Genomic DNA, 69,459 nt, shown 5'->3' on the forward strand with positions numbered 1-69,459 from the left:
TAAGGGAGTAATTACTCAATGGCATCCACCCGAGCGCAGCCATACGGCTACAAAGGAAAGCTATACAGCTTTCTCAGAAACTTCGCAGTTAAAGAAAAATTCGTCCTGCTCCGGGGTTCGAACCCAGGACCACCGCTACACCGGAGCAGTCGCTCTACCAATTGAGCTAACCAGGACGGCAAGCTTATGGTAGGACGAGAGCGAATTGATCAATAACTCGAAGTGGGAACTGTAGCCGTATGGCTGCGCTCGGGTGGATGCCAATGAGTAATTACTCCCTCATTACAAATCTACTCCACCTTGGGGGATTCCCCTAAACATTTGACCAACACAGTTCCCACTTCGAGTTATTGATCAATTCGCTCTCGTCCTACCATAAGCTTGCCGTCCTGTTTAGCTCAATTGGTAGAGCGACTGCTCTGGTGTAGCGGTGGTCCTGGGTTCGAACCACGGAACAGGACGAATTTTTCTTTAACTACGAAGTTTCTGAGAAAGCTGTATAGCTTTCCTTTGTAGCCGTATGGCTGCGCTCGGGTGGATGCCAATGAGTAATTACTCCCTTATTACAAATCTACTCCACCTTGGGGGATTCCTGTACTCATGTTGATGGTATGAGTGGTGGGTCTGACCATGAACTAGTATCAGCAACTTTTCTTCTCCAAAGTAGGTCTGAAAGCAATAATTCACCTTTTATTGTCAAAGACTTTAATAGAGCAGATGATGTGAGTATTCTTGACTACCTAGAGACACATTACCAGGGCTCTGAGACCCACGAGGACGTAAATATGTTATGGTCCAGGTTTAAAACAATATGCTTCGAATGTCTGGAACGGTTTGTTCCGAACAAGCTCAAAACGAAAAGACATAATCCATGGATTACAAGAGATATTATACATATGAAGCGGAAGCTAAAACGACTCCGGCGAATGCCTTCTCGGCCACTAGCTCTCATTAGAAGCTTACGAAATAAGCTCAGGAATAAGAAAAGCAAGCTAAAGACAACTTTTTTTTCCGTTACCCTCGGAAACTTTCTCCAACAGACACCGGCAAAATTTTGGAGATTTATAAATGACAACAGGTCAAATGAAATTTCTTTATGTGTTAATGGCATGCAAGTTACAGATCCTACATATGTAGCCAATGAATTTAACAAGTATTTCCACTCAGTGTTCGCGCCTAAAGACCAGAGCATTGGTTTTGCACCTGAGGAGTTCCAGTCGACAATGCGCGACGTAGTTGTGACTCGAGAAGGTATTTTTAATTTACTCTTAAACTTGGACGTGAAAAAAGCATTGGGGCCAGACAATATTCCAAAACGTGTCTGCAAAACGCATCCGATGCAGTTGTGACATTTTTAGAAGAGACAGCATTAAACGAGTGGTTGTAATCGAAAGAGGATGATGTGAGGATGCTGTGCAAAAAAAAAAGTATATCTATGTGTATCTATAGGATGATGAGTTAATTAAATAGAGCCAAAAGTGTCGAAAAAACGTCGAGATAGCGTGGACGTCGATATAAGTGAGCGGACGGGTAAACAGGCGTGGACGCCAGAATACTGCAAAAGTAAGCAAAGGAGTTAAAACGAAGATCCATAACTACAGCGCAAACGACAGGACAGAGATGAAGAAGGGACACCACACAGCGCTGCGCTCTGTGGTGTCCCTTTGTGGTGTCCCTTCTTCATCTCTGTCCTGTCGTTTGCGCTGTAGTTATGGATCTTCGTGGTTTCCCCACTTCTCCCAAACGTACACCCCTAAAGGAAGCCGAGCGCCAGGCCGGGGGACGCTTGTACCCTTTTGACCGGTGGGTGCCCGGCGGTGGGTTGGTTTCGAACCACCCACCTCCCGCAGCCGAGACGGGCGCTCAAACCACTAGGCCACGACTGCAGTCGTTTGCGCTGTGGTTATGGATCATCGAAAACACCAACTCGCCCAACAAATGCTTTCTTAAAACGAAGCCTGAAACAAATTGAAATGTATTTGTTGAGTGATAATTAATCTCACAAAACGTTGCATTGACGTAGAATAATTAATTAAATTATTATCAACAAAAACCATTGCACGGTTGAATACGCTAAACGGGGATATAGAAAGTGGACGGGGAAGCAACCACGGCGCTAAACTTGAAAAACCAAAATGGTTGATTGAGACAAAACAATGCATAATCATAGTAAATAAATCGATCTTTAATAAATCATACGATAATTACACTAATTCAGTAGGTAAATTAATTAACAAAGAAAAATAAAATGATAAAGTGAGGCAAAGGGAGGTCAAGAGTGCCGAGGAAGAGTCAATGATTTTGCATTCTCCTAATGCGGTTCGCCACAGTGATCTCTATTTTTTTTATTCATAAATTATATTTCGGGTTAGAGGCCGCCGCGGTGGCTCAGTGGCTATGGTGCTCGGCTACTGACCCGAAAGACGTGGGTTAGATCCCGGCCGCGGCGGCTGGAATTTCTTTGGAGGAGAAATTCTAGAGGCCCGTGTGCTGTGCGATGTCAGTGCACGTTAAAGAAACCCAGGTGGTCGAAATTTCCGGAGCCTTCCACTACGGCGTCTCTCATAGCCTTAGTCGCTTTGGGACGTTAAACCCCATAAACCAAACCATTTCGGGTTAGAAATGGTGACACCACTCTGGTACAATTCGAGATAACAAATGAAGAACAAAAGCATTTCATCGTCATCATAATTTATTTAGCGTTAAAGGCCCTGAGGATAGGGCATTTCCATATGCTTTCTTTGTTCTCTGTGACTGTTGGCTGGCTTCATGCATTTTTTGGAGAATGATACTGACAGTGGGATTGTCTGCACCAAATATTTTTTAGCTAATTTTATCTGAATGCACCAGGTAGCCTGAACTCTAGCCAACAGACGCTTATGTAACCTGTGCGTGACTTTCCACGGTATGCTGCCATATCGTGTTGATTAGTTTGAGGTGTGCATTTAGATTTGGTCCCTTTCTTTAATGTGTGTCCAGAATGTAGGGTTGAAAATGTTGTGTTTATTCTGTTCAGTTTTAGAAAAACGTGAATTGGAATCGACAGGTCTCCGTGACCTTTTGTTTATTACTTTATGCAGACTCTTCAATTTATTTTTAATTGAATAAACTTGACAATCTATGGTTAGGCAGCCTTTTATATGCAGCCACTGGTATTATTTCAGTTACGTCGGGAGCCTTGTAACTGACTTATATGTGGTAATCCAGTGCTAGATGAAGCAGCTGTTTTCGTGAAATTGTCAGCACAGTGTTATGAGCATGTGCTAGTAGCAATATCTTTGTGAAGTGCTTAACGAAGTGTAGTCTCGGAGAAATGAGTACTGAGAAACTTTCACAACCACCTTTTATTGGGCAAGTAAAATCCAAGAACTCCGTTCACCATCAGTTTGCTCAAAAATAAAGCCACTCAGCACAAAATATTCCCCATGTTTTTGTGTTACCCTTAATGAGAATCGTTTTGCTTTTATGTCGTAAGTTTGAGTACCCGTAGAGTGGATAGAAATTTTCTTTAAAAGCTCCATTAAGTACTGCAAAAATAGGTTACAGAAAGGAACAAATTGTAAGCGTTCAATATGCGAGATAATTGTTTAAGTTCTAAAGGCACAGAGATAGCAAACAGTATTTGCCCGCAATTGGCTACCATGGGCACACTTAAAAATGTTTAATGTTTAACTTGAGGGTTTTTGTGGCAGTGAAAGTTTGTGAGAGGAAGCCAAAAGAACTGCGTTACAGGTATTCGGTAACTAGATCGAATTAGGTGGTCTTGTTTTCGCCTTCTCATTTGTCTGCCGTCTCTCCAGCTCCGATTCTTTTCTCTTTGCCGCCCACTCCTTCGATACTTGTTCGGCTTGCGCCAGAGCTATGATTCGCTAATTTTTTACAGAAGTGCCATATACACAACACAGTGGTTTCAAAGATGCTTCCTTCGTTTCCGCGGAGTAAACCAGTACGCTGCGACGTGGCTGCGGCGTCATATGTAAGCAAGGCGTCACAATCTTGCCACGCAGACAAGCAGGAGGATGTGGTGAAGGCAGCGGCCGATGCACTTTTCCAGCGTTTTCTCCCTGTTATATACATTACTCGTGCGAACCGGTATGGACGGATTGGTTAAGTTGGTATATCGCATCTTTGATGTTCGACTAGGCTTTGCTCTTTAAAGTGCGCCCGAAGCAAATTGGTGTGATATAATGAACTAGCACCATTCCATCTATATAGCTAGCAGTTGTAGCAGCATTCTAAAAAAAACAGCGAAAATTCCATATATAAAACCGGGCCGCTGTCTTGACGGCCTCCTCTTGGATGACTCTGTAGGGAAATCTTTGGCGCTATTCACAAACGCGACGCCACAGCCACAGCTCAGCGTATCGCCCGTCTCATACGATTGAAACGAAACCAGATCGCAGCGGCGATGTGCTCTGTAATTACAATACGCAGTCGAATCTAAAAGTACTAACTGCAAAAACGCTAACTGCAAAAAAGACGTGAAAATCTGCTCCGTTGTCTGCCGTAAGTACTCTGTATAATTTAGTGCGAAAATCTGCTCCAAATCTGCGGCCGCTGCCAATTGCAAGTACTCAGTATTTTTTGGTGTGCACAACATTTTGCAAAAAATCAGATTTAGTTGCCGTGTGCAAGTGCTCCTTATTTTTTTGGCCTGGAAATCTACACCAAATATAACCGGGTATATGAAACCTTCGTAGGTTAGTAAAGAGACGAGAACTAGGTGTGCGATTCCTTATATATCAGGATATAGTGTGCAACAAAAGGAATTTTATAGTAAGAACGAGAGGGAGGCAGTTATCGCTATTAGGCTCATCCATAGATACTAACTGAAGGTGGGACAGGCCTGCGCGCCTACATCTAGCCACGGTGACCAGATCGCCGCAACCTTCGATGAAGATGTGGAATCAGCGGCATGAACAAAGCAAAAACTCAGTACACTGCACTGATTGGTGTCATCAATGCCAAGAAAGGCAAGAAGCACGCTGGAGACTGCTCAGTAGGCTATTATCGCATAGGCCCTATTGAATAGCAGGTGGAATAATTAGTAGAGTTCGCACACAGAAATAATTTATGGATCATGAATATCTTCTGCAAACGAGAGAACGGGGAGTGGACGTGGAAGAGCCCCACTAGTGAGACTAAAAATGTAGTAGGCTTCATAATCTGCGCTCCCACTGGTATTGTGCAAGATGTGGAGGTCTTGGGAAAGTTTTATTGTGGCAGCGAGGACAGTAAGGTCTCGATTTAGGCTAGGCCAAAGGAGAGGAAATACACAACTTGTCAGGCGGAAGCCTTTTAACGAACTAGCGATGAGAAGGAAAACAGAGGAAATCAGGAACTTGCTGGAGAACAGATATTCGCCTTCAACTCAGGGCGATGGCCTTACCGCTGAAACGGTGAGCGATAATCAGGGAGCTTCTTTGTTTTTCCGGTGTTCTTTTGCGCTGTCTTACAAATGTTATGCGATACTAGGGGTCCAAATATTTAATATCTCTAACTAAAGATCTCCTTCAATTCGCAATATTAAAACTCCTATCATGACTGTGTCCGTCCATGCTTACCCTGTGGGCTCAGCACGCTGATTTTCGTTATACGTGTGATCCAGGATACTGCTTTAAGGCTTCAATATACTCTCCAGCTCGTGCAACATTTCACAAGGTACAGAACAAGGTTCTTCAAAACTCTTAAATCTCAATATCGTCATCAGGTTCGTCTACTGTGGAAGCACCTCGACGTGCAGCACCTGTCCGTACTTGTGACTGACACCACAATTTGGCAACTTCTGCTGTATATTGTAATGATTTATTCATCTGCTGTATCTGGTAGTATCTTCTAGTGACTGGCATTTATTGTTTCTAAGCATTTTAGAAGGATGTAGCATATGCAACGCTCGAAATAAGGGAGTAAGTATTTCTTAGCACCCATCCAAGCGCAGCCATACGATTGCACAGGAAAGCAACGCAGCTTTTAGACAAACTTTCAGTTCAAGAAAAATTCATACAGGCCCGAATTTGTAACTGGAACCACCGAATTTCCTGGGCAGTCGCACTACCAAAGTTCCTAACAAGGACGGTGAGTGGATCATATCGTAGTTCGAGCGGATATTGGTCTACACCTCGAAGTGAAAATGACGTTGGTAAACTTTTTAGGCGAATCCCCTTAGGTCCATTGAAAACGTGTACATTGAAGTGCTAGCAATGACCACAATCAGTAACGTTACTTATATTTTTATGAGATGCAAAAGCAAGAGGCTGTCATGTTGTAGCTGTTGTGTTTGAAGTCCAACTAATTTATTAGATCCTAGACTACTAGCAGTTGCGACATGCGCATTCATGTTAGCGTCCTCGCTATGCCCAATATCTTAACGACTGCCGAGTAACTTCATTCGGTAGTTCAGCTTCGCTTTCAGTGGTAAATTATTATAATGAAGGCACACGTCAAGGGTTTCCAGCGGAATAAGTACGGCGACTTACCAGGAAAGCGCTTAGGAAAAATTGTGATATTCCTCGAAGAAGGAGGCATTTATAAACATTTAAGATTTATTTCTCTTGAGTTGTGAGTCAGCTTAAGGCTTGAAGATACCTATCCTCATGCTCAACTTTTCGTAAAAAGAAATTGCCACTGTGAGATGATCTTCTACTAGCCTTAGTCTTCTTCATGATTACTTGCGAAAAGACACGCTCGCAATACGTCATATACTCGCCTTCACTAACCAGCGTTCGTCTGTCGGCAGTGGTGGGAAGTAAAGTGGGATCCCTAAAGAGATGAGCCAACAGGGCATTACGTAACAATTCTATAGTCAGCACATGCTAAAGATTGGTTTGCAGCCCTTGCAAGAAACACAACGGAGCATTTTCAAAGAAGCTCCCACCATAGAAAATTTCCCTGTAAATGAAGCTGGTCTTCCAAGAAGTGGAGATGATTCGTTTTGAGATATTTTCTGTTGGTAGCTTCCGGAGTGAGAACGAGAAAAGAAAGGCAGTGAATATAAAGTGCGCCGAGAACTTAGTTCCACATGATATGTTTGTGATCAATCAAAAAGGGAGTGTGTACTAAAAACCGCATTCACCGCTGTGTTCAGTGAGCGAAACGCTGGTCTGTCCACTCTGCAAAATGGATATGTTAGACTTCGTCGAAATCTGGGCTTAAATATTCTAAAGACACTTCGGGCGATGAAAAAAACATGAATTAGATAATATGCTTACTTCCAAGTGGCACATACTGCCTTTGTGCTCGGCAACGAAGCTCTTGCAGCTGTCGTTGAGTACCTGCCCGTCCAGTTCGTCTTATTTCGTCGGCTTCTGATAAGCAAGGGCCACAGCTTTTAATATATCGTGATGAACTAGACCGGCGTCAGAAGACGCGACACTGGCCGGAAGACAACAAAGACAAGTAGAAGCTGGAGAAATATCATCGTTATCAAGAATTATGCAAAGAGAAAGGCTATCTTTAAAGCTCACCTTTGTGTTCCCATGGCAATCTAAGCTCGCACTTCTGGAGTAGCGTCCTACATCTGCGAACAGTGCAGTGCCGCGAAGACAGGAGATAAACCCTCTTGCTTGTTTGATGCGACTTTCTAAGTGCATACCAGGTATTTCAGGGAGCACTTCAAGCAGTCGTCAAAAATAGGTTGCCTGAGGTAAAAATTTGGCTTTTTCAGCGTAGTATATTACCAGTGCTGGCGGACACAAGAAAAAACAACGAATCTTCTTAACTAGTAGGCTGCTTAACTAGTTTTAATGTTAATATTAACAATAATACTTTTAATAACAACTAATAGAGTTTGGCGCCTAGTTCCAATCAGAGATTTGTAGCCAGTCGCTAGTAATACCCGTATCAGTTTTTAGAACTTAGAAAACGCGATTACTCTTTGGCGCTGCGGTTAGACCAAATATGGCTTCTTTGACTAGTTACATGCACTGCAAAGGTTGCGTTGCCGGCATGCTTTCCGGAAGCACATGCATTTTGGCATGATGTAGCCAAATTCTGTCGAGCCGTAGCGCCCAGGATAGTTGTGTTTTCTAAATTCTAAAAACTGATATGGCTGTTGTTAACAACCGGCTAGAAATCTCTAATTAGAACCAGTTGCTTAGCTATGATGGTTAAAAAGTTAATTATCAGAAATGAGTTAACTTCGCTTAATACTTCACCCATTTGTCCACAGCGTACTTTTAAAAGTGGAGTGAGATTTTTTATGATTTCAATATCAAAGATTGAATTTTTCTCTTCAAGTAGATCATGCTTTTGTCATCAGTGGATCGACCGAAGGCCCTGAACTAAAAAGGCGCATTTCCTCTCCTCAGTATGTATTCTTTCCATAGTGAAACTTCAGGATGTTTGTTTCGCACGAACCGCATCGATTGTCGCTGGCTTATAATTTTCGCGCGGCCGCGTTTATGTAAATGGTATGCTAGTTTCAAGAATAGAGCAGCAAGAAAGACGAAAGTAAACAATGAATGCTTTGAATGTCCCGCAACCTTGGCTTTTTTTGCTCTACAATGAATTTTATGCTGCTTAACTTTCTATAGTACACTGGGTTTTCCCGTGTGCACAACGACGCCTATCTATTCCAGGTCATAGATCTTATAGTTCCTTGCAGTTTTTCGGGACGAAAACCACTTAGTGTGCTCAGCGAGGCCTCGGAGACTGCTGTACTTGTCGCTAGCTATCCTGGATATGATGATAGTGTGATTTTAATTCATAATAATGAAGTTTTGGTTATAGGAACTGGAGGTTCTGCAGAGCGGACGGTTACTATTATGCATTTCACTCCTACTGAGGAAAGTCCTTGAGTTTGGAAAATAAACTTTCTGAAGCGGGTGTTGTCCTGTCGTTGCGTGTGGTGATTTCAACGCTTAGTGTCCATTTCTTCTTCTTCGGAAATTTTTTTACCAGTCAAGGCATTCTTGTAACGCCCCGCCGGGAGGAATTTCGGGCTACAGGCACCGTTCGCCAAAACGGGTTTAGGAAGTGTCCACTCGGCCCAAAGAAAGCAACTGAAAAGAAGCAGCGTGGAAAAATTGGTTCTTGCTTCAATAGTGTGCGTTACGTGTTTGCATTGAAGTCTAAGGACAACAGTGTAGTCGCTATGGCCTGCAACTATGACACAACGGAACCTACATTTTTTGAACAGCGGTGGTTGCCTTGAACGCCCGAAAAAAGTACTTTTGTAAGCCAAAACTCTTTTCCTTTTACAACAGTGGTATGGCAGGTGTCGGTCTTTCGGATCAAGCCGTCAACTACTAATATATCGGCATCAAGGAAAAACGTGCTTGTGGCTGTTGACACAAAAGCTCAACTTTGCAATTGTGAACGCCTGAACAATCTACCAAAGTGCTAGAGACGAGCCTGCTGAGTATTTTTGCTTTCGTAAGAACGTTGTTCATCATTACCTACGCCTTGACATGCAGCAAGCAGCGGTTCGCAGACACTCTGGTTCAATCGTGTCTGATGCTTTTTTGAAAAGGAGAAAGCTTCCCCCGCAAAGTAGAATAACTGGGGTGCCAGTATAGCGTGAAAAGATTCATGAGGGCCTGCAAAAAGCGTTATATCACCCTGTGTAAAAATCGCGGGGATATTAACATAATTCCCGCCACCAAGTAGGAGTGGAGCGAGGTACCCACATGTGCTATGGGGAGGACCCAGCGTACTAAAAAAAGTACACCTGTATAACTTAGGAACGAATGAAGCAATGATGACGAAATTTAGGTAATCAGGTTTTCTTTATCAGGGAGCATGATGTGCTAAAAATGAACAAAATCCCGCTGTTAGATTCTTGTTGGTCGCTTATGAATCGATACAATTCACCGGCTTTCCGGTGTCAGCCAACAGTGACTATACTTTGCTGCAAAAATCTATATTTTTCCTCAAAAAGCTTATTTTTGTAAATTAACGAGAAGTCCCCGAAACACCGGGTAGACGCCTATTGCGGTTGCATTTCAGGGATGTTATCACAGCAATAGTGCCGCGAGCAGTTCAGGAAAAAGAAAAAGAACCCTTCAAAGCATGCTTTCTATTTTACATTTCTTTCTTTTTGCTAAGAACAAAGTTTTGTTGGCATCTCAAAAAGCACAAATGCAAAGGAATGAAAGCAAGAAAACTCCTTGTAGTAAACTATACTCTTTCTCCAAGTGGCCAGCTTCCTAATAAACTGGCAGTGATTAGCCAGCTTTGTTTCCTCTTCTCTCCGGTCGGTTGTCTATGGCAAGTACCTGGCATGTCTAGTTCGTACGGGATAGCAGTTTCAGGCAGTGGTGTTTATTGAGGAGTTTGGGATAGTAAATATTCGTTTGTTGCTGCCGTTGTAGGTGGATGTCCGGCATGAATACCGTGAAGTGCCGTTCACGCTCTCAAGTGCCAGAGGTTCACGGTGACTGGGCCGGCGCCGTAGAGAAACGGCACAGTCTGCTCGACGATACTGTCCACGAGAACAATCTTCGAGGCGACGTCTCCTGGAGAGTGGACATAAAAAGCATATATTATTATGGGTAAAGCGGCAGTGTTTTCACTTAAATGTTGGACTGTCGGCACTGTAACATCGCCTCGGGGCACATCACGAAAAGAGCGACGGGAACAAACGCAGCCAGCAGCGCTGTGCAACCTGCGTTTTCTGACATTTGCAGGCTGTCAAAGCTCTGCACCCTGCAAGGGAGACTGATTCTTTCCTATATGAATCACCGATAAGCAACACTGTTCCTGCTTTAAGCTGGAGGCGGCGAGGATGACTCAGGAGCGAATATTTGCGCGTGCATAAGCGTGCCACTTCGGTAATAGTAATCTGACTGGAAGCCCATGTACAGGTGCCGTCAGCAGTAAATGGAAGGCAATATTAACGAAAAAATTTAATCATTGCCCCCTAGTTCATGCATCTTTGAATACATATGTGCAGCCTAATTGTGAGTTTGCAAATTGCACTGTGCACCAACACACATAAATCATTACGCTTTAGATTTAAAGAAATTAAATTTTTTTGACAAAAGACCCCTTCCATTTACTTTTGGCGGTGAGTGTACATGCACCAATTTATGCATGTTCTGGTGAAGCCGGACTGGTCAAGAGGGATTTTTAGTGCACATATAAGTATTGCACTTGATGACGTGTATTTATTTGCCTCGCTAGGTTGTCGTAAGTCTCAAGGGCTTACACTGATGTGCCCGGCGCGAGCAGAAGGTTCGGATAGTTTTCTGCTTTGTGGATCCATTCGCGTATATGCATGTTCGCGTGGTGATTGTGACTAATTATTTATTTATTTCCTCAAAAGTCTCGATTCAGGCATTACATGAGGGAGTGGACGTTATCTGGCAAACAATGGTAAAAAATGTTAAGATGAAAGGTAGGCGATGCTCCGCTTGAATTCTAGTGGGTTGATGATAATGGCAACTTCGGTGGGCAGGTCATTCCAGTCTCGTGCAGTACGCTGAAAAACTGACTGCTGAAATGTCAGAGTATGGGCTTGTAGGGGATACACTGCGTTACTGTGGCTGAACCGGGCGATGCGGTGGGCTCTTTTTATGTAGGGGTTATCAAGAGGCAAAGAATGGAAAAAATTATAAAAAAGGTTAAGACGTGCTATCTTACGGCGCGAGGCTAGGGGGGGGGGGGGGGGGGGGCAAGTTGGTTCGAGCTTTTAGTGCTGAGATGCGTGAGTGGTAGGAATAATTAGATAGAATGAATCGTGTCGCACGGTTCTGAACTATTTCGAGGGCGTTAGTAAGATTATTGTGGTGCGGATCAAAAATAGCGTTAGCATACTCACACAAAGGTTTGAAAAGCAAGCTGCTTAATTGGGGGAGGAGCGAGTGAAAGGTTACGGCGTAAATAACCTAGAGCACAATTAGCAGAATTTATTATGTGATTAATATGACAGGTCCAAGTTAGGTCACGCGAGATATACACACCAAGATATTTGAATGATTCGGATGTTCCAATCTGCAGGTTATTAATATTATAATTAGGCGCTACGTAATTACGACGACGGTGAATGGACATTAACACAGTTTAAGAAATATTTAATGACATGAGCCTTGTTTTACACCAGTCCTGTATGCGAATAAGTTTAGTTTGTAATGCGAAATTGTCGGTGGAGTTAGTAATTCCTCGGTAAACGACACAGTCATCGGCAAAGAGTCGGATATGAGAAGAAATGTTACACGGTAGGTCCTTAATATATATCAAGAAAAGGAGGGGCCCGAGTACCGTTCCTTGCGGTACCCCTGAGAGCACAGGTGTTAAGGATGAAGAGTGTGAATTGGCATATACGAACTGCTGACGGTTAGATAAAAACCCTGGAATCCAGTTCAGAACACATGGATGAATATTAAGGCGCGATAACTTTAGTAAGAGACGACCATGGGGGACCTTATCGAACGCTTATCAAGGCGGGAGCAGCAGGAAGCAACTGAATGCGAAAAAAATACACCGGTTTCGTGTGTTGCATAAATCGCGAACTGCGAGCAAACGTTGTCAATGTCCACAACACCAGTCCACGGTCAGTTCATGGCGCTAGCGGCGACTAGCCGCAGCGCAACGTAGCAGCTGTTTCCACAATAGAGTTTCATACAGACCAAGTTAATGCTACGTCGAAAAAAAAACAGTGCTGGAAACGGGAAATAAATGGCTGCGGCTTAGCTCAGCTACCTTAATGTAAGCGAAAGTCATGCTGGCATAACCAGCGTGAAGTCACGCTGCGGCCTATTGCTGCAATTCCGCGTATCTGCCACAACTTTGTCAGCGCTAACGGATGCAGCCCATCTCTCTCTGTCCCCACCGCCACGTACCTAAAAGCGCGACCGAGGCGTCCAGTGGGCCAGGGAGACGGCTATGCGCTCCTTAGTTCCTAAATAATCGGTGTCTAGAATGTTGTCAACGGCAACGAAACAATGAATCCCTGCGGCCTAAATTTTCAGTGCCGCGTTTCTGCCACAACGTTGCCAATGCCAACGCATGCAGCGCACATCCGTCACTACCACCACATAGCTTAAAGCGCGACTGAGGTGTGCACTGTACCAGGGGGCCAGTTTTACGCATTTACATTCCCTATCGATTGCTAAATCTCTCGTACGGTTGGTAGCGTCAACCGGATGATTAGACTCGGCTCCGACGTCTGCAAGTACCCACTCTCGAGGACGTCGGCTCCAGCTGACTTGCTTCGTCCTTAGCGAGACACTGGATATGCAGCGCGCAGCTGCCGCGGTGACCGCGAAGTGCGCGGCTGCAGCTGCTGTGAGTCACATGGCACGTCACGTGGTCGCTTACGCAGCTCCGTCCCTATTTTTGAAGGTCATTCATGCAGACAAGGTGAAATCGGAAATTTTAAAGCTTTCGCTTTAACAGAAGAAAGAATGACAAACGCCCGTTGCCGTCTTTTCTTTCATCATCGCAGTGGCCTATGATATGCTACTTCTGTACTCAATCTTTCGCTCGTGGAAAGTCTTGTCCTTCATAAAAGTATAGCGATACAACCGTAGGATTCATTCCACTGTTGCCATGATGAAGGCACTGAAGAATTTTTAAGCTTCACCTTTTGAAGTAGGCGTCCAGATATCACACTGTTCAAAATATGCCTAGAGTGTCTCTTCACTTGTGGATCCTGGATCCACATTAGGTGGAAATATTTTTCGAGCTGGTGGTTGTTTATGCAAAACAAATTCCTGGCTTCATTCTGAAGAAGGTATGCGGAGGAAAAGAAGGCGCACATTCAAGAAAAACAGTCAGTTTCGGACCACTTGTGCTTCCTGAATTTGTGGGAAAAATTGGGGAAAGAATAAGAAAACATTTTCAGCCCAGGGAAATGCCTACAGTTTCTATTTCTGTGAAAACTCTCCGCCGCAAGGAACTGTTCGAAATACGTGCTTACGATTTCAAAAATAATAAGTTTGCCCTCAGATCCAAGCAGAGGATTGCTGATGAGAGAATCCGAAGCATTGCTTCGCCTGCGATAACAGCTACAGTTTTAGCACCACTCATGTCTTAAGCGTAACCTGTATAGTCTAATATACTTGGCGATTTTTCGTTCATATCAGGTACACTGTGTTTTGTGTGGTGCGCAGAGATTTTTCAAATTGCAGAACACTATTGCCGAAGTACGTATTGATATTTTAAAGCATCGCGCATGTTTATATTCCGTGATTTTTCTTGCTCTTCCTTTTCTTATCCACGGTGCCTTGTGCTCGCTCTCCTTTCAGCGGCTAGAAGGAGTAGCGAGAACAGACGAGGAAGAACACAAAAGCTAACAGGACATGCGCCGAAGCACCATCAATTTAATGACAGCTACGAGCAAGTTTTTAAATGCAAGCCAGGACCGACGTGATAGCAGAAATACCTTAACAGCCCACAAAGCAATGAAATCTTCATATCAAAATTTCATCCATGGTTAATTTCATCCACGGGGCCATTACATCGCCCAGACGGGGAGATGCCTCAATCAACAATTGTTGGAACACGCACGCGACGTCAAGAACGGGGAAGAGAGACCACTGGTTCACCACATTCGTTCATGCGAATCTAAAACGTGCAAGCCATTTTTAGGAAAAGCTGCTGTGCTAGGAAGAAGTAGTGACATGTCCACGAGATTAATAATTGAAGCTGAAGGGATAAATTCTTTGGGAGATACATGTGTAAGCATATGTATCAGCAGCGCGAACACCACACAGGAAGAAGAAGGAGAAGAAGGTAAAGAGCGCTGACTCTTCTTCTCCTTCTTCTTCCTGTGTGGTGTTCGCGCTGCTGATACATATGGATCGCAACCAACTAGCCCGACAGATGGTGTTATGTGTAAGCACTCTCTCTATCTTTTTATGTGATAAAGAACTCTCGTTTCTGAGGCAACGATACTGTTAGCACAAGTGATGACTTGTCTTTGGTGCATAATTATGCTGCATGTGTGAAATAAAATTTGCTGGAAGTTAGCGCTCGTGTTGTTCGTGTCTTGACGTGTCCTGTCCTAATCTGCGCTACAATCTCTCGCAGCGAAAGTCCGTGAGTTCGTTCTTCCAGAACTTGGAAAGCGAGCGCCGTGATCTGCGATAAGTGGTAGACAGGGAAGCGACATCCAGTTCAGGCGGAACTTCCACTGAGCCGTCACACCGAATACACGAAAGAGGAAGGGAAGGCAGTGAAATCGTGTATTGCAAGGTAGCCTTCGTTTTCTGTATATGTATGTAATGGACATACGGGTGCGCCTGCCTTCGCACAGACGTCAGAGATGGGATACGGTTTTCAGGACGAGATTCCTTTCATGTCACCTCGAGCGACTGAACGCGAGTGCACAGCTGCTTGAGAATGAGGACCAGTGATGGTGGTATCTTTTCCATCTGTCGATGAAGTTTCAACATGTATTACTCTGCAGCCCATCGATCCTGCGGCGGCCGCTCCCTTGGGCACGGTGAGCGCGCATGTTTGTTTCGTTCTAAACTAGGTTAGGAGCGCTGGAATATGGTCGCTGATCAGCCCAGCCACGCGGTTTCTTTCCATATTCCTAGGGCTTTCTTTAAATTCTGGAAAACAGGTCCACGTAGGCGATACTTTGGCACAAAATCTCTATCGGTTGTTTCTTATTCCCGCTCATAACTTCACAGAACGTACGTGAACCTCAAGAGAATAATTTCGCATTATTAATTTTAGCGAACTAATTAGCCATAATTGCAAAAAAAAATAAAAGCAAACCTAACGCGCTCATGCTACAACATAAAGAGACGTGGAATGCGGGCTGTAGTTACCGAAGTGTTCTTTAATGGCAGCTTCTGTTGTGCTGAGTGGGGCAACTGTAAAAAGGAGAAAGCAATTAACAGCACTTTTGTTTCAAGTAGCATCAAACGTTCGTTAAAACTACTGGAAAATGCCTTAGACGAAGAGAATAATGGCCAATAATTTCAATACGTGCGCTAAGAAAAAGGCTTTTAATTATACTAAGGAGTGCGTATAGAGTTATGGCAGAGTTATGTGTCAGCAGACGAACGCCAAAGCTGCTTAGCCACCATGGTGCGTTAAACATAGTTTGAGCACATGCTTAACGTTGCTTTCCCTGTTTCTTGGGTGGACTAAGTCCATTTTGGGTGCGTCCGAGGTTGGTTCCTAATGTAAGTCGACTGAATTTTCAAATTTTGGGGGGTTAGCCACGCAATATTTTGTGGTGGGCCACGCCCCTCTTGGGGCGTCCCATGTGAGTTTTAAGCGTGGGTCAACTTAATTTGAAAATTGTTTGGGCTCGGCGAACCCAATTTTGGAGTTGGTCCAATTCCATTCATAAGACTAGGTGAAGCCTGTCTTCCATTCACGCACACCCTTAATTACCGGCAATCATAATAGCCCAGGTCATTCGAAGGGTAAAATTCCGGTATCCTAACCGTATTTAAGGTGCACGTCATGTGTAATACCATGCGTTGCTATCTTTATCCGGCAGAATCATCCCTAAATTGAGCTCTGTTTTTGTCTGACACGTCTTTAAACGGGCCAATTGGACGCTTCACATTAAGTCACGTGGCCCGCCAGAAGGCTACATTCACTCCACGGCATCCACCAAGAATAGGGCTAGAAATGCTTTCGCGTTAAAATACATTAGGGCGTGCACTTTCACAACCTTTCATAGCCTGTACTGTTCGTACGACGCAACTGCTGGCTTCCAATGCAACTTCGAGAGCAAGCAATACAAGTACACCGCTAGTCCAATGTCACTGGCATGTCCTTCCAGTTTTTACCTTATCATCCATGAAACTGCGCTCATCACCAATACAAATTGTTAAGCAATCGCGAACTTCGAAGTTTAAAGTCAAGAATGCCTGTGTAGTGTTCAGACGTTTATATAGCTCTTCACACAGCCATCAGCTATATGCCCTATTTAATTGGGTACATTTTACACGGACCACATAAATATCTGTTTAAAAGCTGCAGCGTTTGAACGTTGTTATAATGACGCGATAGCGTTATTGGTTTTGTAATGGGCTTTTCGGGTACAACGCACAAAGCACAGCTCGACACAAAGCACAAAGCGCGGAACGGCGTTCCAACGGCAGGCACTGGTTCCAACGGCACCAACAGGAAGCGCGCGCTCGCCGAGAGCAGTCCCGCTGCCGCGCGAGCACTTCTTCTTCATCACAATGGCCCCCGGCGAAGGAGGAGCCATCCTGGCGACTCACGGCGTGGTACACATCACGGGTTCGTGGTAGGGCTTGAGGCGGCTGATGTGAACGGTTTCACGGCCACGGCGGCGGTGGTCAGAGGAGGGTGTCAAAGGTTCCACAACGTAGTTCACGGGGGAACTCTGACAGACAACACGGTAGGGGCCGTGATATTTTGTGAGGAACTTGGACGACAGGCCAGGAGGACCAGAAGGGACCCAGAGCCAAACAAGGGAGCCGGCGGGTAGGTGGGCAAAGGGTTGACCAGAATCACGCCGTTCTTTCTGACGATGTTGGTCGTCAGACGTGAGAGATCGGGCTAGTTGGCGGCATTCTTCGGCGTACTTGGCGATTTCAGAAGCAGGCGAGCAGTCAGATGCGTCAGGATGGTAGGGGAGAATGGTGTCAATCAAGCAGGTAGGTTCGCGTCCATAAAGGAGGAAGAATGGCGAAAACCCTGTAGTAGACTGGACGGCGGTATTGTAGGCGTACGTCACAAATGGGAGTACGAGGTCCCAGTTAGAGTGGTCGGGAGTGACATACATAGTGAGCATGTCACCGAGCGTCCGATTAAACCTTTCGGTCAGCCCGTTCGTCTGAGGATGGTACGCCGTGCTTGTTCTGTGAACTACGCGACATTCTTGTAGAAGCGCCTGAACAACGTCGGATAAAAACACGCGGCCGCGATCGCTGAGAAGCTCGCGGGGAGCACCGTGGCGAAGTACGAGGTTGCGAAGAATGAAGAAAGCGACTTCTCTGGCTGTAGCCGTCGAAAGAGCGGACGTCTCGGCATAGCGCGTAAGATGGTCGACAGCGACGACAATCCAGCGGTGACCAGCAGTAGAAGGCGGCAGAGGCCCATAAAGGTCGATGCCCACACGATCAAACGGACGGGCAGGACAAGGTAAAGGCTGCAATGGCCCGGAAAGGCGCTGCGGTGGTGACTTGCGGCGTTGGCAGTCAAGGCATGAGCGAATATACTTTCGTAGAAAGGTATACATGCCGCGCCAGTAGTACCGGTGCCGAAGGCGCGTGTATGTTTTTAAGAGACCAGCATGGGCGTTCTGGGGTGCGGCATGAAAAGATGCGCAGACTTCAGCACGTAAGTGGCGAGGTATGACAAGCAGCCATTTTCGACCATCTGGCATGTAATTTCGGCGATAAAGAAGACCGTCTTGCAAAGTGAAATGGCGGGCTTGACGTCGAAGGGAGCGGGAGGGCGCTGACGTAGTGCGGCCGGAGAGGAGGTGCACGAGAGAGGTTATCCAGGCGTCTTTGCGCTGCTCCAGATGCATGTTTGGAGGGCGTAACGAAGAGAGCACGGGGTCAATGCTAGAGATTGTCGCATCGTTGGCAAGTAGCGGTGAGCGGGAGAGGGCATCGGCGTCAGAGTGCTTGCGTCCGGAACGGTAGATGACTCGAATGTCGTACTCCTGAAGTCGCAGTGCCCAACGACCAAGTCGGCCGGATGGATCCTTCAAGGACGAAAGCCAGCATAAAGCATGGTGGTCGGTGACTACGTCGAAGGGGCGGCCGTAGAGATATGGTCGAAATTTGGTTATTGCCCACAAAATGGCCAAACATTCTTTTTCGGACACGGAGTAATTGATCTCGGCTTTAGAAAGTGTGCGGCTGGCATAGGCGACGACATATTCATGAAACCCAGGCTTCCGTTGTGCCAGCACAGCACCAATGCCAATGCCACTAGCATCCGTGTGGATCTCGGTCGGAGCGTCCGGGTCGTAATGGCGAAGTATGGGTGGTGAAGTAAGGAGCCGGCGCATTGTAGCGAAAGCATCATCACATTTGGAGCACCACGACGACAAGGAATTTTGGGCTTGAAGTCGCGTCAAAGGTGAAATGATGGTGGCGAAATTCCGGATGAAGCGGCGAAAATATGAGCATAGACCGATGAAACTCCGCAGTTCTTTGGGCGTGGACGGCTTCGGAAATTCGGCGACCGCACGAAGTTTTGCGGGATCCGGAAGGATGCCGTGTTTAGAGACGACGTGACCGAGGATGGTCAGTTGGCGAGCTCCGAAATGGCACTTTTTCAAATTTAATTGCAGCCCTGCGGTGGTGAGACAAGTGAGCACTTGGCGCAGGCGAGTCAGATGCGTCGAAAAGTCGGGCGAAAACACGACGACGTCGTCAAGGTAGCAGAGGCACGTCTTCCAGCGTAGGCCCCGCAGGACATTGTCCATCATTCTTTCGAATGTAGCAGGGGCATTACAAAGCCCAAATGGCATGACGTTAAACTCATATAACCCATCAGGCGTGACGAATGCTGTTTTTGCGCGATCAGCGTCGGCCATGGGTATTTGCCAATAACCAGATCTCAGATCGAGTGACGAAAAAAATTCTGCTCCTTGTAGGCAATCGAGGGCGTCATCTATGCGCGGCAGAGGATAAACGTCTTTCCGGGTTGCAGTGTTCAGCCGTCGATAATCCACGCAAAATCGGATAGAGCCGTCTTTCTTTCGAACGAGAACGACCGGGGAAGACCATGGGCTCTTCGAGGGTTGTATAATCCCGCGCTCCAGCATGTCGTCGACTTGCTCGGTGATGACGCGACGCTCCGAAGCTGACACGCGATATGGTCGTTGGCGCAGAGGAGGATGGGTGCCAGTATCGATGGTATGGGTGACAGCGGAAGCACGGCCGAGTGGAGTTTGGCACGCATCAAAAGACGAACGAAATTCGCACAAAAGGGCGAACAGCTGGTCACGGCACGCCGAATGAAGGTCTCGATCGATAGCACTGTACAGAACGTCAGAGGGTGGTCGGTGTGACAGGGGAGCCGGAGTGAGAGCATCGAGCGACGGTGTAGGAGCGGCCTGGGCGTCGTCAACGACTTGTAGAAGTTCAGCCGATGCTACGTAACCAATGCATTCACCACGAAGCAGAGTCAAAGGAGTGGGCAGATGATTGCTGATGAGCATGGTTGCGGTGCCAGAAGTCATTGTGAGGACAGCGAAGGGAAGCGGTAGGTTCCTGCGGCGAACGAACAATTCCGAGGGAGTAAAGAGTACAGCTGTGTCGGGTGGGTCGGCTGGAGAGATACAGGACAGGGAGACTACAACGGACGAGGAAGCAGGAAGTTCGACATCATGGGAAAGGAGAAGTTTGTCCGGATACTCAGCGGTTTCGGCAGTGGAGTCGTCGGGTAGGACAGAGAGTGTGACTTCAGCACGGGCGCAGTCGACGACAGCAGAGTGGTCCGACAGAAAGTCCCACCCAAGAATGACGTCATGCGAGCAGGAGGAGAGTACCACAAACTCAATTGCGTAGATGACGTCTTGGATAGCAACTCGTGCAGTGCAAGCGGCGAGCGGCTGAATTTGCTGGGCGTCAGCAGTACGCAGTAAAATACCAGGGAATGGCGTCAAAACTTTCTTGATGCGGCGGCAAAATTTCGCGTCTATAACTGATACGGCTGCTCCGGTGTCTATCAAGGCACACGTCGCAACACCGTCTACTACTACATCAACGACATTGGCGGGGGACGTCAGAGGCCTTGTAAAGTTCGCCGAAGGCGCAGCTCTTGCCTCGTGAACTGCGCTCACTAGTTTTCCGCTTCACTGGAGCTGGCGCGGCGGCGCATCGGAGAGATGGAACGGCGCCGCGGAGAATGGGAGCGGTGCGGCGCTGCGGACTGGTTGTCAGTGGTGAATGCAGATGGTGGCGAACTAGGCTGCATGCGGTACCGCTGCGTGTGAGGTCCGTATGCTGAGTGCGTCATGACGTCAGTAGGCGGATAATAAGAGTGATTGCGGCAGTAGCGAGCGACATGTCCGGCAATGCCACAGGCAAAACAAATGGGCCTGTTGTCCCGAGTGCGCCATGGGCGACCGTAGGGGAGGGGGGCCGACGCCATGTGCGGCAACGATGGTGGGGCGGGAACCCGATACGGCCGGACAGGTCGTGGTGCCAAGGGCGGCGGAGCTGCTGTGGCGTCGGAGAAATTGCCCGTGGTATGAGGAGCCGGGCGGGACAGGACGGCGGCGTAGGTAAGCGGGGCAGCCACTGCCTGCTGGGGGACTGGTGGCACGGCATCTGCGATCTGCAGGGCGTCTGCGACCTGTGCCTGGATGGTCTGCTGAAAGGCCGGCGGAAGTGCTGGTGACGGAGCTGGGGGCGCATGCACGAGCGCGAGTTGACGTGCAACTTCTTCGCGGATAAACCGCTTCACCTCTTGCATGAACTGGGGTTCTCCAGCGACCATGGCATCCGCAGATAGTACCTCGGCCTGCCGCAAAGGGCGACGAGCGAGGACGCGTTGCTTGCGCAGCTCCTCGTAGCTCTGGCACAAGCTGATGACGGAGGCAACGGTGTCCGGCTGCCTGGCAAGAAGCATCTGAAAGGCGTCCTCGTCGATGCCTTTCATAATGTGCTGGATCTTATCGGCTTCAGTCATCTCAGAATTGACGCGCTTGCACAGGTCTACGACGTCTTCCACGTAGCTGGTGAACGTCTCACCTGGCTGCTGCGACCGCTCACGCAAGCGCTGCTCAGCGCGGAGCTTGCGCACGCCAGGACGGCCAAATACCTCGGCAAAGCTCGTTTTGAAAGCCGACCAGGTGGTTATGTCTGCTTCATGGTTGCGGAACCACAGGTTGGCGACGTCAGCAAGGTAGAAAATAACGTTGTTAAGCTTCATGGTATCGTCCCAGCGGTTGTGCGTGCTTACCCGCTCGTAGGACGCCAGCCAATCTTCGACATCACTGTCACCAGTGCCGCTGAACACAGCTGGGTCTCGCTGCCGAGGCATGCCAGCGCAGATAACAGGTGCTGGCGGAACCGATGACGGCGGCGGGGATGTGTTTCTCGGCATTTGGGTGGTAACGGTGCCGTTTCTCAGCTCCAGGACGGGATCAGAGTCCACCTCCACCACTTGTAATGGGCTTTTCGGGTACAACGCACAAAGCACAGCTCGACACAAAGCACAAAGCGCGGAACGGCGTTCCAACGGCAGGCACTGGTTCCAACGGCACCAACAGGAAGCGCGCGCTCGCCGAGAGCAGTCCCGCTGCCGCGCGAGCACTTCTTCTTCATCACAGTTTAATGACCATATATGCGGAATTTGATATTCTCTAGTTTATATTCCTATATTTCGTGCCACTCTTGGTCCAGTGGTCAAGCGCTGTGCCACTTCCCTGCGATGGTAGGTGCTGCCACGGCTGGGGCTTGTGGCACAAAGGTTTCTCTTCCCGAGCCAATTCTTAGGAACAATCATTAGCTGCCACCTGCCACTGTGGGCAGCTTGCTCTCAATCAGCTGGGCAGGCTGTGATGATATCACAAGGTCACGTGACCTAGGCGGCCCAACTGTCACCTCGGTTACGTTTGTCGAGGTTCCGTTGTGTAGGTTTCGATCACGCGGCAACAAGGCCGACGACAGTGCCGACTTTTCCGCCACATGGGCTCGTTAATTTTCACATCCTCAGCCGGACTACGCCCACTGCAGGACAAAGGTCTATCCTATGTCTTTCTAATTAACGCTGTTCCGTGCCAGCTGCGGCCACCATGTTCCCGCAAACTTTTAAAACCCATCCGCCCACCTAACTTTATTCCGCTCCCCTGCTACGCTTGCCTTCTCTTCGAATCCATTTCTTTACTGTTAAGGGCCGTCGGTCATTTCGGTTTCGCATTAAATGCCCTGCACTAGCCCATTTCTTCTTCTTGATTTTGTCTAGGATATCATTAAACCGCACTTGATCTCTCACTAACTCTGCCCTCTTCCTGTCTCTTAACGGTACACCCATCATTTTTCTTTTGATATCTCGCTGCTCTGTCCTTAAATTGAACCATTTTCTTAAGCCTCGAAGTTTCTTCCTGATATATAGATACCGCTAAAATACAGCTGTTATGTAATTTTCACGTGAGGGATATTGCTAAACTGCCATTCATGATTTGATAAAACCTGCCATATACGCTCCTCCCCACTCTTATTCCTGTAGTTATTTCTATCTCGTGATTCGAATCAGCGCTAACTAATAGCCTTAAGTAGAGGTATCCTGTCACTACATCCAGCAGCTTGCTACCAATGGCAAACTGCTGTTAAAAAGGAAGGGACAGCGCGGCTGTTTACACGACTGCTGATATTCGACGTGAACGACTGCTGTATTCTATATTTCAAATCTTCATTAGTTCGTCTCTCTGCCTGCTTCAGTAATTATAGTCAGCATACTGAGAAGAATGACTGTCTTTATAAGGAAGAGATAGATACATCTGCCATGCTGCAGGAAAAGCTTCACTTGAAAAGCTTTGAAACCCTTTGTCCCCATGGAGTGGGGACTTAACCCGTTGGTCCGGATGAAAATATTTCGAGAAGACCCACACATTGCACCCGTCAATTTCATCAGCAGAATTTCTGACCTGACAATGATTACAACACTTCTAAAATTATGGCTTCATCAACTCACATGGTAAGGCTGGCAGGGACTCATCGTAAGAATTCGACCACATGCCGTAAGAGAAGTCTGGCGCCAGGAGTGACTTCAGCAAGTGAGCATATCTGAAGTAAAAGAGGTAGTTTCAAAGAACGTTTAACTTTTGTGAGCCTGTTTTTGCGTTCATTGAATGCTAAGCATTGAACTCTACTACCGGGTTTGCTTATACTGTGATACTCACGCATTCAAGTCCTACGGCCTTCAACTCGCGACATACTGATCGCACACCGTGTAATCATTTTCTCACGGACACAAACTTTTATGCCATGTTCATAGTATGCAGTGCTTTCTCATGGAAATGTTTCACGTTACTGAAAACAAAGTGCGTGGAAAGAACGTGGTGCGAATGTGCGACAACAATACAATCTTCAGGGACTGTACTCTAACTTCGCACTCATCCGCCCTTATGGAGGTTGTGATCTTCCTATCTAAAAGCAAATAAGTTAATCAAGCGAAACTATACCTTTAAAATTCTGTCCTTTCGAAGTGGTAGCAAGGTTCAAAACATTAGGAGTTGTATTTAATAAAGGTACGTCTTTGGGGTGACCTTATATTACGCATAACTACAAAATTACCCCAAATTATTTGTCTACCATAATCGGAGCGTACTCCCAAAGTGTGCGACGGCCCTACTTTACCATTCCTTATTTAATTCGCTCCTTAGCTACTATAGGTATGTTCTGGCGCGCTACAACTGAGGCAAACTTACAGAAGATACATGTAGTTTATTTATTTATTTAGAAATTCTGTAAACCTGTACAGGCTCATACAGGAGTGATTCACCAGACAAACAAAAAACCCAAAAACACAATGGTCCAAAAACAGTCAGAAGCATAGCAAAATGTGATAATTGTAGAGCAAGAAAGAAAAACCAAGCAAAAAAGTCCAAAATACAGCAGAAAAAGAAAACATTGCAAAGTTGATAATGCAGGCAAGGGCGAGCCATTGCGAACAGTGTAGACATGCTGGTTAGCAGCTAAAGTGAAGTCACTAAAAGCAGCACTGCCACAGAGCACTGCGCATTCATAGGCAGATCTATTCACAGAAAAGTTTGCAAATTTTGCTTCCAAACTGGTTTATGCAATAAACATGCACAACATCCTCTGCTAGACTGTTCCACTCTTTAAATGCAAAAGGAAAAAATGAGTACTTAAACGTATTGCAACGCGCAGAGAAATGCCTTATATACTTAGAGTGATTTGTTTGTTCTGGATGTTGGAAGGGCTGCTTGTGTACTTTGTTTTATCTATGTTTATACGATCGCGTTAACGGAGGAAAAGAAACTTCATGGAAGCGACACGCCGTACTGATATGAGAATCGGGATGTTTGCTTGTTTGCATAGAGCCGTGACGCTGTCGTACGGCGAGTATCTGGAATAGATGAAGCGGAGTGCAATGCGTTGTATTCTGTCTAAACAAAAGAACTGTGCGCATTCTTGAAAACACCCCGCAGTCCAAGGAAACCTGTAAAAATTTCGCCACCAAAAATGTTTCCTTATCATTTGTGCTAAGCTCCTGAACAAGGATTGTGCTTGCGTTGTTTTCCAATAATTCATGACAAGAGACACTTTCGGTGCTAATTTTTGCTGAAGAAGATATTTCACTGGATAGATACTCATTCCACTGTAGTATTGTTGGGTTTTCGAAGTGCGAGCTCTTCTAGGTACTGTTGTAGGCTGAAAGCTACGTGTTTTGTCTTAAAATACTTTGACACTAGACCAAGAGGCGCGAATGCCTAAAAGGCCAGGAAGGGCGAAACTTTGTCTCACCGGTGCAAAACCCGGTGCGCGCAAAACACTGTTTCAAAACCATGTACGTCACCCTCCCACGCTGTTCTTTTTTGTTCATCTCAGTCCTGTGCTTCCTCCTCGCAAAGAGCGGCTTACTTATTCGTCGCCAGGAATGGCAGCACTGGTCCGAACGAAGTACTCTGGTCAGAACCTTGTTTAGTACACTTATACATCCGCCGTGTCGGCCCGTGGTCAAGTTTGCGCATCGAGCAGCCCCTCTTTCACTCTTGTTTTGCCTTGAGCTGCTCCCGAAAGGTCACGTACAACGGAGACGCAGATTGCGTGTACATTAAGGAAGTGTGTACTTTTTCAATGCTACTATGGCATTAACAGAGACGTTAAGGACAGTCGGAATACTTGGACGCCGCCAGCTTTCGATGTAAGTACATACTCTTTGCATTTTGTCTGTCGGCATTCCTCTTAGAAAAAGTGAAAAAAGAGCTTTGTTCTGTTCTAAGATATAGCCGTATGTTTCACTTTGTTTTTGAACTTATCCAAAAAAGCTTTACAAATAGACGAATATAGAGAGTTGCGAAGATCCATTTTTCTTACGCAATAGAGGGTAACCTACCACGCCAAAAAGGCTCGATAGATTTGCGCTCCTTCAACAGCAGTCGACACACCTTATCTAGGAAGGACAACTGTTTGCAAGACATATACCATGAATAGAGGCCTTCGGGTACGTCTTGGACAAAACTCAGGAAATAGTTCCTTTACAGCAAAATGTTTAAGCTTACACATGCGACTCTTCATCATGGTTTTAAGAAATTAATGTTGGCTACATTTAATTTGCTGCTTGACACGATAGGAGGGCTATACCGAGCCTTGAAAAAAGGATCGCTTTTTCAAGGCAACAATGAGTGATCAATTTTCACGGCGTGCCTAGACATGCTGCCTGATGCTGTCACTTATTTCTTTTCTGACGCGGCGGCATATTTTACTTATACACTGAGGCGGAATCTTTCTTGATGGAACAAAGTGTGCCGTGCGTAGTCGTATGCGTAGAAAGAACTTCTTTTCAAAGAAAAATGCAGCTCCTGAAGCACGAGCTCTAACTTGTCCCGGAGTAAGCATGCGGTAATTTCTTAATTTCTTAAACCTATTTCTATTCCTTTTGTGAAATCGGAGGGTCTGAATACACCAAACAAATTTCTAAATTTTCTCGAGAGCAGAACATAATTATTGTCTGAAAGATCTAGTAGAACAAAGTGGACGAAATTTGATTGTAGGTAGTTCGCAGATTACCGCTTTCTCAAACTGCAGCTGCGCTTACACATATTTTAGCTCACTTTTCCTTCTCGGTGGACTACTCGCACAATGCAGAAATAAAAATTATTTACGTAATTTCTTCATAACTTGGTCGTTTCAGGTTTATATACTGACTTTTACGTGTGCATACATTCCCTCAGCACAGGTAAGTGTGACGTATTTTAAACAAATGATACCGTGCAAAACGCAACCGTCACCAAGACCCTTCTTCACCGTTCTATTAAAGCACATCATCCAGCCGCGGCATTGTTTCCAACGGATGAAGAGGCGCGGAGGAGCATGGCACCCTCGTATGGTGCTACCAAAGTAATTTTTGTCTGAATGCACGCTGCAGAAAGAATTCAATAATTACTGGTCGTGCCCATTTTTTCTATGACCTTAGCTTGGTTTTGCTTTCGCCATGTGAATAGTAATGCTCAGGGCTGTCCCAACACAAGATTCTGTTTCCGCCCCAGTAAGCCCATCAAAAAGGCGGTTCACCTTGCACGGTCTTCCTTCTTCATCGCAGTGAATCCGGACCTGTCCCAAACAATGTCCACTGCTCCGATGCATTCCCTAAAAAATAAAGGAAAGCTGATTAACACTTGATTAGCTTGCTTCTCTCTCAAGCCAACATGTTGATAAGCGGTATACGGCATTAACAAGCGCTAATCGTAGCTCCTCATCCCTTACCACGCTAAGAACTCTGGAGGCCAGTTTCTTGCAAACCACTCCTCGACGGCAAACTAATTGGCTATCACATGAAGCTGTCATTAAGTTTCTTGTAAAACATGGCCGCTCGGTATATACGTGGTGGGTGTATTTAAAAAACGTTAAATTTGAAGGCCAGCAACTATAGGTGGACAAAATTTAAAAATATAATAGGATTGTATGGAATCTGCAGCACCTTCAAAGTAAGAGTTATACTTGACGTCATACATACTTTGGCTTCATTATTCAATAAGAGAACAAGTAGTGAAAGCACTCTATTGGAAGTTGTAAATATTGCGCTTTAAGCAATTTTTCTCCATTCGTACAAGTTGGTCCCTTAAGCACTAAGCCTTTTATACACGAGTCCTACAGGCCCACCGTTCCACCGAATCATCCCTTAGAGTGAAGGAGTTCGCTCAAAGTAAGCACCTTAGGGGTTCAACCATTCGAAGCAAGAGGTGAATGAAAAAAAAAAATCCTACTAGTGGGGGGAATTAAACCTTTGTCGCATTGGTTGGGAGCCGGGTGCGCTATCTGCTCGGCCACTAATTTTTTTGTGGTTTACTGCGTTAATTTAGCGAAACTATTTGCTGAATTGACGAATCATAAAAGAGCCCGTTTACAGGCAACTGGTCTCTGCAAAAATCAATCATGTTTGTCATTTTCTGCACTACACCTAAATAGTCATGTTTACATGCCTGAGTCTACAAAACATTCGGCGAACAGCATCACCAACATGAATACGAGCACCTCAGACATCAATATCATTCACTACATCAATACCACTTTCTTATACACCTGTTGAATATTTTATTGAGAACTGGGTACATAAAAATGGCCTGGCTTAGCTTATGGTTAAGCCTAGGATGCGAAGCACACCGCCGGCGGAGGCTGCGCGTCCACAAGCGAGCGCACGAGTTGAGCCCCAGCTTTCACAGCTTATGTGACGTCATATCACGTGGTGCGCCGATGTAGGTCAAGTGGTAGCTACGCGGCCGCGCGTGGCGCAGCAAGGAAGAGCTGGGTTGTGCGGCTAGTATGCTTCGCATAAAAACGGGTTGCTGGGGAAATTTCACTAAAAGAACCGTACGTTCCATACATGAGGTGAAAAGCAATTGAAACAACAGCATCGGAAGAGCCCTTGCCGAGCGCATTTCACAAAATTTCAGTAGAAGAGGATCCTCCCCATCTCGACAGACGAAGTGGTTCAGAACTGTACGCAAGAATAAGTGCGACAATTAAAGGCCATCATAGCATGCACGATCACAGCTTAAACCGATTCAACGTATACGCGCTCTGTCATCACAAATAAAACTTTACCTGGAAGGTGATCAATTGCTCTATATAAGTCCATCTTATAATCACATCACTAAGCCATCATAGCGCTCAAATATACTACTGGCTACTTTAAATATAGTTAAAATCAATTGACCTATTAGCCGACGTTCACATGAGGAGTAACATCTATGATTAGTGTTTGACAGCTCGTAGCTAATACATTTATAAGAATTTTATAATTGCATTTTGAAGCTTGTTGGACACCAGGCCAAAATTTTTTCAGCATTATGTCATGGTCAGTCGTTCGTATCAGTATCGAGAGCGAACATGAAAAAGATGGATTACTATGCCGTGATCGTATTTTAATATAAAAAGCTGGCGTAGAAATTGGCGTAATTTGATGTTTAAACATTTTGTAAAATGATGTAGCAAGACCGTCAATGCATTGCGAGTTTCCATTTTTAAATTGTCAATAACATTTATAATTTGTTTTATTGTGACAGGCAGCTACAGCGTTACCCTTTTTTATGCATTCATTATGGTAGTAACGAAAGGAAGACATCTTTCAACTTAACCAAGTCAAATCCTTACACGAGTTCTCTCAAACGTCACAGACAGCTATCATGATTTCTCTCGCAAGTCTCCCGTATAATAACTTCAATTTCATAGCTATAATTCGAACAATCATACCTTTTTTCAGCACTAACAGCCCTCTTCGTAGGTGCTTCTAAGTGCGCCCTCAAAGTGTTCCTTATCCATTGTTTCCAGTTGGCACCTAATCGTACGCCTGTATTCGCTGCATATCACGGTGAATGAAATTCCTTTCGAATTAGTGATTTGCGGTTATTTTCCAGCAGACTCTGACGCATAATTTATTTGCGGTTGCGCCTGTTATTCCAGTTGCCTGCATTTTCAAGAACTCCGAAATGCTCCCATTTGACCACGTATTGTTTTCGTTCGCCAAGTTTGAATCGCTCCTGTTCAAGCATTCACAAATCTGTAAGAACCTAGTCTTTGAAAAGCTGATCATTGAATTTCGAAACGCCCCGGCTAAAATCTGCGGTATTCTCTTTTTTGTTCACAAGAGCAAAAGACACTAGAGAATGGTCATTAAAGGACCCATCAGTAATATCAAATTCCATAAAGATGCAACAGATACAATGATTTATAAACAGGATTTAAACATACATCCCTAGTAACCTGAAAATCAGCGTAGCAGTTTTATGCGCAACACAGTGAGAGTTTGACTGGAGGAGAGCAAAGGGGACGACCACAGTCCACACCTTTCTCGCTGTTGCCTTTGAAATGCATCACCAACTCCCCTGTCGAGCTGTATTCAGTATACCTAAGAGTTTGAGGCCAGGTCATAGATTGTAATGCATCCCCCAGCCCGAAATAATTTATTATGTCTTTTAGTGCGACCGTATTAGCAGCTCTGAAAGTGTCTTTACTTTCTTTGTCACGCCGCGAACACAACCAAATAAAATAACCCCAAAAGATAATCGGACGTTCAGGGAGCTCAAAATTTCAAACGTCTTCAGAAAATATTTTCCTCGCACCTTGACTCGTGTGTGCGCAAATAAAGAAATTTCGCCGCTCCTGGGATTGCAAAAAAAAAAATAATATGCAAACACCGGACAGCAATGCACACAGTAAGATGCCTGGACAACTCCCAGAATATGTGGCTGTAACAAAACGTACCCAGCTGCTATTCCTGCAGTAACATTCTTTTTATCATGCCCTAAACGATCGCACCATATGATCGGTGAAAGCCTCACTTTCAACCTTTGTCTCTTGTAACGCCACTTTGTCAAGGTCATGGAGAAAACGAAATGATACAACCGGCTTTTCTTACTCTGTTCTCAGAAGCATCATATGAAGGGTTGCTACGCAAAATTACTTACTCGAACAAGCCAACTTCAATAACAGTGCCTAGCGGATGACGGCCACATTTTCAAAAGGCGCGTAGTGAGGCGACCAAGGCAGAGTAAAGCCAATTGTGATAGTCTGTCGCTCCTCTTAAGGGGCGATGACCGTGGTTGACATGGCGGCAATTTTTCTTGCCTTTTTGCACTTTCCATGCACGTTCAATTATCCTTAGTGATATTCCTTACCGGTGTCGGTTACAGCATCATAGCGTCGTTTGGAAAACGCCACCTCCACATCCATCTGTGAGCTATGAGCTTAGATTGCTTTCGCTTTCTCATCGCGGCCATGTTTCAATGGGGGCGAAACGCAAGAGACGCCTGTGTGCGGTACGATGTCAGTGCAGGTAGATCTCTAGGTGGCCGAAATTATTTCAGAGCCCCCTATTACCGACCCCGACTGCTTGATCCGCGGTCTCGTAGTCCTATCACACGAAGAAGGGAGCGCACGGCAATGGATTAAGCAGCTTAATCCCAAGTAGTAGCTCCACCTCATTGAGGGAATAAGCAATCAATTTGGCGGTGCTAGCATGCGCACCATCGGTTTAATGATTCAGGCAACACTTCCCGCCAAGGCTCGCTACGAAGCGACATGTTTGAACCTTACTACATTGGAATACTAGCATCTTGAAATCCTACATCGTGAATATCTTCGCGCTATCGCAGGCCTTCCTGAGTATGCGCTTTGTTGAGAACGGCATCAGCAGGCCTCGATTAGAAGTAGCCAGTACACCTGTTTCTCTTGTCTGGCTTCAAGTACCACCTGTCTACTCCATGACGATTGCTCCCCGGCCTGCCAGAGTGGGCCCGGTTCGAATCAGTGGGCCAGGAGTGCGCCTGGTTCTCATCTGGCTTCAACCGGCTTTGCAGCATCATAGCGCAGCCGTCCTCGGCCCAAAAGAACTATGGGCTAAAGTTTGGACACAAAAGCACCCAATTTCTGGTGTCGCAGCAGTAACCAAGCCGGCATTATCTCCCCCTGTTGCCGTGGCCATGCCTGGAGAGAAAGGTGTTGTTTTCGGTGTTTCCCCTCCTAAGTGCCTAGCACAAGGTTTCGCAACATAAGTCGACAACAAGCTGCTCATGCAACAACACGTGCTGACCAACCGCAGCCTATGTGACCTCGTCGGCATGCTTCTCACTCTCATCCTCAAACACCTGATGGCGACATGTCCACAAGCGATGGACATGGAGAGGTGAAATTGCGCGAGAAAGTAAACGCTTCGGACATCCCTTCTGGGCGAGGCGGTTTTCTACCTAGGGACTTCACGCAATGACAGCCATATAGAACTCGGCATTGAGTGCGCCCAATGGACTCTCCAGTTTTCTCTTTACGTTGTACATAATGCAAATAAACTCACTCGTAATTTTTAACCCATCACGAAACTCCTTCATTCGATGGTAATCCTGTCCCGGGGGTGGGAACTGGAGTCGTCTTCATCGCGGTTTCTTCAAGCAGCTGCTGCGACCCCGAGCCCCGCCCCCCTTAAAACATGTTAGCAGCGGCGTGATGAATCGAGTCACATGGCGCCGCATCTGCGAGTGAGTGTGATTTTTGCTTTGGAGTGGATGGGGAGGAAACAGCGAAAGATTAAGGTAATGTTTAGGCAATCAAAAATTTTCGTACGGAGAAAGGGAATGAGTTAAAAGTGCTTGGAATAATACGCAAAGTTGGTGGGCAAAAGAACAGGAGGGTGAAGATGCTGAGGAGGCGGAACTGCAGGAGCGCAAAAGAGCTTAGGAAGCATAGCTACACGAGCGTAAAAGAGCTGATAAAGCGGTTAGAGAAAAGCTATGCGTTCAACAAAAGAGGCTTAAACCCCAGCTTGAGGTGCTACGAAGGGGGGTACTCTTTCCCACAGCGGGGAAGAGAAAATCTGCGAGAGGAGTATCAGTAAGGCTATGTTTTTTCGGAGATAGGACCCGCAAAGTCTGTGACAGTAGCCAACTTGGTAAATCGCGACACCTCGAGTGAAGGGGCAGAGAACGCGTCCAACCAGTAGGTGGCCCTGGGAAAAGCGCAGAATCAGAGGCCGTGTTCGAAATAGACGCAATTCTAAGAGAGAGCATTCAGAGATAACACCTATACGACATGAGTGCAGGGATTCGCCTTCGATTGAGTTAGGAGGAGAGTGAGGATTGAGTTAGGAGAGTCATCAGGCGGGCCAGCCGACGTGCCTCTTTCCGCTAAGCACTTCTCCCTATCGATGGGTGAAGAAAGAGAGGATGGCGTCGAGAGTATGGCGGAGGAAACGCGCTGGAGAAGAATGGAGTGTAGACATTTTCTTCATGTCCGTCAGTGTCGAAAGCATATGTGATCAACCGTAACACATAGTCCCAGTTCTTGTGATTCAAAGCGACGTACACCGAAAAGATATTGGTGAGGGTTCTGTGAATGCGCTCCGTCAACCGGTTTGTTTGAGGATGATAAGGAGTCGAATGCCGAAAATAGGATGCGCAATAACGGAAGAGTTCCTCGATGACATCGCCAGTGAGCTGGGGGGCTCTGTGCTTTACCACAACTCGTTGGAGTCCATGTCGAAAGATGATAGAATGCAGCATGAAAACAGACATGTGATAGGCTGCAGCCGCGAGAAGGGCAGCCTTCTCACAGTAACGAGTGAGGTAATTCACGCAGACGATTGTCCGCCGGTTGCCATCGTGCGACGTGGGGAAGGGCCCAAGCGGTCGATTCCGACTTTCTCAAAAGCAGTTTTTTGAGGTGCTACAGGGCGAAGCATACCAGGGGCAGTGCCAGTCTGGCATTTGTGACACCGATGCTGGGGTCAAATCGCTACATACTTCTCTATTGTTTTGCGCATCCGCGGCCAGTAGAAACACTCAAGAGTGCGGTGGAGGGTCCTCGCAGATCTCAGGTGCGTAACAGTTGGGTCATCGTGCATAACGCACCAAACGCAGAAGCGGAGACTCCCGTGAAAAACAAGGAGACTGTGATGTCCACTCTGTGATGTCCACTCGTATTCTGCGTTTTTCTGGAGTAGGCCCTTGAGCGGGTAGGCTACGTCAGAACAACAAGTGAGAAAGAGACGAAAATAGGAACACAGTCCTAAGAAACGGCGAAGCTCCTTCACGTTCCTGGGTTCTGGAAACGCTGCAAAGGCCGAAGTCTGCTGAGGATCAGGACGGGCGCCTTCTCTAGAGTTCCGAGAGGTGACCGAGTACCAATGCTTGACGCTCACCACAACGGCATTTCTTGGAATTAAATGCAATGCCAGCGGCTTGGTGCAAGCATTTCAGGACCAGCGCGAGGCACGCATTGTGCGCTTCTGATCTTCAGCCAAGTGTAACCACATCATCTCAATAACACATACAGATGTGCAATTGGAGGCCCCGAGAGGGCATCAACGAATTACCAAAGGTTGGGGGCGCATTGCACCGGCTAAAAGCATAAAATGAAATTAAAAACACAAACAAACAGGCGGGTGTAATGAAGGCACTCTTTTCCTTGTCCCCTGGGTGCATCGGTATCTGACTCTAGCCATATCTCAGATATACAGATAAATAGTACGAGGCGGAGAAGAAGCACTCAATGGCTGCATCTATGCGGGGAAGCAGGTAGACTTATTTTTTGGCGACTGCATTGAGGCGTCGGCGATCGACACAAAATCGCCATGTCCTATCTTTCTTTTCGACTAGAATCACAGGAGCCGCTCAAGTAACTGAATTCCCCTGAATAACCCCCTTTTGTAGCATTGCGTGGACTTCTTCAATTACGACTTTCGCTCGAACGACGCCACTACGTACGGTTTCTGGCGGATCGGGTGTGCTTGCCCACTGTAAGTGCTATGACTGGTGCGGGACGCTGCAATGGGGCGTGCATTTTCGGACTGCGAGAATTCAAAGACGGATGAACAATCCGTCACCAAGCCCATCGAAGCACCACGTTCAGCGGTGTTGAGCAATTTTCTATCCACCATAAGCAGTTGCGAGCAGACCGACGGCGCAGCAACATGTTCGTCCTGCACATCCTGTCATGACTCAGCTTGCGACCCGCGCTTGACCAGACGACGACCCCAAAGAAGGATGTCGCGCTGAGGAAGTGCCGGCGGTATTTTCTCATGCTTCGCTTGGTGGATTTTGCCTTCCCGGAAAAGGACATCCGACGACGGACGGAACCAAGGGCTTCCGTTTGGGGAAATAATGGAATGGAGCCGAAGGAATTACCCGTTTCTGTGAGTAGCCGGCCACCGCGTAGACAGCTCGTCGCCACAGTGGAGGCCAGCGGCGTCGCAATGACCACATGTGTTTTCGGCGACATGGAGCCGCTTGCACCCCTGTTGCAGCACTACAGGAATTCGCAGAGGAACTGCAATTTCTCCTCTCTCGTTCCCTCGTGTTGACTCTGGAACGAGAGACTCCGCGCGCTACAGTGCTGGGCTGATTTGATTGGTGCCCATCGTAAGGGAATGTGCCTTAGGGGATTTAAGGACGGTGCTGAGTGCGAAAGAACGCTCTGGACCCTGTCGAAAAGGGTCATTAATTCGCTCGACGCGAGGATCTCTTAAATTTTGATTCGTTGCTCTTCTAATCTTGAGTATGTAAATAAGTTTCCTAAAAGTGCCATTAAACCCGCTTGTTTTCGTTTTTCCAAACTTCGAAGCTTAAGTCTTTCCTCAGCACGGACACGCAACACGCTACCAACGGAGCCCGGGTTCAAGTTAGCCTGTGCGCCACGACAATATGCTATCGGAGCCACTGATGGTGAGACGCGAAGATGTCTAACCGTCAGGGACAACTCTAACGCTGCTAACTGTAACTGCGGCGCTAAACGGGACGTCACAAACGGGAAGCAAGAACGCGTCGCTAAACGCTAAGCGAAGCAGGCACACAGAAACAGGCAGCCGCCAGCTGGAAGACGCCAGCCCACGAAAAACCAACATGCGCTCTAGTATCTCGTTTTTATCCCGGCTGCCGAAGTGTTCGTCGTCGTCGTCACGTCCAGTATAATATCAAGGCATCCCTCAGGAACAGAAAATTACCGCGGCGCTTCAGTATCGTAATACGGTGGCAATCTATTAGCATTACATTTTCTCCATGCTTAACAAGGTAGTTTAACAAGCTCCTTGCTTAACAAGCTGTTCAACAAGCTAGTTGGTTTAGCGCATTATTCAGCCAGAGCTGACTGAGATTGGTTCATTGGCTCTCCACCTTCCAGAGTAGCCACCCGCCGGGTCGTTTCCATGACAAACATCTTCAGGTTGTGTATTCCTCCGCTCGCGTCACAACCACTTCTGTCCACGGTAGCTACCTGGGTGCTTCACATGGCAGCCACCCTCCGGTCTATCCCCTACAAGTATAAAGAAGATACTGCTCTTCACTTTCCCGGCTGCAAACCATGACACGTGGTGCAGAGACCACAGCAGCTTGGCCACAGCCTTTATCGACTACTATCGCAATTCGCGCACATGCAGCAATACTCTAGGCACTGTTGGCAGAGCTCTTCATTTTGCGTCCGCACATACGCTGACCAAGAGTACAATGGCTACACCTGAGCTGCAAATGCCTCAAACCCTCCTAATACTTGGCTTACACATCGTGTAGAATGAAATAAGCTAATGTAGTACAGTCGAAATTTGTCGTATAGTGCTAATATTCGTCCATTGTGAGGATATTTTACTGTCATACACTTCATCAACAGACTTTGGTAAGCCTTAAACATAGACAAGGGGGGCACTAATAACGGCGGTTTTCACGTGAAATAAGGGTTGAGGCGTTTGTATATTGAAGCAGAATTTTTCACAGCCGGCGCTGCCGTTACTCAACATCGTTCACCAGATGCTTCACTCTGGCGTATCAGCGCAGTTTTTTTTCCTTGCCGTTACCACGGGTGTATGGTCTCGTCTTTCTGCGGAGCATGGGGATAGTGTGCCCAGCGGCGTCGGACACACGGTGCCGCGACGACTTGAGTAAATCAGTCCAGCTTAGTTGAACGAAATAATTTGAATATTGTAATATTGTAAGTACTGTTGCGGAAGTGTTGAAGGTTCGGGCCCATTTTTCTTATGCGCAGCAAAATCTATTAAATTTTTTCCATCGCTCGCATCGGTTATTTCGGACAGCCTTAGGAAACCGGTGGGGAATGTTTTTCAGCATATCAAGAACATTGATAGCGAAAAAATGGAAGCCGCGCCGAATGAAGATCGGCTAATTTTATTCCTATATTGATATCCTATATTATATGAAAGAACTGTGCACATAAAATTTTTCCATTTCAAATTCTTTTCTCTAGCATTGCTGGGTATGATGCTGCCAGACTTTAAAACGGTGTAATTACAGCAACAGCAAGAAACAACACCAACTAGCCCCCATACAAGTATCGAAGAGCATTAAGTACACATCGGCGCATCCTCACCTCCTGAAAGCTACGATGCCACTAACCTTTCGTGGACAGCATTTTGGCGCGCGCAGGGAGGTGCCGGTGCTGTTGTTCATGAACAATCTTATCTCATAGTATTTTTCCCGAGTTTGGTACTATCACTGACTTAGACCAAAAAAGGACGTTTTTTTTAAGCAGCAAACATGCCATCAAAGTTAGTGACTTGAAGCGAAAAACAGCAAGAAAGCGGGAACTGAAAATGAACTTCATCTGACCGTTTGTTCCTTTGCTACCGAGTGTCAAAAATTAGATCCCGAAATCTGCAAAACTCTGCGTCGTCGCGGAAGACCAAACTTTACTTCCAGCGGCTAACGGCCGTCATTGTTCCCAAATGAACCAGAAATTACCTCTAAGCGCGGTTGGAGCTTCCTTAGGCCAGATATATTCGCTCCTCCAACTCAAAAAGAAGCACTTAAGTTTGCAGCCTGCTATAGTCAAAAAGTCTGCTACCAAACAAAAAAAAAACAGTGAGGAAGCCAGTCCCACGAGCCCGCAAAATCCACGGGTACCCTTCAGCTTCGTTTTAAGTGTATGAGATGAGATCGACATGTGGTCCTTTCTTATTACAGTCATTAGCATACAATCGTAGGAAACCGCTTTACGTGAAACACTAAACCACATAAAAACAAAAGCCCGCTTTTTCCAGTACCGTACAAGCGTGCCTTGTGTGCCCTAGTCCGTAATGTGTCTGGTTCGCAACGCAACGGTCGTGAATACAAATTGAGCATAACACGCAAAATTCTTGGAAATTCTTTTCAAGTGAAATCAACTGTTTATGAAGTTAAATGATTTAAGACATCGCGCATATTTATTGTGCATTTCATGACATGTTTAATAACTTTACGTGACCGTTTCACGTGAGTATGAGCGTTTGACGTGAGTTTGACGTGAGCGTTGTGGGGTGTTTCAAATTCCGGCTCCAGGTCATATAGATGTAATGTCATAACGCAGTCGACCGATCAGGATTTTTCGCTCACGGACAATGACACCGACGCCGGCTTCTAGGCGGCACAGGACCCTTTTGCTATATGTTAAAGGCACACGGTCTGAATGACGCCATCCTAGTCATCAGCTCCTTAAGGAAAGACTTGCGCAACTTTTCCTTTCACATTCCGTTTTTTTTTTTCACCTTTAGGGCGACGTAAAAAGAACGTTTGAGAATTACCTTTTGAAGTCGAAAATGTTGCAGACAAAAACTTGAAGGCGGTGATCGGGAGTCTAGGCAGAAAAAAAAATTGAGATCTTAGGTTAGCGTAAGCAACTCTAAGCTGCTGGAAGTCAGCGCTCATCATGTATATTTTTTTGTAAATACGAAGTTATCGCGACAAAAATACAGAGGATTTGTCAGTGCCAGGAAAGGAACAACGAAAGGCGTAATTGCGCCATGAAATGTGAGCGCTGCAGCACTACCTTCTGTCTAGTAAGCCGTTATGCCATTATTGATAGCTCTTGTGGTAAGGTATCTCAGTAGGCTTCCATCGGTAAGCCACATCGGCAATCGATGCTTACTATGCGCAGTGATAGACACTCACGGGGCGACTCGTCGTGATACAAACTTTTGTTCACCTGCGTGCATAATAATATTGTAAAGCAGCGCTTGAACCACAGCGGCCGAATGCATCAGAGCTTGAAAGCATTCGGTCATCCACCAAGTCAGCAAGTGTGGTGGAGCGCCGTGGCTGTGACGAAAAATATAGGAGTGTTTTGCTGCAGTCCTTCCTGCCATACTCCTCTTCACCGGCCCTAATGAGTGGAAGACTGTGGCTACGCAAAAAAGTCCTGTGATACAATATCTCAAATTTTCATTCCCGGAAATGTGTGCACGTTTTCTCGAATACATTCAAACCTCCGAAGAGGCCTCATTATCACTGATATTTCTGGCTGGCATTAATGTATACTCCGGTCTAGACACCCGACGTAGACCCCGAAGCTTAATGCTGGTCAAGGTAAATGTTGCGCGCCACATCGTAATCGAGATTTTAAATTTAACACGGTTTCGAGGTTCGGGTCATGTCAGTTGTAGTATGTGAAACCCTACAGATGGTGACTGGTTAAGACAAATGCGTTACTGTGTCGCTGTCAGTTCTACATAGTACTGCGCAGTGAGACAGCAACAGTATGCTCCAAGATCGAAGAGCTCTAAAGGCAGCTTGTTCGCCGTACCTGAAAAATTTTACAGTTGATAATGGGGCACGTGGTTTCTTCCATGGGCAGGTTGTTCTCTTCAAAGTAACTGCGCACGGCTTCCTCTATAAACTCCACACCAATCACGCTGTGACCGAGGTCCAGAAACCTGCGTGTGCAATGTACCAGAAACAACAGTTTTTGAGGCAAACTGGGAAGTTTTGTTGAGTCATGGCTCATTATTTTCAGTCGTGTGTTTTGAGCGTCAGCGTTTGATTTATATCAAGAGTGAACGCAAACCATCAAATTATCACTAAGACTAATTGTTCTTTGTTGCCCGCCGAAATATTACCTGAAAAAAAGAGCTATGGCACCTATCAAAACGCCTTGTGCAAAGCTGTATTGGATGGTTGTGGCTGCCTCATGGAATGCGTTTTGCATTTATCTTTGAATGCCCCTGTAGGTGAAATATGGAGGATGATTATTTGTGTCAGGGCATTTTTTGATCATGCATTTTAAAGCAGCTGACATTATTTTTGTTTGCTGTTTTCTGAATTGTATCGAAACAAGTGTATTGTACTCATGAACCAGGTGTTTGAGCAAGCACTTTTAAAAACTTTCAAACATAGGCTTTTTGGGGTAAAAATACGGCTTTTGTGGCATAGTATTAACTGTGTTGGCGGACAGCAAAAATCTACTGAATCGTCTTAAGTAGTGAGCTGGTTAACTAACTTATAATAATTAACTTTTTAACTAGTAGAGTTAGAAGCCCAGTTGCGATTAAAGCTTTGTAGCCAGATGTTATTAACAGCCATATCAGTTTCTAGAATTTAGAAAACGCGAATACCTCATCGCTGTGCCTCGAAAAAATCTCGCTTTAGCAACTAGCTACGTGCACTGGAGTGGTTGGTTTGCCTGTATGCTTTCGAAAGCGCATGGATTTTATGAGCCACAGCGGCGAGGGTATTTTATTTATTGCGAAAGTGTTATCCGAAATTATTAACCAGTTCACTACTCAAAATAATTCACCGGCTTTCCGGTGTCCGCCAACGCTCCTAATACAGTGCGGCAAATGCCATATTTTTACCCAAAAAACCTATTTTTTGAAAATTCTGGATAGTCTTCCCTGATAGTTATAGAAGGTAAATGCATTCTTAAAAAAACATTATTGCAGTGAGTACAATGGTTGTATGGGGTGACATTTGCCGGGAACTACTCGCGAATGCCTTTCGCATTTTAGCTGGTAAGCGGCTCTATTTTTCGTCGCACGAAGCGGCCAACAGATAAAGCTATCACTCGAACTCTGGATTCTAGTGCTTCTACGTCGTTCCAATTCCAACAGGTATTTTGTACACTTATCTGTTGTTTATAGTTTCAAAATATTTCATGTGTGCTTAACTGGCATGTGTTTATAGATTTCGTCGTTTTTTTCCACTCAAGGCGTTGCCAAGTTATAATCAGAGCGTGAAATGAAAAAAAGAACATAATTTTAAAAAATTTTTCTTCTTGCCATTCTAAAAACCACGGGCGACTGATTTGAAGCGGTGTCCTGCCTTTACTAGCCAGTTTGCTAAGAGCGTAGAGTGCATTTTAGTAGTTTTACGGTAATGTTTCTTCGGTAGTTTTTCGAGATGAATGGGGCCGTAGTACTTATTTATTTATCTATTTATACATACTGCAGCCCCGTTATGGGGCTATTGCAGGAGTGGGGTGCGACAATCTATTGCAAACTTGATATAAGGCATCAAAAAATGAAATAAAAAACAGAAAAATAAGGCAGAAGGCCAAAATGCTAACACAGAATTAACGAGTAGCAACACAATGGTGCAGTGCCAAAAAAATAAAGTAAATGCAGCAATACACTAACACCAACAAGCAAAACAGAAAACAAGGTAGAATTAAGTGCTAACAGAAAGGCGTTTAATGGCAGTGGCCTAATTGTTCCAGGGGTTAAATTCCAATAGTCAATAGTTCGCGGAAAAAAGCTCTATTTGAAGTTAGCAATGCGAGGAAAATAAGGCTTAATGCTAAGGTTACGGTGACTCCTAGTTGATCGCAGAATATCAGGAGGAATACGCACATGATGCGAGACATGATAAGAAGAATTCACTTTGCAATTCAGAGACTTCAGTGACTCTATGTGACGGCGTACGGATAAAGGAGCTAGATTAATTAAGCCAATGTGCGATATAGCAACGATATATGAACATGATTGATTTTCGTTGTATACTCTCAGTGAGGCTAATGTCGCAATTTCTATGAGGGTTCCAGACAGAGGAGGCATAATCTAGTACTGGACGAAGTAAAAATTTTTACGATAATAACTTTGTCTCTATTGGAGCATTAGTGAAATTGCACCTTAAATACCCAACCTTACTAATTGCTTTAGAACAAATGAAATTAAAATGTTTGGACCAGGACATGTTAAAGAGCAATATGACGCCAAGATAATTATAGTACAAAACCTTGTGCTTGGATAAATCACTGAAAGTGTAATTGAACATTGAGAGAGATGTACTATTTGAAAATGAAATTACCACGGTTTTAGTAAAATTCGTTTTGATTTGGCAGGTGCTACAAAAGGTACAAAAATTGGTAAATGAGGCGTTTAGTTGCAGATGATCTTCTACTGTGTTATCCTAAAAATATAATACACAATTATCTGCATAAAGGGTGAGGTGACAACCTGAGGTAAGAGATTAATGTGTAATAAGAATGATAAAGGACGAAGTACGGACCATTAATTCAGATACACTAGATGACACCTCAACACAGCGAGAGTCAGTTGAATAACAACATAAAAACTCTCATCGGTGCGAAAGAAAAATAGCAATTCAACTAGCCAATTGTGGATTTTTCAGTATCAGGGTAAGTTTTACTAAGCAATTAATATGTAGTACAGTATCAAAAGCCTTGAAAAATCTTTGAATATAGCGTCGAAGCGGGTGCCGATATAAAGTTCCCAAGAAATGTGGCGTAAAAAGTAAACTAATTGTGTTAAGGTGCTAAACCTTTTCTAAAACTGCTTAAACTTAGAAAGCATGTTATCAGATTCCTGAAATCTGATTATATGTTTTTGAATTGCATGCTCCATAACCTTACATGAGTATGATGTTAATAAAATTGGTCTGTAATTGGATAAGAATTGTTTGTCAACTGATTTGGTTAATGGAAGTACTTTGACCAGCTTCTATCAAGATGGCACCATGCCAGTGTTGATTGGTTTTGGTTTGGTATATGGGGATTAACGACCCAAAGCGACTCAGGCTATGAGAGACGCCGCACTGAAGGGCTCCAGAAATTTCGGCCATCTGCGTTCTTTAACGTGCACTGACATCGCACAGTACACTGGTCTCTAGAATTTTGCCGCTATCGAACTTCAACCGCCGCGACCGGGATCGAACCCGCGTCCTTCGGGTTCGAGCACCATATCCACTGAGCCACCACGGCGGCTGCCATGATAGTGTTGTGCGACTATTGAAAGATGACTGTTAGATATTGAAAAGTCCACAGCGAAGAATGAACGAGAAAAAAATTAGGTATACCACCAAGGCCGGTCGATTTTGTTTTGTGCCCAACAGTAGTAATGGATTAAGTGCACCACGCTGATTATGGTGGTATCAGAAATCGAAGATGCCGCACTAGGAGGGCCCAAGGTTGGAACCTCGAGGGTGTCAGATGAGAAAACAGATTTAAAATTGGTATTAAAAGGGGTTAGCAATTTTTTCCCCGCCGCGGTGGCTCAGTGGTTACAACGCTCGGCTCCTGGCCCGAAAGACGCGGGTTCGACCCTGGCCGCGGCGGCTGAATATCGATGGCGTCGAAATTCTAGAGGCCCGTGTACTGTGCGATGTCAGTGCACGTTAAAGAACCCCAGGTGGTCGAAATTTCCGGAGCCCTTCACAACGGCGTCCCTCATAGCCTGAGTTGCTTTGGGACGTTAAATCCAATAAACCAACCAACCGTTAGCTATTTTTAATGGTTCATTAGTTACTTTCTCACTGACGAATATAGATCAAGATGCACAGTCTGTTTCAAGACAGCGCCAAAATTTGCAAGGATTATTTGCAGAACATTTCTTAGCTGTACGTTGAAAAAAAAAAAACCTTTAGCAGATTTTGTTAACACACTAAGTTCTTCCTTTGCACAGTTGAACTTGATAACACTTCCTGGATGAGATAAGCGCTTCATGTGCCAAAGGCGTCGAACACGGCGTGAAGCATGCCGGAGGTCACGAGCCATCAAAGGCACTTTACGATTTTTTCCCTCAGCTTTAGGCGGAACAAAGCATTGCATGCAGTTACTGACAACAGATTCAAAATAGCTGAGTAGTTCGTTGATGTCGCCCGCGTGGCTAAGCATGGGAAATGGTTTAAAGAAGCAGCAAGACAATCGGGGATTGCAATATCATCAGCACAAGCCAAAACAGGAAACGGGGTAAAAGTCAATAGCGCTAGAGAAACAGCACAATTGAACGAAACAACCACCCCCTTGTGGTCCGAAATTCCATCCCCTATATCGCATTTGAAACCCTACATTTGGCCTCATGAAAACCAAGTCGAGCAGTGAGTGACCTCTTGTACTACTGCCAACTACATGCTGTCAACAAAAAAATTCCGCTAGAAAACAGCCTGATGCTCAGAACATTTTTATACTTTCCTACTGCAAAATGGCATCAGATTTGGTGCTGAAATCTCAACTCATAAATAAAAAATATAATGTTGAATCGTTTCGTACTCTACAGACCTGAAAAGCCGAATGGATTTGTTTCCTGAAAACCTACGGGCTTAGCACATACAGTGTCTGTTCTGAAAGTAGTAGGACTCATTTTTTTAAATAAAATTTATTGAAGAGAATAGTACAAACGATTACAATTTTTCAAAGTAGCACCCTTCCGCATCTACACGCTGCTGTCAATGAGTTTTCCCGTTTTCGTACGCCTCCAGGAACGCCTGGACCGGAATGCTGTTTAGCTCCCTCGTCACGGCCTGTTGAACCGCCTCTACCGATCCGTGATGTTTCCCCTTGAGCGTCGATTTTATTCTGAGGAATAGAAAAAAGTCTGGCGAGGCCAAATTAAGACTGCAGGGGGCCTGAGGCAGCGTTGCCGCCTTGTGCTGGGCAAAATATCGGGGTCCTCATTCACATTATGAAGAAGATCCTGGCAGATCGCTTTCCGGTTGACCTTTTGCTCCTCTGACAACACTCCTGGCACCAACTTCGCGCACATTTTCCTCATGGCTACGTTTTCTGTCACGATCTCAAAAACTTGGGTTTGAGGAATGCTCAAGTCATCAGCAGTCATTCTGATACTCATCCTAGAATCACTGTTCAGTAAATGTTTCACTTGATACACATTTTCCTTGGTCTTGCTGGTCGAAGGGTGTCCGGAGCGGTGGTCGTCTTGCACTCTTTCCTGACCTTCTCGAAACAGCTTGTGTCACTCAAAAAGCACCTGATCTACCCATGGCAGCGTCACCGTAGGCCTCCTTAATCATACCGTGAGCCTCTCCTCCCGTTTTATTAAGATTTACTCAAAATTTGTTCGCATATCGCTGATCCAGTAAACGCTCTATGATTCTGCGTGACGAGACGTTTCGACAGGGGTTCACATTACAAGCGACCTGCTCTCTTCAACGGCCGAGAGACGACTGCCGATTTTCCCCAGCATTCCCAATATCCCCCTCCGCCCGTTCGCCCAGGAAAAACTAGTCCTACTATTTTCTGAACAGACCCTGTATAGAGTACAGGTTAAAGGAAAGGCGCGGGCTAGTCGGTTTGCTTTACCTTTAGAAAAAAAAAATATGAAGGGGAATCAAGGCCACGGTCATGCTGTGAATGCGAAAGCAATATCTCATCTGCCGTTGCGAGGTCCAATAAAGAGTGCGCCCTTTTTACTGACACACCTACTCTTTACCATACAGTCGTAAGGAAACACATACACTAGGTTCACTTTTATTCTTGAAATGGCGGATTTTGTGGCCTGTGCATTGCATGCTCGCCTCGCAATCTGAAGATCACTGGTTCTCGCACCTTCGGAAGATATTTTATTTTTCTTTGCTGCAGATTTCTTTACCTTGTGACCCGCCGCGTTGGCTCAGTGGTTAAGACGCTCAGCTGCTGGCCCGAAAGAAGCGGGTTCGATCCCGGCCGCGTCGGCTGAATATCGATGGAGGCGAAATTCTAGAGTCCCGTGCACTGTGCGATGTCGGTGCATGCTAAAGAACCCCAGGTGGTCAAACTTTCCGGAGCCCTCCACTACGGCGTCCCTCATAGCCTGAGTCGGTTTGGGACGTTAAATTCAAATAAATGAAATTAAATAAGATCTTTACCTTATGGTCTACTGCTGACGCCTTGCAAGATATTGATGACATCATTGGGGCATTCCGGGCTCCTGCTGCTGATGAACGCCGCAGGGTTTCGTTGCCAGCGAGCCATATATTGCTTGCGCGTTCAAGGGTTAGAGCTGAGGGCCACATAACGTAAACGATTTCACAGGACGCACACTCAGCTGGGAATCACGAGCTTTTTCTTCAAGCTCAAAAATATAGCCGAAACAATATATGCGGTGCATGAGGATTTTTTTTTATTCATTACCGCAATATATTCGCACTTGAACGAATAGTTATTAACTCCCAGCTAGCGCGCGTTGTATCAACATCTCCCTCCTCGTGTCCTGCTTCTCTTGGCACATTTTTTTTTTGGCGAAATATAATTCCTAAGGATAACAGTCTCGAGTACTCTTAACAGTGTAGAATAATAAATTGGCGGTGTGCTGAAAAGAAGTTTTCAATTGTTGATGAGCCAACTTGTGAGAGCTATTTCGAATAAATAACCTAATAGTTCTTAGCACGTCGATCACCACGAAGACAAGTTAGTTTAATAATGCCAACCACTACACCTTTCTGAGAATTAGGTGGCTTTAAATCAGAAGGTGCAGTTATAGTGCGCTAAACGTTTCTTGTCAATGAAGAGAAATCGACAGGGGCGGAGCGCCTGCGAATATGTGGCACTCCCTTGGCAGTTTGCTCATAGGGTGGTCGCCTCGCCCGTTGCTTTGTGCAAGATTGCTTTGCGTCATTGCTGGTCTAGCTGGTGCCATCATGGTAGCCTTTCCTAACAGGTCATGCGTTGCGAATTTCTTGTAAAGTGGAAATAAACTGTTCTTGCTTTGACTGTCAATGTTAAAAGAGTGCACTTGCAGTTGTGGTAAAAACGTGCTTTAAAGAACTAATATTACTAGTATAGTATGGTTGAAGAGAAAACTATATCCTATTAACCGATGATGATATTTAGTTATGCACAAGTTATGCGTTACGACTCAGTAGCTTTGGTACCATTGACAAGAAAAGTTAACTTCCCACATAGCGCTAAACAGACACGAACACAGGGAGACAAACAGGACGGGGCTCCCTGTGTTCCTGTTTATTTAGCGCTACGTGGCAAGTGAACTGTCACCAACTCGCTCAAGGTTCCATTCCGGTAAGAAAGGTTCTTGCGGAGTGTGTCAGCAACAACACAGGAGGACAGTATATCGCGTCCGTGAACGGCCTGCGTGATAGCTGTAGTGTCAGCCAGCTCTGCAACGCTTCAGGGCAGTAAAACATTTGCGTATTCTACCTTTGACCCACTTACACTAGCTACGAATGAGAGCTGAGTGTGTGATGCTGGTCATGTAGGCTGTAAATATGAAGAGACACGAATTGAAATATGTTTTAGAAAAATCTGCGTGGAAAGTTTGCGGGTAGGAGGATCGAACCATGTTTCGGCGTTTCTGCGGTATGCAAACAGCTTTCGTTTCGACACTTGGCCGATATTTGAGATAGGCTTCACGCGTTCCTAGGTGACCTCAAGCACCTCAGAATTCGCATCACACTCACCATTTCAATTCGGGCGCTTTTCCGCAGAGAGGAATGAACACGCGTGCATTCTTCTTTCCAGTCAAGATCACGTCTTTGTTGTCTAGGAGGAGCCTGCATAAAATTTCAAGCACAACAGGTGCAAGTTCGCAGTTACATCCACTCGAATTGTGCTTTATTTAATTTGTTCCAACCTGTACCCGGACCGTTTCAAATTTTCCTTTATATATCGTGTGAAATAAAGCTATTTATCCGCATTTTGAGTATTTCAAGATTTTCAAAACACCCACTTCGGTGGTTTTCCGGCGCAACCCATCAGAGTTATGGTGTAACAAGAATGTACAAAATTTTATTCAGAGCGCCACAGCAGTAGAAAATTATAAAGCGTAAGTGGAACGCATTATCAAACGGCCGTAGTATCATAGAAAACCCACGTGCAGCTGCCTAAAATGAGGCCACACAATGTTCGTGAAATGTACAGTAGCTCCGACTTCAAGCGCGTATCGTGTCGGAAAGCACGGTAAAACTGAAGATGGCAGAGCGGAACAGGGGTAAACGTGTCAAAGCACGGAGCGAAATAAGGCGCTCTTCAAAAATAGCATATTGCCATGCGCCCGACCCGCGCGATCCCAGCGCTGAGCCCAGAGAGCGACGAACCGGCCACAGTCGCGTCAGGAGCGCTGAGGCCTGGCTGTGTTCCTGATATTAAACTCAGTCGCTCTACGCTCCTCTCCTACGTCTGGGCCAGCCCTCATTCTGGTTCGTGACAACATTGCATACCCTTCGAATGCACTGAGACGAACTTAGCTTTATGGACATCAAGACAATATTTGCGAGCCTCTTCGAATGAAGAACCCGTTGCATTTTTGTTGCATGGCAAGTCTACGCAGTTTGACCTGCGGGCTCTGCATTTAGCCAGGCAACACGGTATTTTTAAATTTGCTCTGTTTCAGTGGCACATTTGCGCTTCGATTGAGCCTTGTTGAATGCACATGCATTTTGGTTCGAGGCATAGCGCGTGAACAATAGCCATTGAACGCTATTGTGAGTCAAACAGAACACAACTTCCTCCATTCTCAGAATGTTTTGCTAAATAGATGTTCATCGCCACTGAAAAGAGTGCGACACTCAGGTTCAGAGGACATTCGATAGAGTTTTTTCTTTTATATCCTCTCATTTTTCTTAATGCTCGGTGGTGGGTGCCATTGGGAACACCAAAACCCTTGATGGCACCAGCGGTGCGAGCGCCTCTTCAGAACTTTCTTCGCAACACCTAAATAGCGACCATCCTAAAGACCATCCTGAGACCATCCTGAACAGCGGGAAAAATCGGTGGAGCTTTATAGCAAGCAAGAAAACTATTAAATTTAGGCTATTTCTTTTATAACGCCATCAAATACTTTTCTCTTTATTCGCCATAAGTTTTTTGCGCCAAATGGCGGCACACAGACATGACAGTACGAGCGCAAATTAATAAGTCGTTTCTTTTGGCGAATGAGAAATCTGACCAACAAGCCCGACAAAAAGTCTTGCTAGAGCATACTTTTCTCTTAAGAACTCGGCGCGAAAAAAATTTTAAGCTTTGAATAAAAAAAATTAGCTCTGGCTTAGTTCTGGTTAAGCCTGAGTGATTGCGAAAGCAATAGCTCCCTGGCTGCGTTTGGCTCCGCTGGTGGTTTGGCATGGGTTCGCCTTTTGTGCAACTAAAGGATTCACTCTAAGCCGACGCGGTGGCTCAGTGGCTATGGTGCTCGGCTGCTGTCCCGAAAGACGCGGGTTCGATCCCGGCCGCGGCGGTTGAATTTCTTTGGAGGAGAAATTCGAGGACCGTGTACTGTGCGATGTCAGTGCACGTTAAAGAACCTCAGGCGGTCGAAATTTCCGGAGCCCTCCACTACGGCGTCCCTCATAGCCTTAGTCGCTTTGGGACGTTAAACGCCATAAAACCAAAATCAAACCAAAGGATTCACTCTGGACACAACATGGTTTCTACTGTTTGTTTATTCCAATGAACAGGCTTTGGTGGTCCGTAAAGTAGTGACTCTTGGTCTGAACACTGGTAATTACATAGTCGTCATTATATCGCTCTGCACTACTCATAGACAATTCTTCGGCATTCAGAGAGTCCATGAAACTACTCTCGCTCACTGAACTAGTAGAATGCCGCCGGGCTCGCCATTCTGCGGCATAGGCCCTTTGCTTAGCCAACCGCTCTTGCCTTCATCTGTCTCCTCGGCACGGCGCCGGCGACTGCGCCAGCGACGCCTTTTACAACTCCTCAGACATGCATGACTAAGCGGAGCGCGCCTACGCCGCCCCGTTTATCCTCTCCTAGCGAGCGCCCTCACGCGGTGGGCCGAGGAGGCCGTCACGTGGTAGCCGCCGCGCCGAGCGAATGAACCACTACAGCCGAACAGACGAGTTGGGGCCCCTGCTCTCCTCTGGTCGTGGCGTCACGCTGTCACGTGGTCGTGCGCCGAGCGAAGGAACGACTACGGCCGAACAGACGAGTCGGAGCCCCTGCTCTCCTCTGGTCGCGATGTCACGCTGTCACGTGGTCGTGCGCCGCAGCTGCGCCGGAGCGAAGGAACGACCTCCACTGACGGCAGAGAAGTGCTAGCAGTATGCTTTCGCAATAAAAATTGGCAGTGCTTTAGCTCTGGTTAAACCTGGAGGGTTGGGAAAGCAACGAGGAGAGAGAGAGAGGCGATAAGCACGATTCAGGCTTCCATTGACCCAGTGAGCCATTACGCGCACTTCCTTTCCTTAATATGATTGGAGTGTAAAACGTTGTCAGCGCAAATGCCAATGAACACAACTAACGCCGACGGCTTATGGATTCAGCCCTGCGTTTCTGGCACAACCTTTTCAATGATTGCAGCCCACAGCTCTCTCTCTCACCAACCCACGTACCCATAAACACGGTTCAGGCGTCCTTTGACCCAAGGAGCCATTATGCGCACTTGCTTTCCTTAAAATGACCGGAGTGTAAAACGTTGACAATGCCAGCGCCAATAGTGGTGGAGAAAATATTTTAATGAAATAGTTTAGGAGGTTGTAGCGACGGTTGGAGCTCTCAGTTTGGAGCCCCAATGGCGTAGGCTGCTGTCCGGGCTCTTTGGATGAGTTGGTTTTGACTCACACTTTTACCCTGCTCAAAGCAACAACACTACAAGTCGCACGCATGATCACCCGCATCACCAACAGGCGACATGGCATGCGTGAAGAGGACACACTCAAACTAGTCCGAAGCCTTGTAGTTAGTAGAATCAGTTACAGGCTACCCTACCAGTGCCTCAACAAAAACGAAATACAACAAGCAGATGCCCTGCTACGCAAAGCGTATAAGACAGCGCTCCGACTTCCGCGCAACACGTCAACAGAAAAACTCATGGCCCTGGGATTGCATAACACGTTTGAGGAGCTACGAGAGGCGCAGCTTGAGTCGCAAAAACTCAGGCTGTTGCAGACAACGACTAGAAGAGCGCTCCTGCAGAGGCTCGGATACCGCGAGCAGATGCGAGAAATGACGAGGACGGCAACGATCCCCGACGACCTTCGCAAGACCCTCAAGGTAGCGCCAATACCAAAAAACATGGATCCCAACCTCCATCGAGGCAGAAGAGAAGCGAGGGCCGAATTCATCGAAAACACATACGCTCCTCAAGCCACGACCGTGTATGCAGACGTGTCTTGGAGAGGAGGAGACATCAAAATCGCTGTGGCGGCGGTGGTCGATTCGTCTTTGCGCGAAATGACCAGCGCGTCTCTCCGAGGCTGCACAGCTGCAGAGTCCGAGGAAGTAGCCGTTGCTCTAGCGGTGGCGGAGGGCTATAGAATCGGGCGGTCGCTAACAATACTCACCGACTCTCAAACAGCCTGCCGAAATTACATGAATGGCAGGATAGGTCGTCACGCGCTCCGTATACTCCTCGCAGCGAGCGACAGAATTAAAAACCAGGAAGAACAAAGCGACAAGATCCCACACAAAATTGTGTGGGTACCGGGGCACACGGGGGTGGCAGGGAACCAAGAGGCCGACAGGATAGCTCGAGGATACATTACTTTCCGAGCATCCGACGAGCCCGCGGAACTCGCGCCAGCACCCAGGGATTACTCGGCCATACTACAAAACTACAGAGGCAGAAGATTGCGATATCCCCCACCGCACAAATCTCTCAGCAGAGAGGAATCTGTCACTTGGAGACAATTACAAATAGGCTCTTTCCCAAACCTACATATACTAAACAAAATGCACCCTACCATATACGCGGACAAATGTCCCTGGTGCGACGAAAAACCTACTCTCTATCACATCACATGGGCCTGCCAAAACATAGACGTGGTCCCCAAAATACAAAACCCGAGTGCGGAGCAGTGGGAGACTCTGCTGTCCAGCGACCGCTGTGAAGACCAAGAAGGTCTGGTACAGCGAGCTCAACGGGCGGCAGTGGCCAGCGGAGCCCTGGACTGAGGGCAACCGACCACTGATTAGAGGCGGACGACTTCGACAGAGAAGACTCCTGGGGGTAGAATCAAGCAGAAAACGTCTCTGAAGATGCCCGCAAACCGCAGGAAAAAGGACTAGAGTAAAATAAAGTTCTTCCTTCCTTCCTTCCTTCCTTCCTTGCTTTTGACTCGTTTCGTCCGAGCTGGTCAGAGCTGCCTCCCACCCCTCTTGCGTTGGCTGGTTATTAAAAGTGATCGCCTCATGTCGTTGGCAGGCCCATACCATACGGTACAGGTCCGCCTTCTCCCCGCAGAATTTGCATTGTGAGTCAAATGACTCCGGGTCTATTCTTCTTGGGTTGTAAGCGTTGGTCTGTAGCTTTCGGAGGTGTTGTTCCTCCTCTTTGTCTAGTGTCTTATCCGGCGGAAGGTAGACCCGAAGGGATAATCTTAAGTGCTGAAGTATGTCGGTATATGTTAGTAGTGGTGTAGGAGGCTCCACGGAATCCGTACTGGGTGCCCGGGGGAGAAATTCTCGGGCTGAGGCATGTGCGCTCTCGTTCCCTGGGATGCCCTGATGACCTGGTACCCATACTAAGTGTTTTTGTGTCGGTTGGTAGCCACGGGTGTAGCTATCTTGAAGGATTTTAGCTACTAGTGGTGCGACCCTGCCCCTGAGGTAATTGCGATACGTTGTCTGTGAATCTGTGAGAATGTATTCTGAGCTAGTGTGCGTTGCAGCTAGAGCAATCGCCACTTCTTCCGCAGCCAGTATGTCCTGGCTAGCCAGTACTAGACAATCCACTGTTTTATCTTGGTGCACTACCAAGACGGCCGTCATTCCCTGCTCGGGACCCGCAGCATCGACATGGAACACGCCCTCGCGCCCACCGTAGTGCCTTTTCATGGCTTCGGCTCGTGCTTGTTGTCGAGTGGTGAAAATCGGGGTGCATATTCCTGTGTAGTGGAGCTGCCTTGAGTTGTCCTCTCCATGAGGCTGGTATGTCGGTTTTGGTTTCTAGCTGTCGGAGGCTGTTGGTGTTTACATCACTCAGGACTATGAACACAACGAATGCCGACGGCCTATGGCTGCAGCGCCGCATTTCTGACACAACCTTGCCAATGCCTGACGCCCACATCTCTCTGTCATCACCACATGTACCTACAAGCACGATTCGGGCGTCCGTTGACCCAGGCAGCCACTATGCCACCTTCCTTTCCTTAAGTTTAAAACTTTGACTACACTAACGCTAATGAACACAAAGAACGCCGACGACCTATGGCTTCAGCGCCGCGTTTCTGGCACAACGTCGTCAATGCCAACGCATGCAGCGCGCACTTCTGACTACCGCCACTAAGCTTAAAGCACGGTTGAGGTGCCCACTGTTCCAAGAGGGCAGTTATGCGCCTTCCCTCTGGTTCAGGTGTCCACCGAGATGTGGACACTTCGCCCTCACATAACGCTAGGTACATCCTGGCATAGCAGAGCTAAGTCACTGCCAATTTTTCAGATTCAGATATAGACTCCTCGTCGGTGACTTCCATGGCGAGACTCCTCGAGGAGCGCGGCACGACCGGCTCCTGGTTGCGGTGGAGAGAGCAAGCTGACGTCACGCGTCGCCATAGCAACGGTTGAGGCTGACGTCACACCATCTGTTAGGCGCCGCGGCGGCTCCTCTTGGAGCAGGGGGGTCCACGATCGACGTGACGAGCGGTTAGACCTGGCGTAGCATTGCTTTCGCAATAAAAACAAACGGGACGCGGTGGATGCGGACGCTATACAAGGAGAATAAGCAGGGGCGCAAGCTCTGATAAAAAAACCGGGTGGTTTTCTGCACGGGATAAGGGCGGGATGGCAGGAAAGGCGACGTTGGTGTCGCGACAACCTCAGCATAACGTGGGACGCTGCGAGAGGCAGCCGGCTCTTGGCTAATCTGGTGCGTGAAGCTGCCCAGCTCGTCCTTGATCATGTCACGTCAACAGAAGGCAGGAGGAGGAGGAGGTGGGAAAAAAGAAACAGACAATTAATTGTCTCCATGTTGTTCTTCACGGATTCTGGACCGAATCAGCGTTCGCAAGTCTGCATCAGTAGACGGGAGAGAATCCTAGGTTTCTGAAGCCGGTGTCACTGCAGGTTGTCATGACTCTGACACGTGCTCGTTTTGTCGTGTATTGTGGAACGATTCAGGGCAGCGAGAGCAGAGAAGGCGAACGAGCCGATTTATTTCAGGATCAGGCGAATGCGATCGGCTATAGGCATGGCCTTGTTCACATTTTGGTATAGAGAAAGCACACCCTCAATGTAGGATGTGTCACTCTCTCCTGCAAGCTGCACGCAAGTGCCAATTTTTTTTGTTTTTGTTTTAGTAGAAGTCAGCTGAGATGGCCCCGAAGATCTGGCGAATCTGTGACGGGAATTGGGCCAGTGTGGATTATCGATCTTCGTGATTGGGAAACAAAGTCTTGACCATATCGGGCAAATAAACTGAGACATTGATAAGCTTCATTGCAGTGTCCCAGAGGTTGAATGCGCTGTATTGCTGTATCTAGTCGCCTTCATCGCTACGAAGGTCTGCGAAAACGGGAGGGTCGCGCTTGCGGGTGTTAAGCGTCCAAACAGGCCGGGCTGGGGACGGCGCGGTAGGGGTTCCAGTGGGTCCCAGTTTGGCGGTGGAAGGGTCAGGGCGGAGAGGATGCATACCAGGGATAGCTTAGGCAATGACAGTGGTCTGTTGTGAGCGATATGGGTTGACGTGATTCATCGATGTCGGTGGATCGGCCATACGGCGACTGGAACATAGCTCCAGGGGGCTAGGGAGGGGTTCAGCGATGAGCCACATCCAGCCCGTCAAACATTAAGAACGCCCGAAGGACGCTTTATTGGCGCGTTCAGGAATGCCGTTTACGCTGAAGACGATGGTTGGAGATGATCATGAATATAGGCAAAGGAAGATGAGGTTGAAGCACAATGCTTTCAATATTTAGAATGTCGGCATTGCGCACTGCTGTACAGACTGTTCTGAGAAACTCTGGCCTTGTCAAACTTTGCTGCCCTATGTCAAATTTCTCTCTATAACTTCTGAAAGAAATAAGTGCTCGATCTAAAAATGACTTAAAGCTTTACGCACTGATCCACAGTGACGGCGTACAGTTCCACAATCACTCGGAAGTCCGGAAACTCCAATTCAGTGCTTGCGATCTGGAAGATCCTAAATGAAGCACTTCAGCGTAGAATTAGGAGTGAAGGCAGCCCAAATTAACGTGTGGGTCTATGAAGACGAGAATGTACGTAACCTCTTAGAATTTCCAAATCATCACTGTTTTACCACAGGTATGAAAAGGGGCTTGACCACCCTTGAATGAACGATTTGGGACTTCAAACCCTATTCAGTGCAAAGCGGAGGCGGGTGCTACGAAACCGGACAAGCTTGAGCTCCAACATTTTTTCATGAACAGTCGGATTCTTTGAATTTAGGAGACGCTGCTTGAACTGCTAAAATTGAGATGCGTTACTGAACGACCGACTGCGCTCGGATCGGGGAATAGCTTCCTCAGGTGCTTATGTGTTCATTGCTTGGCTGAAAAAAACTTTACGCACTACTTTTACGCGTATAAGATAAGATGGATATTCTCAAATGCTTCTCTTGATGCTCTTCATTCGTTTTTCATACGATAAGGTTGTGACAATCCGATAGATAGCGGAGTTGCGCTTTCCGCTTCATCTTCGAGTTCACAACATGTCGGGAATTTTTATAATATTGTGGCATTAAAACTGAAGATAGCTTTTTGTTTGCTTTTCATTAGATGTAAGCCTTTATGGCGTGAACATTGTATTGCCAGTGTGATCTGTTGTATGCAGTAGTTGTTTCTGTTGTTCAATTAGTCTTAGATTTTTATCATTCCTTTCGTTATGAGAAAACGAGTAGCCACAGCAGCGGCCGGGCACCTTCCTCTCGCCAGATCTGCACGTAAACAAATAAATAGAAAAGTATAGAGATATTCGAAAAGCTGGAGCGTATGTGCCACCTAGTACAAGACAGAGAAGAAGCCAGCTTCCCAAATTAGTCACACCAAAACCCTCTTCGACAGTGTGGTTGGAGTGGCATAAAGCATTTCCCTCACATGTGGGAAATGTTACATCAAGCAGACTTGGCAACGCATCAATGAACCCTTGCTAGAGCATCGCTGGACAGTTCCTTGAGTAAGTAGCGGAGGTCATATAACTTCCTGACCACATTAGCTGTTGCTCGCACGAGCCAGCATTCAAAGCGTTTTTGCAAAGCGTATAAACAAATATATTGTGCCAGTTCTGTACTAAAAAAATCCAGTAAATTTTCAAAGCCCTCTGTGTCTCTAATGAAAAAGTACACTGCACAAGTGGCCTTTCTGTTGCGCTCCGTAGAACGGAAATACATTATCTAAGGACAAATGTGTTTATCGCGTCAACCAGGATAAAAAAGAACAAAGATGCACGAGAATGTACGTGAGTGATCTGAAACTTATGCCTTTGCTCGATTGCTTGTTGTTGTTTTTTTTGCTGCCTTGGATAATTGTCATCTTGCTCCCGTATTACCCCTGAGCTTTTGATGTCACCAGTGGTGCCTCTCTATGTATCTGAAGGCCTGTTTCTGTCAACAAAATTCAGTTGAAGACCGAAATTTTTGCTGTCTGCTTTCTCCTTGTCCGTGTTTTTGTGCGCCGAAATGATGATTTATAATTGCTGCTCTAGCCTCATTGTGCTAGGTTTTAGCATCAAATGTTAAAAGGTTGAGCTTCGAGTCGGGAAATCCCGGAGCCAGATGTTTATTCTCAAGTCTGACCGACCCTCGCCTTGGTGAGCGTCTCCTCAGCTGTTGGAGACTGAGGGCGTGTGTTTAATGTGTGTATTCAGATAAATGACTGTGGCTAAGTACGCCTAGGCGGCCAAATATGGTTCTGGTGAAAAAGTGCGCTATCGGCTGCAGCAACCGGGATCAGACCGTACCCCGAGTCTGGCTACTAAATTAGAATCGACACAAGGATTTTTCTTTGTCCGGTGGAGAACTGCGGGGCAGCCGGGTTCGAACTGCTCTCCTCTTGCAGGCGGGGCGGATTATCTACCTCCGGAGCAACGGTGCCTCCCTCTCTCTGCCGTGCAAATGCCCATACACCAGCACACCCTATTCACATGCAGCAGGCAAAACTGAGCTTTGTGAACAGAAAGAGAACCGGCACAGGGTTGTAAGATCTATACCCAACGGCGATGTTTATAAGCATCACAACATTATTTCGCGCAACTCCGGATTCCAAAAGAATGTGCAGTTAAAAAAGACTGCAAAAAAGAGTTTGCATCTGATGTTTCAGTCTGCGATATATATGCTTTTACGCATTGCCTACGCTGATCACCATAGTCATTTCAATCACATTTTTTCTGGTACCGTTTAAATATGCTGCATGGAAGAGCTTTTCAATGAACTGGTCCCTAAAAATTCATGTTTTTGACACATTGGGCAATGAGACTACCCGTCTATGAGGGTTACAACTCTTCTAGAAATAAATTCAGGACTCTTGAAGAACTCTGATAGAATGGGGCCATCGTCGCTATTTTCAGCCTATCTACGTCCACTGCTGGACAAAAACCTATTCATATCTCTTCCATGAACTCTGTCCTTTATAAGTTGCAGGCACCTTATAGTCGAAAACTGTCTGATATCATCTGACAATCTCGGCCTTTGACGCCCCCTATTCGCGGCAGTGCAACGAGGGATTTACGTTGTTTGAGTAGTCCCAGATACCAGTTGAAGCAAGAGTTACTTCTGTAACCTGCTGTCGTTACAACAAGCGGGTTATGAAAGCTGATAGGCGTCGTTCCTCTACCACTTACTTGTTCACATTTTCCTGCTGCCAGCTTGGCTGACCGTCCTTCCACAGATTGCTCCAAAACTGTTTGCTTGTCCTATCGACCAAGTCACTCATGATGCTTCGCTTCAATGCCTGCGAGTTGCTGAGCCGAGAACAAAGAAAACCTCACTGCTGGCGTCGTGGCGCTTATTCAGTCAGTTGTGTTGTACGCAACAGGTGGGCTCGGCTAGCTGCGTAGGCCACAGGTGCGCTCGACTAGCTACGCAGACTGTGGTGTGCGCTCAAAGCATTGCACTTTGTGAATTTGTGCAAGAGCAAGCCTTTCGCTGCTTGGCGTGCAGCTGGAAAGCTACATGCGAACTGACCTCGATCGCACGTGATAAGTCCCAAAAGTTTTCAAAGCCAGAAATTAGTTTTCTAATTTTGTGCCGCAAAAAGAGCGATTTCAAAAAGCGCACGGCGCTTGGGCGCACATGCAGGAAGCTACCAAGCCGCCGTCTTAGCTGTAGCAAAACTGCAGATTGGGCTAGTTGGGGTAGATTTATAATAATGGTTCAACAGCGCAAACAAACAAAGACCAAGAAGGAGACAAGACACACACACACACCAGCGCTGGTGTGTGTCTTGTCTCCTTCTTGGTCTGCGTGTGTTTACGCTGTTGAACCATCCTTAGCTGTAGCCCTTAGCGACTCCGCCTGCGAGGCAGCCCGCTCTCCCTGGAGCTTTGAATGAAACGACATTCGCTCGCAGTACCTTTCCTTCACCGCACTTGTCGCCCTCTGCTAAAAAAACCAGGGGTAGGTGCAGCTCTCAGAGGAGGGTCATTTGCAGCGACACGGGGAGGGCGACCGCAGCGCGCTTTTCTCAGTGGCAGTCCAGGTAGTGGGACATGTCATGAAATGTTACATTTATTCGTTTTTGCTGGTTGCTTTTCTTCATTTTCTTATGGAAATAAACTCAAGTATAACTTATAAGCAGACTTTTAAGGTCATGTCTTATTGACGTATCTGCCATATCGTACAGACCGAGCCCTACATAGGCGATGCTCAATCTGAACGAGCCGCAAGGCATGCCGGGTACTCCGACTTCCAGGTCGTTGGACGAGATCCGCTTGTACGGCACTCTGCTTAAAGTGGGGCGCTGTCAATCTTGAGTTCGGATATTGATGTGTTAACAACTGCAAATGAAGTCGCAAAAAAGGTCAGCGTGCTCAACGTACACTATTTTGTCTGTGTTCGACGTTGAGCATTCGAATACAGGGCGAAAAAGCGTTAAAAGTGCAAACGTTTCGGCGTGCGTTGTCTCTTTACGCTGAAGTTTACGCAATGTTTCAGGACGCTTGATTCACTCGTGCAGCTACTACATTTTTCTTCGAAATATACATGTATTATACTGAAAATTTCCTACACGTCTCACGCTATCAGTAGCTTTATATTTGAACTGCCAGCAACCGTAGCCTAGCACTACGTCGAGCTTACTGCTGCTTTTAAAGAGTTACATCGTGTTAATTCTTGGAGGACTTTCGGTACTTTTTCTACATCCACCGAGCGGGCTCAGTCGGTAGAGTGCTCGGTAAATGAGCCGACGACCAGGGTTGAATACCTGCCGCCTTTGATGAAGGCTAAGTGCGAAAGCCACCAGTGTGCTCTGCAATTTCAGATTTCCAAGGGGTCGAAATTAATCCAGTGCCCCTCACTACGGCGTCTCTCACAGGCAATGTGTCGCTTCTGGGCGAAATTCACAATCTACAACTTTCCTTATTTTTCTGGTCTTTGGAAAGGCTTCAAGTGCGCTGCATCAGAGCTGCACGGGTTTCCAGCCCCACGGTCACGTGAGCTGCCGTTGCCTGCAAGCAAAGTGCACCGCGTTTTAGTCGCTGTGTTAAAATCGGCACATGAGCCTCATTGAGTTCCTCCTCTAGAAAGTCTGCGTTCTTACCAGTGCTTCACAACCTTACCTAGGCACCGGATGTGCTTTTCTGTCGGTACATATTCCTCTGAGAACTGCTTTTGTTGAATGTTCACTACGGTTTATGGCATAATTACAGCAGAAACTGGCATGCTAGACAAATACCAGAAGAAACAATTTCAATTGGGCTGTAATGCAAATATACAAGTGGATGACAAATATGCTCAAGCAGCCGAAGTGCTCAAATATGCTGCTATTTGCTTGACTGCTTGAGCAAATAGCAAATATGCTCAAGCAGTCAAGCAGCCGAAGAACTTAACACCGCATTTTGCTCTGTTTTCACAAAAGAACCTGATCATAATTTACCAGATTTTCCCCAGTGCCACCATTCATTCATGTCCGACATCACTTTTAATGCCTCCGGTATAGCCAAAATAATTGAATCACTAAAGCTAACATCCTCATCCGGAATTGATGGTATCAACACTAAAGTACTAAAGAGCACAAAAACTGTTGTAAGTGTGATCCTATGCAATATTTTTCAGCAGTCATTGTCATCAGGAGTGGTGCCAGAAGACTGGAAAGTGGGCAAAATAGTTCCAGTCCCGAAAAAAGGTCCTTCACATTTATGTTCCAGTTATCGTCCCATTTCACTAACAAGTGTTTGTTCCAAGGTAATGGAACACGTCCTCTACTCTCACATAGTAAAATTTTTAATATCTGTTAATTTTTTCAATCCTAGACAACATGGCTTTCGCAAGGGCCTCTCATGTGATACACAATTAGCTTCATTCATAAATGACATAAGCTCTAACCTAGACCTGAACATACCTGTAGACGCGCTGTTCTTAGATTTCGAAAAGGCCTTCGATAAAGTTCCCCATCAGAGACTACTACTTAAACTCTCAAGATTGTGCATTAACCCCCTTGTATTAGATTGGATTTCTAATTTCCTTACGAACCGAAAGCAATTTGTGTACGCTAACAACTGCTCCTCGTCTTTTTCTCCAGTCCTCTCCGGAGTCCCCCAAGGTACAGTACTCGGACCATTGCTGTTTCTAATTTATATTAATGACCTGCCTAGTAACATATCCTCTAACATCCGCCTTTTCGCAGACGACTGCGTACTTTACCGCCCCATCCACACCACCTCTGACTCTAGAATTTTACAGGATGACCTTAAACGAATTGAAACTTGGTGCGACAAATGGTTAATGTGCCTAAACACTAACAAAACGTCTTTGCTTTCCTTTCACCGTCGGAAAAACTATCAGGCATCAAGTTACACCATTTGTGGCTCGGTAATCTTATCTGTCCACTCTTACAAATACCTTGGCGTCACCCTTTCAGATACACTAACCTGGTCAGAGCATATAATGAAAGTTACTAACGAAGCCAATCGCACTCTTGGTTGCCTCCGTCGAAACTTGCGCCTAGCCTCTGCATCCGTGAAAACACTTACTTATCTTACATTTATCAGACCTAAAATAGAATACGCATGCTCAGTCTGGGATCCCCATCAAGCTAATCTTTCTAACACCCTCGAAGCTCTACAAAATCGCGCTGCCAGGTTTATTTTCTCAGACTACTCCTATCATTCCAGTGTCACTGCACTCAAATCACGGGCTAATCTTACTAATCTTGAAAAGCGACGCTGCATCTTCAGGCTGTGCCTTTTTCACAAATTCTACCATACGCCACTTAATGTTTCAGCAATCTTACCACTTCATCGACAGTCAAGCCGCACCAGCCATCCTAAAGCCGTCTATCCGCCCCCAGCACAGACCACAGCACATCTTCGTTCGTTTTTTGTTCAGACCGTTCGGGACTGGAACAAACTGCCTGTCGACGCTGTGCGCCACTCCGACCCACATTCCTTCAAGACTGCCATCGAACCACTCTTCACTTGAACATTATGCCCATCCCTCATGTAATACCCCACACCAAGGGGCATTTGAGGTACTAATAATAAATAAATAAATGCTGTATGTTCAGCACTACTGTTTCTTTTCTACTTGCAAACATTATGCCTCAGCAAGCATGGACCGAGCTAGCCAAGCCTAAACATGCACGGCAATGCATCTCAGAGCCTGCATGCAGTTGCAAGACATTACACGCCATTTATATATCTGTTAGAGCTCTGAATGCTATTAGTATTGACCGTCCATGATTTTACAAGTGCTGTTTGCAACATTAGGTAGGTGAAAAAGGACAATCTAAAATAAACGCTTTGTTTTATAGTGCCGGTTAATAACTTCAATAAATTCAGAATATAAAATTAAATTTGCTGCCCATCAGGGCAGAGGAGAATGTGCAGCAATTTTGCTGTGCGAGTACTTTGTACTGGGAGCCTTGTCGAAGGAGAACGACCCTGCCGTGTCGGGGCAGATGTCTTGAGGGGTTGGCTCCTGAGATATTAATGCAGATGTAAGCAAAAGCGTAAATCGATTGTATGCAAAACTTAGTAAGAACACTAACAGGTATGCATATCTCGGTTGTCTTGTGTTTTTCCTAACAGAAACCCTAAGTAGAAACAAGCAAAGTGGAGTTTTCGGACAGTTGGTGATGCATGATTTTTCAGGTTGGCTTAGCGCGACACAAACGAGGAAAAGAGAGGAAGACTGGACGAGCGCTAACTTCCTCGAGCTCGTTTATTTGCTTCCGCTTTTTTAGTCGCAAGTTAACGCTCGTTCTTTGTCCCTCTATTGTTCTCGTCTGTCGCGCGCTAAGCCAACCTCTAAATCGAAACAAAGAACCAAGGTCTCCTGCACAGCTTTGCTACAGCCAGCACAGCAAAAAGAAACTCAGGCGCAAGGACAAAACAAACCGTAGCCAAAAGCAGAACTAGCTCATGACATCGGCAGCTTTATTGCTGATCTCCAAAATGAGCAAGTCTTCCCGCTGCTAATGGTATATTTTTCTTGTGGTGTGGGCAAGAACATCTCGTACAGCCTTTTTCTTGCAAAAACGTTTGCAGTAATTTTATTGTCATATAATAAATAGCATAGTAGAGCGTACAAAATATTGCCATCGGCTTTTCTAGAAAAAATAATAGCTTGATCCGAGTTGATTTCAGCATATTTGAGAAGTTCCGATGACTAATCCTGGCAGGTTGTTGACCCAAAGGCATTGCCATCCGGTTATCCGGTTTTAGTTTTGCGTTGGCACTGCTGTAGACCATGTGCGTTAAATGCATTCCCATCCGGTTTTAGCTTTGGCGTTAGCACTGCTGTGAGGATGTGCGTTAAAGACATTTACATCCGGTTTAGTTTTGACGTTCGCATTGGTGTAGAGGATGTACGTTAAAGGCATTCCCATCCGGTTTTAGTTGTGGCGTTAGCACTGCTGTAGAGCATGTGCGTTAAATGCCTAACCCCGAAGTGCCTAACCCCGTTTCACGCAAAACGCGGGTGAGGTCGCGCCATGGCTATGAAGTTGTAGCGCCTCCCTGCTGAAAAAAAGTTCTGTGATGCAATAATCTCATAGATCATTCATCATAGAATATCATAGAATCTTTATGACATATCATACAATCTGTATGATATATAATACGAATTGTATGATATATCATACAGATTGTATGATATGTCATACAGATTGTATGATACTCTATGATGAATGATCTATGAGGTTACTGCATCATAGAACATTTTTTCAGCAGGGCTCCATTCCAGTGCAAGAGCCGTGTAAGGGCTGTCGCTGTAAAAACTCCACAGCACGCTCTTGAGATCAAACTATCTCCCTATCAGCCTATCCTGTTGAGATCACCCTATCTCAGGTGGCACATGCTCTTTCCAATAGCACCCTCAATTGCCTGCTGATAACCGAAGAAATTTTGACTTCACCACTTCGCAGCACCGACTCAGATGCGACCATTATCTGCGGTATACAATATCCTACACGAAGTTGTCGCTGTAAATTAAACAGCCCCTTCAAGTGACAAGGGAACATAGCAGGCGTCGAAACAACATGGACAGCGGCTGTCTGCAGGGCTCTCTTTACGTATCACAGCTGTAAAATTATCTGGACATCAGAACAGCGACCACGCTGCGACCCAATTTGCACACATCGCAGAATAGTTCGCGGAGCTAAACGTCTGTGTCCCACTTTCGGTGAGTAGCACGTTTGCTTACCGCTCATGGTCTAGGGGAAAAAAAAAAGCAGCCACACATGTCAGTGCAACCCGGCGCAAAAAGAACACCTGCGCGTCGCTAGAACCAGCGCCATATAACTGCACGCGTACAAAATTTAGCATCGCAAGGCCATATGCGCAGCTCCGCTTAAAGGCAGTTAAACATTTATGATAGCATTATATCGGATGTATGTCAGCTTTGTGGGTGCTTATTTTTCTTTGGCGCAGCGTAAGCCGTACGTAAGCGTGCATCATATTCACAGAAATTGGGCGACACAGCGGGCTTCCAGCATCGCGAAAAATTCTCCGATGTGTGCGAAACCACTCGCTTCGTGGCCGCTATCCTATTCGTATTTACACTTAATTTTCCATCATTACACCCCGGCTCGAGACCGTAAGTTTCACCACTATTGCCTGGTCAGCTCTATTTTCAGTGCGGTAATTTGTGCTTGTAACCTAGACAGACCAGCTGTGGCCCACAACGAAGCGCTCTGGGTGAGCGCCGGAGCGGAAAATGTGATTCGATTTAGCTTGACGCACCGCAGCTTAGAAACAGGCAAGGGGAGCGTCAGGAACAATTCTGCCGTTTTTGTCATCTATGTTTGGTCTATTTTTATCTACTACTCCACCTCCCCCCTCATGTAATGCCCCACCAGGTGTCGTTAAGGGTATAATAAATAGTGATGATAGTGATGGTGATTGGGATGAGAGTGCCAGAGATTAGTACTGGTTTAATACGGGGAAGGAAGGCCTGTCAGGATTGCAGCAGAGGTTTGTGCACAAATAAGCGATTTAGTATGATCGGTTTGCTAATGTAATAAAGCATTCTTGGCCGCGATTGTGAGTAGCTGACCTATTTCTACATCCACGCAGTATCCTAGACAACAAAAAGCTCTTTTTTCACGTTTTAGTGCAGGAAAACACAATATTTATTGGGTGTTGAATATTACGCCAGCGGTGCTTCATGTTCATGATGCGCATAGTTCCGATTAGACATGGTGGTCGAGAACTATGTGAATTATGACAGAAGATAAAGGCCAACTGGAACGAAAGATTGATTTGGCTAGAATGCCCGTTCATATGCTGCCTTTGGCATGAAACCAATCGCAACAATGTTCCACGCCTCCACGTACCCTTATAGAAATGCGTTTACAAGTTCCGTTGACGGAATGTTGAACATGTGTTGTACCAACAAAAATTTGGTAGAAATTCAGTTTGTGTTTTTTTACTACACATTCCCTCCAAACAGTTTAAGTGCGCAAAACTAAACACAGATATATAGTGCATAACGTATGCTGAAATTCTGTAGTTTTTTTCTCGGAGCACCCAAAGAGAATTGCTTAATAGTAAGTGCTTTTCGATAATGCGTGGCACTGGGTGTGAGTTTATGAGCTGTTCTGACCGGAGATTTTAATGCTATATTAGAAATCAGATATTACTCTTGTAATGACTGTATAATGTAATGTCATTATTCAGCATCTTAAATGTACCCCATTGGCGTTATTATAGACGATACAGTCACAGGCGAGGAACGGAGCGCTCTCTTTGCCATTGGTCCTCACGCCGCTTGTTTCGCCTGGCCGCCACCTAACATTTGATTCTGCTGCGGGGTGTCATTCTGCTCTTCTCTTCCTGGTGAGCATGCTTCGGTGCCTTGCGTCTACATTCTTCCGCCGGTTGCGGATTTCTGGTCCGCGTCGCCCGGCGGTGGCCCAGCCTGCCAGACCCGAAACGAAATCGCCGTTGCTTCTAACACGCCTCCCCTGCCCTGACCACCTCACACGACGAAGTGCAGCCTGCGCAATGGCGTGACCAACCGACCACACTCTAGACGTAGGGTATCAGTCGCGCCGCATTTCCAACAACTTCTTCCGCTTACCGAACTGACCCTTCGACCCGACCTTCCATCCCACGCTCCGAGCACCTTCCGACGTCCACAGCATCCTCTGCTCGACGCCCCATTTCGACGAACACCACGACCTTCATCTCCGAGTGCCTCCACTACGCACGTTCTAGAAAGTGAGCTCCTTTCCGCCGAAATAATAGTTGTCGCAGACAACTACCATGTGACTGCCCTACCGGCGCCGATGTGTGTCGAGGAACGTCCTGACACCCTGGCACGGAACAATAACTCGCACAGCTAGCAGTCATGTGGTGATGCTGCTCGGAGTCTGCACTGTCTGCACAAAAACTTGCCAAGCTGTACGTGCTCAGAGTAGCGATGTAGATTGATGACATCCCCATATGGTGTAGTAGAGAATCCCTGGCCCAAAAAGAACACCTACAAATGCATGAGCTATTGAAAACGGGCACGCGCAGAAGTGTGGCATGCAATACTCAGCAGAAAAGCCGGCAGTCATCAGGATTAGCGGATGGAAGAAAGGGGAAAGTATGGAAAAGCTGACAGTAAAAACTGACCCAACCTAATTCCACAAAAACTAGGAGTCAGTGTTAGGAATGTGGATAGAATTAGGTCAGAGATGCAGACACACCATAAACCTGATAAAGGACCCAGCATAAGAAGCGGCGAGGATGACTGGCAGAATCATGAAGAAAAAGGCGGAGATGAAGCAAAACGAAGCGTTCAGACTTGCGGACAGTCTATTATGAACAATATTGCACACGCGCTGCCCTACTATCGACTCAACAAGTCCAAGGAAGCAAAAATAGACACCACCATTAGATCTGCCTACAAAACTTCTCATAGCCATTCGAAGAACACACCGTTCAGGAACCTCTTTGTCCTTGCTTTAATTACCACCTTCCAGGATATCAGAAAAGTAGTTGTGAAGATGCAAGAGAAAAGGCTGAGATCCACTAAAACCGGAAGAAAATAATGAGCCCGTTGGGTTACAGAACAACCTACAAAGACGAAGACAACGACGAGGAACAAATAAATGACAGCCATAGGGAGCTATACCAGGTAGCAGCCGTGCATAAATGCATAGATCCCGCATAAACACCAGAAGAAAAACAGCCAGAGCTGTACGCTATGAAAGAAAGTCTAGATTCGAGAATTTGGCTAGATCCGCAGATGCAACCACAAATAAATTCACAACGCCCACAAAAGTCTCTAGTGAGAGAAACGGTAAAATCAGTCTCCCACAAATGATCACCAGAAGCACAACCCAGGAGTAGGAGGAAGTGGCAATCGCCCTTGAGATCCGAGAGAGCCAACTAACCAAAACCCACACTAAAATTTATACCGATTCTAAAACAGTTTGTAGGGGCTACCTTAAATAATAGAAATCTAGTTGGTTGGAGGCTGTTCGTCACGACAAATGAAGGCGCAAACATCACAAGCAGAGAGAAAAAGAGGACAAAGGATACGCGCCGCTCTCAGAACTGGTGGATTTAAAAGACCAAAACTTCTTAATTACAAAAGAACAATAGCATGACAAAAGGTAATGTGTTCAAATCAATTGAATTTACTAGAACTGATTACTTTCTGTCATATCGTCGTTGTTTCGAATTGAAGCAGTCATGGACTTTGCAGTGCGTCAGTTGTGAGAACGGCGCGCGTCCTGTGTCCTCTTTTTCTCGGCGCTTGTGAAGTTTGCGCCTACAAATTTCATCATAAGAAGCTACCTCATCCCGGACATCTGCAAACAAGCGAAAAAAATAATAATACTGCCGAAAGCACTACACAGTGTGCCCATCCAATAGCCCACGACCGACAATGATGTGGATATCCGGAGATGGAGGTATCACGGGCAATCTGCAAGCGGGCGAGACCGCACGAGCATTCTCTCCTCGGGAGGTTAACGCCGTGCGTGCGGAAGACCTGACCTCATTGACATCACTTACCATTAAACAAGCAAATACAAAAGGAACAGGTGATCCCACCCTCCTCCAGACAGAAGCCTCGACATCACTACGTCTACCACATGGAGAAGATTACAGAAAAACACGTACCCAACCAACACATATTGAACAAGGTGCACCAATCCAATTTCAAACAAACATGCCTATGGTGCAGCAGACAACCCACCCTAGCACATATAACATGAAGCTGAGACAAACAATGCTTCCAGAGCGCACACCCAAGCCAACATGTGAGGAGATGCTGGCCAGCGATGGCCCTGCCGCCCAGGCCTAGCTAGCCAACAGTGTGATAAGCTGGCAATCTCCAGTGTAGTCCTGGAAAGAGGGCGCGCATATTTAGCATATATGTATAATCACCAACAAACATTTTTTTCCCTCTCTGTCTTTCTCCAAGGGCCTGATCATCGGCCTTGGCTTTCTTTGCTAACTTGATGCTCTTGTCGACCTCCGCGAACTCATGGTGACAACCTTTACCCTGTGCGCCAAACCGATGACAGTCAGCCAGGCAGGCCAGTTTTTCGCGTGTCATACGGCCACATCACTCTGCGACCGCTCTCCAGCTTGTCTGTTACGGTGGAATGCGACAACGCCAGCGCGGCCACCGGCATCGAGAAGCAAACCTCTCGCTACTGCTCTGCCACGAAGTCAGCATCGATCGGGGAGTCCTTCCACTTTAGAAGTGAACTCAGATTCTAGTCACAAACTTTAGCACCGAATGCTGCGATTTGCCGAACGAAGCATATAACCATCGCCCCTTTCTATGAAATTACCGAGTCCAACAACCACGGCACGTTGGCAGCGAAAACGGAAACCCCTCCAGAGAGCACTATTCAAAGAGGTAAGGCTTACTTGAATCCTAACTTGACCACTGATCAGCAACAACGCCTGCAAACTATACTGCTATACTCTGTCCATGACAGCTTTGAGACAATCTCTTAGGCCCGCAAACGTAAGTAACGAAACAACGCATCACAGTTGACGACAATGAGTGGCCTATCCGTCAATGCCCCGATCGACGAAAGAACCTGGGGTGAAACGGCTGCAGGCTGACGATTTGAAATACTCGGGGATGGCGCCATACAGCGGTCTACAAGTTGATAGGCTTCGCCAGTTATCTGGTCACCAAAAATGACGGGACACTCAGATGTTATGTCGACTATCGAAGACTCAACAAAATTATCAAAACTGATGTTTACCCGTTGATGAGAACCGATGCCTCCATCGACCGCCTGCGTCATGCCTCTACTTAATTTTTTCTTTTACTTAGAGCATATTGCCGGCCCAATGAAGAACCCTGGCAGGAGGGGCACCGCACACAGGCAGCAATTACTACAAATCAAGGCTTGAACAAAAAGAACTAACTGAACAGCCTGTTCAAAGGCCCCAATGTCAGCTACTGATCATGATGGTCACCATACTTCACTTCACCATATATATGGTCGGAGCTCTTGGGCATAAAGCTGCTCAGGGCACCTTGATGATGCCCAGTACAGCTCAACAAGGTAGAGCTGTATAGATGCATGATTGCAATATGACAAAAAACAATATCGTATGCAATATTGTATACAAGGAATATATGCAATGAAATATTGTATACAAGGGCATGGTTAAAGCACTCGGTGAGGCCGCTGGTTTACAGATGATATGCGGAGGTGGTACGGTGAATTATTATTGCACTTGATGAGCAGTACTCTCTTCCCCTCCGAAATTCACGGTCTGTCGGTGCGTGCGTGCGTGCGTGTGCGTGTGTGTGTGTGTGTGTGTGTGTGTGTGTGTGTGTGCGTGTGCGTGTGCGTGTGTGTGTGTGCGCGTGCGTGCGTGCGTGTGTGTGTGTGTGTGTGTGTGCGTGCGTGTGTGTGTGTGTGTGTGTGTGTGTGTGTGTGTGTGTGTGTGTGTGTGTGTGTGTGTGTGTGTGTGTGTGTGTGTGTGTGTGTGCGTGTGTCGCGAAGGGCGCTGTGACGAAAGAGGAACCTGTGCAAAATAAACGAGGCAACTTCTGAGACTGTGGCTGCCAGAAGACCGGCGGTTTCTGCATACCTTTTCAAATGGTGAACCGCGTCTATAGCTCGATGGTTGCCGCTTGAAGTGTACGGAAGGTGTCGTATAATTCAATGCCGACGCGTTCGAATGGGGCGGTGGGCAAAGTAGCGGCTGCAATTCTCCAGTGGAGCGAAGAGGAGTTGTATTGCGACGTTGACAGGTAAAGCATGACTGCACGACGAAGTTGTAGTACATGCCACGCCAATCATATCCTTGCCAGGTGAGAGGTTCTCGTCTTGAACACTCTGACATGCCCACAGCCCGGTTCAGCGTGAAAATGGTCGCAGACTTCCGAGCGAAGGCGACGGAGAATAACTAGCAAACACTTGCGGCAATGTGGGCTTTAATTTCGGCGACCAGGACA

General features: G+C 46.4%; 2 protein-coding genes across 3 annotated transcripts; both read right to left on the bottom strand.

Moving 5' to 3' along the window:
* Positions 1-10,255: 10,255 nt before the first annotated feature.
* Positions 10,256-57,364, bottom strand: LOC149325554 (thiopurine S-methyltransferase-like). Of its 2 annotated transcripts, XM_089562796.1 has the most exons (8): positions 57,213-57,364; positions 46,922-47,014; positions 39,081-39,210; positions 38,083-38,135; positions 27,108-27,182; positions 23,542-23,633; positions 15,720-15,764; positions 10,256-10,454 (listed from the first exon to the last, which is right to left on the bottom strand). In XM_089562796.1, exons 1-8 carry the CDS (start codon positions 57,302-57,304, stop codon positions 10,345-10,347), a joined length of 690 nt encoding a protein of 229 aa, XP_089418922.1. In that variant the 5' UTR covers positions 57,305-57,364; the 3' UTR covers positions 10,256-10,344. The 2 variants fall into 2 exon arrangements, with proteins under 2 accessions (XP_089418922.1, XP_089418923.1); XM_089562797.1 differs by lacking the exon at positions 46,922-47,014.
* Positions 19,838-21,951, bottom strand: LOC149325555 (uncharacterized). Its single transcript, XM_089563343.1, has one exon. It carries the CDS (start codon positions 21,949-21,951, stop codon positions 20,683-20,685), a length of 1,269 nt encoding a protein of 422 aa, XP_089419469.1. The 3' UTR covers positions 19,838-20,682.
* Positions 57,365-69,459: the final 12,095 nt, after the last annotated feature.

This window comes from Amblyomma mixtum, chromosome 10 (genome assembly GCF_055824585.1).
Source record: "Amblyomma mixtum isolate Tamu chromosome 10, ASM5582458v1, whole genome shotgun sequence".
NCBI lineage: Eukaryota > Metazoa > Arthropoda > Arachnida > Ixodida > Ixodidae > Amblyomma > Amblyomma mixtum.

Excerpts from the sequence above, each read along its gene's own strand:
- LOC149325555 (XM_089563343.1), bottom strand. The coding sequence starts at position 21,951 with ATGCCGAGAAACACATCCCCGCCGCCGTCATCGGTTCCGCCAGCACCT.
- LOC149325554 (XM_089562796.1), bottom strand. The coding sequence starts at position 57,304 with ATGAGTGACTTGGTCGATAGGACAAGCAAACAGTTTTGGAGCAATCTG. Across the intron at positions 47,015-57,212 it reads CAGCAGGAAAATGTGAACAA|GCTCCTCCTAGACAACAAAG; the intron begins GTAAGTGGTAGA and ends AATTTTATGCAG. Across the intron at positions 10,455-15,719 it reads TGCCATTAAAGAACACTTCG|GAGACGTCGCCTCGAAGATT; the intron begins GTAACTACAGCC and ends TCCACTCTCCAG.